Raw genomic sequence first — 60,948 nt, forward strand, 5'->3', positions numbered from 1 at the left:
CACAACAACTAGGTTAAGGACAAACGGATCATAGCCTATCCAAATACGTCCCCCTTCACAGACATTATAATTGAATTCATAATTCAAAAAAGGCATAATAAGCCGGGAAATCTCCCCAACTTGCCTTTCACAAACACACGTCTCTAAAATTGCCACAATCGACACTTTATAATTGGAAATAAACAACCTCATATCCCATTGCTTAGGGGCCTGATTTATCCCCTTCACGTTCCAAGTAGCGATTTGCATCATTGATTTCTCTGGGGGATTGGGTCCAGGCTCGTTGACCTTCTTTGTTTTTCCTCCCTCTTATTCTTCTTATTCCTCTCCTTCTTCGCTTTGGCTTTGGTCCTGGTCAGGACTTCTTCTAAACCCATACTTGTGGATCACCCTATAGGATTCTAAATCATCCCTTTCATTTCCCTTCATGATTATAGAAACCTCATGATCCCTTCTGTCCCCGTTATCTTTCTTCTTAAAATTTAGATTCTCTGACTCCATAGGAGAGTGGGTATTTTGATTTATTTTTGATAATGGGAAAAATCTATTAGAAATGTAGTGGCCCACTCCCGGATAGTCCCGCTAGCATAGGATATCCGAAAGGAGGTCATCACAAGAGTGATATAGAACAATAACATATAACACTATAACACTATCCTTAGATAAATTCAGCGGAAGCTAACATAAAGGTTTACAACATTTTGGACCATAGTCTACACAAAATGAAATACAAGGGCACTAACAAATTTTACAACATAAAATTTCCTCACACATGCCCTCATCACAAACACTAACATGGACCATCTAGTTTGGAAGGTCTCTGTACACCTCTAACCCTGGGTTTTAGACCCACTAGGCTCACCCTCAACCACTGCTTGACATTTACCTGGAATGACACGAGAGTAAACAATGTGAGCCACAAGGCTCAGCAAGTATATTTATGAAGCATGGAGGTATAGAATCAAAGGCATGGATAATCAAGATAGAGTAAACAACACCTCACCCGCGTTAAGCGCTCATAGGATATCCTTTCTCACCCATGGACATAGCCCCTGTGCAAAATAATAGGTGCGTAAATCAGTATAATCATGAATCACATATGCATATCCCAATTTCATATTAATCCTCAATGATTAAGAAAAATCTCAAATCATGCTTATCATGCACAATTACATAAATTAAGGTGTGCACTATCTTATGGTCACATGGTAAATTTTAATGCATTTATTTACTCATACTTATAGAAATGCCCAACTAATATTTACGGTATATTTTTACCCCAATAATAACCACAAGGAATCAAAATTTATACATACAAGAAACATCAAATCTTGCATGACACTAGACCCTAATCAAGAAATGTCATTCCTTAAGAAATGTAGGGTGACACAAAACCCTATTTAGATTTTAGCAATGTTCATCAAGAAAACCAATTGATATTGCAAGATTTACCGAAATAAGGAGAATAAAACCCTTTTATCCAAAAATGAGGGTTATCAAGAATAATTCAAAAAAAATGGAAGAAACTAGACAAAAATCATAGTTTTAAACATAGGAAGGATAGACTACATAGGAAGAATTGAATAACAACATTTTTCAGAAATTTCCAGATTTCAAGCATATTTTCAAAAAATCCGATCCGGGCTCAATATTTGGTCAAATACCACAAACGATATACCAAATCAAATCCTAATGAGTCTAGTTTCTGGAACAACAACTAGATTTGAAATCGGAAATAACCACAAGGAGATATTCCATAAAAAGCGAAACAAGGAAAAATTCGTAACAGTAATTTACAGAATTCTAAATAGAATTCAACAAGGTTGTTATGGATTCAAATCATAACCAAAAATTTCAAATCTTATACCGAATCGAATCCTATGATGTCTAGTTTATAGAAAAATAAGAGGATCACAATTTAGATATAACCACAGAGCGTTATACCCCAAAAACCAAAGCAAGAACAGATTATCAAAAAATAGAGCAGAAATTTCCAGATTCTGGCCAAGAATTAACAAGGCTACTGTAGACTCAAAATGGAGCCAAAACTTCTAAAAAAATTACCAAAAGAATATTATCGAGTCTAGTTTACACAAAAACAAACAGATCTTGAATCAGATATAACCACAAAGATTTATACCCTAAAGAGTACAACAAGGTCAGTTTACTCGAAAGCAGTAAAATTTTCAGATCTTAGTAGGGATTTACAAGGCTATCACAGGATCAAATCTTAGTAAAAAAATTCAATTCTTGTGTCTAAACTGAAGCTTAAGATGTCTAGTTTACAACCCAACAAACGGATGTCAATTTGGATATAAAAACAAGGAGTTATGGATCAAAGAACATAGCATGGTCAGTGAATCCGAAAATAAGAATTTAAGAGCAACTTAAAAATGAAGGAAACAAGCCCTCCAAGATGGGAACAAGGTTGAAGAACTTGCATTAAAAGATAAACAAGAGAAGAAGAACTTACACAATCATAAGAAGAAGAAGAAGAAGAAGAAGAAGATCTTGCATATGAAACAAGAAGGAAGAGAACTTGTCTTAGATGGTTGCAAATCCAAAGAGACGAAGACACCCTTCAAATTGGAAATTCTCCACTTGAAGCTCCAATGAAGAAGAACAATGGAGGAAGAAGAGACAATTGGGAGAGGGAGAAGGAGAAGGGAACAAGAAATTAAGAAGGAAGAAAATGAGGGGGAAATGGGGGAGACTTGTCTCCCGACTCCCTCCAATCCATCTCCCTTTTGGTTTTCCCTAATTTGCTCCTCATACTAACACACACAATTCAATTATCTCTTACCTCTTTTGGTCATTTTGTCATTTTCTTAATTTTTTTTCTTTTTAATTAAGATACCATTCTCTATGCCCATGGCCCAAGCCCAAGTCAAAATATATGGTCCAATCCAACTAAAGCCCAATGGACTTTTCTTGAGATTTGGATTCAACCCAATTCATTTACACTTAAAATTTAATTATTTATCGATGGCCTAATTCAAATAAGGCCCAAACCCAATTAGCCCACAACTTTGAGGCTTTTCCACACACTTTATTTATACTCACAAAGACACTGATTCACCTACATTTATCTTCCTACAAAAATATTATTTTCATTAATTTTCCCCATTACCAATGCATATAATATTTTCAACAATTAATTAATTAAGGCAACAACTCTAATGTGCAAACTAAAATACCCATAACATCTAGACCCACTAACGGGTCGTTATAAGAAATTATCGCATCAATATCTTTAGGGTTAGAGTTTATAGAATTCGATAAATGCATACGATTAGTTTCATGCTCTTCAATGCTAGAAGACGGCTCTACATCCTTATCCCTGGAAATTACCGCTTTCTTCCCCTTTTTCTCTTGCAACATTATGAATCCCTCCTCTTGATCCCTAGTGCCTTAGGCCTTTACACCTTTAGGGACAGTTGTAGTTTGCCTTAGGCATCGCATATCTGGGTGCCCAAAGACCTAACAATGAGAACAAACCGATGGTATCCATTGATACTCAACTGTAAGCTTGGAGATACGACGATCCCCAGCAACTTCATCAAGACCCCAATTAATATTAATGTGCTTTGGAAATTTAGAGACATTGACTTCAACACAAACCCTGGCATATCTCAATCTCGATCTATCTTTTGTCATGGGGTCTGCATGGAGAGGTCTCCCTATCTGACTTGCCATTATTGAAATATCCTTCAACAACCATCCTTTTATTGGTGGGTTATGAATCTTTACCTAGAAGGGAATCAAAGAGTGAGATTCTTTGGCTAGATTCATTCCTATCTCCCAACATTTTAAAATAAATGGTCGGTCCACAAAATGATACAGACCCACATCTAGAATTCTTAACATACTTTCTTGGGAATCAAATTGAAAAAAGAAAAAACCATAATTATTAGAAAGAACTTCAAGAAGCCCATGGCGTTGCCACAAAACGCCTGACAATATTCTAGACTACTAGGAAAGGTAGCATTTTCTCCATAAAATATCCTACTTAGAGTATTTCTCCAATATTCCTAGCATTCATCAACAACATCACTAGATAATTTAACTAAAGGAATATCAGAAGAAGTACTTGATGGTGGAAAATATTCCAACCATGTAGGAACACATTGGGCTTAATGATGAACAGTGATGAACCTAGTGGATTCATTGTTTTATTTTTATTTTTTATTTTTTATTTTTATAAACTAGAGTGGAGACAAGAGAGAATAAAAAGTAAATTAGTCATTATATTCTTTTATTTACCAAGAAAAAATATTATTATTTTTAAAAAATAAGAGATATTTTTGCAATGAATTTTAAGACGCCAAGACTCTTGTTAATGTTAGGTTTAGATGTCTATTTGTAACAACCATTGCTAGAAAGTAAAACTGAGTTATAAAAATAAATCAATGATAATAAAAGTCAAAATTAAAACTAAAAATTAAAACTGATTTAGCATGACCTAACAGGTCATGGGGCTTTTTTCACAAGAGTACTTGACACTGACCAGTCACCTACTATATATGCAAACTGTCCCGTAACTTACTTGGTCATATTAATTTTGAGACCATGTCCGCCTAGAACTTGCCTCCCTTCTTCAAATTTGCTTGTGTTTTTATATGATATGACTATATATATGTATATATCTCATTTAAGGATGTGAACCAGCCAATATTATGGGACCATAGGGTCATTCAATTTTATTTGTAATATAGCAATATTGAGTTTTTTTTTTTTTTTTTTTTTTTTTTGCTACAGGGTGTTTAGGTTCTCTTTATATCGACTATTTTATAAAAAAAAGTGGCAAAGAGTGTGAGGTGTGCAGACTGAAGTGGTAGCAAAATAATAGAGGTGATGAAGAAGAAACTAGATCGGACTGAAAGTAAACCATGGTGGCAAATTAAGAGACACTTTCAAAAATGAGAATTGTAATGTATGCTGTTAATATTAGTGATGGCGATGGATGCCATATCTTGCAGTAGTAGCTAAAATTCTCATTTCATAGAAAAAATTAAGGTATAAAAAAATATTCATAAAAAGAGTACATGTGTATAAAATATTCAATTTTACCAATTTCCTAAATTTACTCTTTGTCTAAACTTTACTTTAAAATGATATAAAAATAGACCACAACTATCACTTGTCACCTACTATATAAATCTTTATATAAAATATTTTATTTCTATTTACACGTTATGGGTATTTCCCGCGTTACTTCTTATGGGCTGGGCTTAACCCAACAGGCCAGCCCAATTGCCTGAACCCCAATAGGCCCGAGCTCATCAGAACAAGGTCACACGTCGCTGAAACTTGAGCTCAGATTGCGGAACCAAGTGAGCTCCCAGCAAGGATTTTAGCGAGCTCTTAGAGATATACTCAACAAACTCCTAGCGATGGTTCTAGCTCGCTGGCCTTACTGTTCAGTTCGCCGGACAAATTATTCCGCTCGCATAACAACAAGATTGCAAAACAATCAGAGGCAGAGACTCACCTACTTTATCTAAGGTAGCTCAAATCCTTGATAATGAGGAGCCCACTCTCGATTTTATGGAGATGATAAGGACACATTGTCCCCCATAATATCATCTTTATACTTTTGTATTTATGCAATTATAAACATCCCTCACTATAAATAAGGGTCGAAAACACCATTGCAAAGGGAGAAGGATGATAATATCATACTGTTACTCTATCGGAATAATCAGAGGATAGTCGTGGAGTAGGCATCATTCTAGCCGAACCACATAAAAAACCTCCCGCATACGTTCTATTCCGTTCCTCCTCCTTGCATTTGAGCTTAATTCCTTATTGCGGGCCTACGAATCGCAGTTGACTAATTCTGAACGTCGACACACGTGTATAACACAACCACACTTCTAGTTATTATATAAGTAAATGGAGCATTTTGATGTTATGAAGTTATGTCATTTTTTCTGTAAATAAGAATAAATAAAACAAGAACACAGCCAAAACAGTTACAAACCAAGGCTAGGACAAACCCTGAATTGCCAAAGCAAAGCAGGGGCTAAATCACAACAACCATCACCCTCTAGAACAAGAAAAATAAAACTAAAAGAAATAGAAAAAGAAAAGAACTAAAGATATATACATCAGTGAACAAAACAACGAAATCTGCATCTAGAAACAAAAGCGCTAAAACCAGCCTCCGGAAGCAAAAAAGCGATCGCTTAATGAGGAGAAACAATCTGGTCTCTCGGAAGTCGCCAAACATAACGAAGAACATGACTCTGAAGAGACGACTTGAAATGGACAGTCGTCAAATGGGCCCACACTGCGAACTGAATCTAGCGAATCAACTGAGGAGCAGATTTCTGCAAATCTCAAAAACACCTGTTGTTATGCTCCCTCTAGATGAAATACACTAAAGCATGAAGCGCCAACCTATTAGCCATCTGCTAGGGGCTCTTGCCACTTTATCTCGTAGCTGCCCACTGCACACCAGTATTCCATTGACGCTAAGGCCAGTTAAATTTCTTCGATCTGCGAAATAAAGATAACACCTCACGTGAATAAGGGCACTCAAAAAATAGGTGGCTATGTCTTTCTACATCCGCCCTGCAAAGAAAACATCTATTCGAAAAAGACAAAAACAAGTTAATATGGTCAAGAGTAGATAAACGCTCCCGAATCTCTAATTAGAGAATGAACGAATGGGCGGGAATACTTACAGACGACCAAACTAACTGATACCCAGAAACCTGAGGATGCTGACCTTGAAGGTCCTGGAAGGCGATCCTAATTGAAAAAATCTCGTTCAAGGCTAGAAGCCAATAAAGTGAATAAAGTGAATTCATAAAATACATTTTATATTTTTAAAAAAATAATAAAGATAAAACTTAATCACGAAAATTCAATTTTATGACCTTACTAGTATAAAATATTTAATTTTACTACTTCACTAAATTTAACATTCATTTAGACCACAATTATCAATTGCCACCTAATAAATATTTATTTAAAATATATTTTTTTATTTATACATACATAGCCCGAACCGCACTTCTATCTAGTTATTATATAAGCAAAGAAAGTATTTTATTGTTATGAAATCATATATCAATAAAATAAATTCTCAAAATACCTTTTAGTTTTTTATTTAAAAATAAAGATAAAACTTAATCACCAAGATTTGATCTCATGAACATGCAAGTATAAAATATATAATTTTATCACTTTGTTACCTTTCACATTTATCTAAATTTTAATTTAAAAAAATATAAAAACTAGATCATAACTACCAATTGTTAGCTAATATTTTTTTTAAATATTTTAATTTTTTACTTGCACATGCATAATACAGATCATATTTTTAGTTATTATATAAGCAAATACCAAGTTTTAGTATTATAAAATCTATCAATAAATTTTTTTCTAAAATACTTTTATGTATCTTCTTTAAAAAAATGAAAATTAAGTACAATAGCAACATTTTATAGAAATATTAAAATGCTTACCTTTTAATATATTTAATAATAAAAGATAATACTAATAGTGTTAATAGCTAGCCTAATGATAGACGGTAAAAAGCAGAACCAAAGAGTTCCTAGCAGCCACACCATGCACCCACGCACAAGTTTTACCTGTTCAACAACGTACAATCATTAATTTTTTTAAAAATAAATAATTACAAAGAGGTTTTACAACGATTTTGTGACGATACGGAAGTTTCCTCGATTTTTAATTAAAATTCACTAATAATCATACATTACACCATAATAGCGAAAAGCTAGATAAATACGAAATAAACCACTCAGGGACTTAATCATACATAACAACATAATGACCAGATAAACCAAACAAGCCACGCTGTCCGAGCCCCTAATCACAACTTGTATCTCACGGATCTTTTTAGTCGGCATTACCCTGTACACACAGCTATTTACGACTGACACGCCAAATGAGCTAGCCACGACGTCAGCTGCCACACTTGAAATGATGGTAAAAATAAAATGAGTCGCAAGGCTCAGCAAGTATAACAAAAGAATGGAGGTAAGGCTAGGCACAGATCTCCCATACTACAACACATCCCACTATTAATAGGTAAAACAGACCAAAACCAGGAATAGCCATACTCGACATACGCCTCACTAGACAAAGATAAACTAAAAATAAATCACAATCAAGTACACCTTGCAACGTAACAATGTCAATGCTGGGAGTACAACTCTCACCCAAGATATACTTGCACAAAGTGCAATGCAACCTATAAAAATGCCACGCCATATCGTGCAACAGGACATCCAGTGCTCAAAAAAAATATAACAATGCACATAATAGTCCTTGGGGCCCACATAAGAAATGCACATCCTGGCACCCAAGTTCCAGCATACAAACTTGCCACAGCCATGAACTGGCTGGCATAAAGCCCATAAGCCCAAGGCTCTCACAACACATTCCACACGAGGCCGAAGCTCTCATCACAATCACATACCGGAGTCCCCGTGTCATAGCTATTTGGAGCCCAGCTCACACTCATAGCTATCGAGGGTCAACTCCATTTCACAAACCATAATCATATACCAAATCAAACGGTAATCACACAATGCAACAAATAATAAATACAATGGCTCTTGCAGCAATAGCGTGATGACAAAGCCCCCATAAGCCAAGCAGCAGGCCATGCTACGCGCATATAAGAATCCCACACAGGCCAAATGATCTAAATGCACATGCTCACCTATCGTACCCAAATTGGCACTCAACAGGCCAACCGGGTTATGCGAATGAGCACACTTTCCCGTACATACAAAGCATGACCCCCAGTGAATGTAAGCCCAATCTCATGCACTGTAATGTCACGCAATATACCACATAATGGCAGAGCCGGTGGTCAGTGACTAGGTACCGGTCGACAATCCGTAACTAGGAACAACCAGTCAACAGCCGCCCTCGGCTCAATGATGGTTCGCTCCAATGTCACCAAACAATCAACATGTTACCTCACCAGTCGACAGCTCATGCTGCCTGTTATTACCACTTACGCTTATAGAAAACCATAACCACATCATGATAGGCACAACACCAAATGGTGGGTGTTCGGCGGTACCAGCTTGCCCGACCCCGTCTATAGTCTATCGTAACAGCTGATAACTAATGCCCATACATCCACCCATCAACTGCCATAACCCAACGATCGACGGTCAGTAGCTGTATATCCCACACCCTACGACTCACACAAGTAAAACCCCAAGACTCCCGGTTACAACAATTCACCCAGACGGTACCCACAACCATAATTGACTCACTAAGAACCTAGCCCAAACTAGGTTCGGCATCATTCCTGATGAAGTAGGGGCGATACAATACCCCGTAAACACTTACCGAATTAAACCCTGAAAGTCTCATATTTAATTTAATTTAATAAAATTCGCACAATAATTAACTATAACGAACACAATTAATTTCTATAACCAAATCAGGTTGAGGGAGGATATAGAATTCATAAATCGAATGAGAATCACGAAGGGAGTAAAGAGCTTGTCTTAAACTAGGTTCAACAAAGTACAATCATTAATTTTTTAAAAAATAAATAATCACAAAGAGGTTTTACAACGATTTAGTTGAAATACTTAGCATGCACAATGCCGAACATTTTTTTTACAGTTGGGATAATGAGTTGTTATAAGGAAACTCCTACCTTGACCCACATGAAAGTTACTAAGAGAATTCTTTGCTATCTAAAAAGGTATAATTGATTTTGGGTATAAGAAGCAAATGGTTTTGACGATATGTGATCTTGCAAAGCTTGGTATTTAAAGGGAAGTTTTCTTTGTGGGCTGTTGTTAACTTTTATGTATTCAGTGTTCGTTTGTGTCTTCATGTTGTGTAGTCTTCCCTCGACTTTTTTTTAGATTTAAAATCAATAAAATTTTATGTGGTCAATATTGGGATTATGTTAGATTTTTTTTAACATCACTCAATAAAATTTTAGTTCTATTAATCTCCAACCCAAATAACTATACAGAGTCACAATTCACGTATGAAGAACCCCGAAAAGTTTGTAGTTTCTTTCTTGTTTAAATTATAGTAGCCAATTTAATGTTGCTCTTAAATCTTTTTTTAAGTTATAGGTTTTTAAAATATAGTAATTTGTTTGAGAATTAAGTACCCCTTAAATTTGAAATGGATTTAGAGACGAAAAAATCTATCTCTAATTTGAGACGGAAAAAATCTGTTTTTAAATCTGTTTTAAATTTGAGACGAAAAAAAATTCATTTCTAAATCCGTCTCAAATATGAGATGGAAAAATCTTTCTTTCAACTAACGGAATGATTTGCAAGGAAATGATATTTGCAAAGAAAAAATCCCTCCAAAAGCAAGGAGTAAAACCAAAACATAACGATTTATTTAGCAAAACGTGTCTTTGCAAAGTCAATGCATAAGTAATAATATTACCAACAGCAAAAACAAATATTCTTTCTTTTTTCTTCTAGAAATTAAATAGAGAATAATTAAGGTAATATTGAATCACTCCATCTAAATACACACTTGGGGGAAAGTTTGTGAATTTTCAAATTCAGGTAACATGTCAATATTTTATTGGTTAACATACATGTTACAAATTTGATACCTCCTAAAACAAGCAACCATATAAAGAAAACAAACCTCTTTGAACTAATCAAACGACAATAGACGTGCTATGAATTTATTCTCCAACGCATTTGTAGAGGATTAAATAACATCGGAAATGTATATATATATACAAACATACAAAAATTTCAGTATATATATATAAATTCGATAACATACGTGTTATAAATTTGTTCTCCAACGCATTTGTAGAGGATTAAATAACATCGGAAATGTAAAATTATGGGCTCACAACAATCAGTATATATATACAAACTACCAGAAACCTTGTACTAATTTGGAGAGACCAAAACAATAATCAAAACTCTTTAAAATGCTTGGAACGACGACATTCTCAAATTTCAGAAAATCAAACTAAAAAGGGCCATTCGATCATAGCTTGTAACTTACTGCACGCAGAAAAAATTTCTGCTCTTATTTTATTGTTTTTCTTCACTTTCTCACACCTCACGTACACACTCTACATATCAGGCAAAATTGAACATGGCTGTTTCTATTAACTATTTTCCTTATATTTTATTTGAATTCTCCACCTAAGAGGGTCTAGTAAAAAATAAATAAATAAAATACAACACATACACTTAGCGAGAATTAAACTTGGGATAATTTCAGCACTACATTAAAATATTCAGAAATCATCATCTGACTCATGGTCCATCAACTTCCAAGAGCCATCCCTTTGCTGAACCATTCCATCGTTTTTCACTAGCCACCATGAACTAGGCACATGATATTCATCCTTCAAAGCATCTAGTGATTTGTTAATGTAATACCCGGGAATGGTATGAGGATATAAATGGTATTTAATGAAGGGTATAATTGGAATTTGTGAAAAAATGAGGCTATGGGGTATACTAACGCAGCGTTGGACGACCGAATTAGTCGGAGGGAGTACCCTGGACCCTAAATAGTCAAGAAAAATGGTATAGTATCGACGAGTGATTTAATTTATGATTTTTAGTGATGAAAGAAATTGGATTAGAAATAGTTTTTGGTACAGCTGTCGATCGGGCTGAGAAAATCGAATCGATGTAAGAGACATCCAGAAAATCAACGGAGAGCGTTAATGACTAATAATTTATGTATAGAACAACTGTAACGACCCTAAAGTGGGTCTAGGTGTTTTAATACTTGACGTCAGTGTTTCGCAATTAGAATGTTGGACTAAATATTTTTATTAATGCTTAATGTTAATTTCCTTGGTGGCACAGAAATAATTTAGATTACATAATTTTATTCTATAGTTCATGAAATCAGAAATTTAAGTGAAAGGGCCTCAATTAAATAGTTAATGAGATGTCTAACCCAAGTAGAGAATTAAGCCTGGTGGGCTTGGAGTATATGTATATGGGATATATGTGATTTGGGCTTAGGCCCATGGTGAGAAATTATTTGGAAATAATGGGCTTGATGGTGTAATAAGAAAATGGGGAAAAGAAAATAAATTAAGTAGCATTTGTCACTCAAGCCCCTGGATATTTTTGTTTGTAATATGAAAATAGGGTTATTTCAGTAAATTCTGGAGCTGGCGTGCAGACCTGTGCGCGCTCCTTTTTCCCAGCAGCCTCTGTGCACAAATATCCTATTTCAGTGCAAGGTGTATCCCTTCTTTTTGAATGCTCTGTTCCATTGCTTATTTAAGTCCATCTCCGTGCTCTTCTTCTTCTTCACCCTCTCCATCCTATTCCATCACTTCTGTTTGCTGCTGCTGTTTGCTTCATGTGCGCGGGTGGAACTCTCTCTGATTTCATTCTCAACAGGCAAGTTCTCTTACCCATTTTTATTCCAATGCAACCACGTTATCTTTCAGTGCGAGCTCCCTCTTAGATATATTCTGTATTGAAATGCAAGTTTCCTTGATTTGCAAACTGTTGCTTATTGTGTCACCTCGCTGTTAGTGTCTTCCACTATGTCTATTTTGTTTATAAAGTTCCTAGTTGCTGTGAAGTCCATTTGATGTCTCAAGCGGGGTTTGATTCACCCTAATATTTGTTCAGTGAATGGCTTTCCTTCTTACTTACAGCTGGGTTTTTGTTTAGCTCGTTGCTCCATGTTCAGGCATTTATATATGTACATGTTGCATCACTTTTGGAAGCTCTCACCCATAGCTGAATGTAGAGTGCTAAGTCACCATTAAATGATTTCATTAAGGTATTTGGAGCAAACAGCAAAAGCTTCAACTGAAAATATATATAAACTGCTCGCCTATATATGTGAGACCCACTTGTAAATACTTATATTCAATATGCGTAACGAGCTGATACCCCCCAGTGATTTGAAAAGCTTATTAAAGCATGCCCTGCCTAGCTAATCCACAATATATTATGCTTAAACAGTCATTCGAATGCCCCTGTTCTGTTCTGTTCGGCAAACCCAGTTATATATATACACGTTCAGGTTCATTAATGTTCTAGCGAGCTCGTTCCAGTTCTTTCCGCGAGCTCGTTCCAGCTCTTTGCCGCGAGCTCACACCTATAAGCTCCCTGGCCGCTTAATCGCGAGCTCATCTGTCAAGCTCTTAGCCGCGAGCTCTTGCCGCGCGCCTGACCTCAAGCTCTTCCAGCGAGCTCGTTCACCTCATGACCCCGAGCTCGTTCGCTTGTCCTTTCCGCGAGGTCTGTTGAGCTGTCTCCGTAAGCTGCGACCTCAAGACCTCGAGCTGTTCCCGAGCTCGTCCCATATGCCTTGAATGGGAGCTATCAGCTCTCATCCCATATATTTACCTTTCCTTAACTTAAGTAAATGTTTGCATTTTCCTTAATTTATATTTTACTTTCCTTTACTTTAATACATAAATGTAAATAAGAAAGTACCCCCCCATTTGGATTCAATAAAAATATCAAAAAAATCAAAATCCATAAAAATAAAAAGTTAGAATTTTGGTTTTAGTACAAATCCATGAATTTGCAATTTTACCACCATCGAAATACATAGTTTCCGTTTCTTGAAAAATTCATTAAAAATCATTTTTACAACAATAAATGCTAGTAATCAAATTACCGGGAGTTAGTTTTTCAAGATGAAGACATTTTCAAAAAATGTTCTATTTGGTCCATTACCTTAGAAAAATTTCAGGATTATGTTTGGTCAGCAATTTCACATGGTGTGGTCATTTCATTGCATGGGGTCGAATAATGAATTTGAGCTATGAGCATGAATGCAAGTAAATGCATACTAGCACTGGTTAAATGAAATCACAATAACCATATAATGGGAATAATAGTTATTAAATTTATAATACACCTCAACTGGTGAATCGAGATTTAATATTAAATAGCATCTCTCAAAGAAGTATTCTTGTGTTGTAAATTACATTAAGCATTTTTGTGCCATAAATTACATCTTGAATGTGGTAAACATTATGAAGTAAGATATGTTGAATTTATCTGATGATGGGGAAAATACCCGGTATGGATAAGTGATGTTAACAGCATGAATATCGCAAAAATCAGGAATTTAAATACATGTGGTTGGCAAATGCATACATGATGCATACATGTACAGGTTCCATATATATATGTTTTGCACACCTATTATTTTGCGCGGAGGGAGAAAGGGTACCCTAGAGCACTTGGCACGGGACGAGGTGGCCATAGCCCGGCAAGTTGGCTCCATATTTATTTGTGAGGTTCTATGAAACTTATGCACTTTTGCATGCATTGATTTATGGCTTGAGAGCCGGAGAAATTGATATTGATTATGAAGTGAGGCACTCTTGCATGTATTGATTGATGGCTTGCGAGCCTATGAGACTTGATTTTGATATTACATTTATATGCACATTTGCATAATAGTACATGGTGGCATTATACATTTAACTTGGAATTGATCAAGTCTTAAAAGGTGATACTTGTATACATCAGTGAAGTTCTGGAGTACTCTCTTTAGTGTCTCCTTATTCTTGGTTCATAATCATTGTTTATTACCCTAGAACTTGCTGAGCCTTGTGGCTCACTTGATCTTCTTTGCCATTCCAGGTAAAGGGAAAGCTATTATTGGGGGTGAGTCCAGTGGGACTAAGGCCTGAGGATAGAGGTGTACGGGGACGCGTCCTAACTTGAAGATCCTGTTAGCATTTTGGTGAGACTTGAGATGAAATGAGTCTTATTTTGTTAGTTAACATTAGAGTCTCTTATCTATTTTGTATGGCCGTTGAGCCCGACTCTTGAGCTATTATAAGTGTCATTGAACTTAAGCATGGTTTCCGCTGCTAATGAATGAAATGAGTTGTTTGTTTAATTGTGGTTGTTCTATATCATTTCTGTGATGACCTCCTTTCGAATATCCTATGCTAGCGGGAATATTCGAGAGTGGGCCCTTACAATTTTGGTATCAGAGCACTTAGGTTAAGAAACGAGAGGAGTCTTCGTACACCTAGGTTTGGGTAGAGTTAGAATTGTGTTTAATGGTCTAGTAAGTCTAAGTTAAGATGGAGTACTAAAAGGTCGTTTGCAATGCAGGAAATGAGTGGACGACGAGGAAGGCCACCGACCCGTGCCCGAGGCAACCGGGCCATCCCTACTCCAGTTCCTAGACCCATTCCTGAGCCTGCACCTATTCCTACCCCTACACCTCCACCTGCACCGGCCACTCCAGCGGAGTCAGTGGCAGACTTGCGCCAGGAGGTTGGTGAGCTGAGGGGCGCTGAGGGGCACCATGGCTGCCATGTTGAGGCACTTTGAGAATTTTATGGCACATCAGGGAAGGCAAGAGCAAGTACCACCTGGAGCAAGGAATGAACCCGGCCTGAATGAGAACGTTAATGGTCAGACTTCAAACCCAGTGCCACAGGAGGTGGAGCCCCATGGAGTGGATGGCAATACTGGGAGCCAATTGGTACGAAATTTCATGGCACTGAGACCTTCAGAGTTCCGTGGAGGGACCGACGCCTTGGCAGCAGAGGAGTGGATGATGGCAATGGAGAAACACCTCAGGACAATAGGGTGCAGTGACACCCAGAAGGTACAGTTGGCTACATATCTATTTCGAGGAGGAGCCGAGAGGTGGTGGGAGACCGTTCGACAGAGGTTTGTGGGCAGGGGGCCGACATGGGCGGAGTTCAGAGAGCTCTTCAACACCAATTACTTTCCAGCTTGGGTGTGAGATCAAAAGACATATGAGTTTATTGAGCTGACACAGGGTAATAGGACAGTGGCACAGTATGAGGAGGAGTTCACCTCTTTGGCACGATTCGCTCCTGAGTTAGTATGTACAGAGGAAAAGAAGGCAGCCAAATTCCAGAGGGGGCTACGAGTGGATATCAGATTTCACCTAGCTGGTGCACAGGTCACAGATTATGCTACACTGGTGCAAAGGGCATATATCATAGAGAAGGAAAGGAGTGAGCTAAGGGCAGTTCAAGCAGCCGCTAGGGGATCAGGTTCAGCTCGGGGGCAAGGTAATGACAGGAAAAGGAAGGGAGCACCGGGGTTTTCTGGTAATGTAACCGACATTCCTCCCTGCACAACTTGTGGAAAGAGACATCGGGGTGCATGTAAGGCGTGCTATGGTTGCGGGCAGTTGGGGCACTTGAGGAACGATTGCCCACAGAAGACGGGTATAGCAGGCAATAGGGAGGTGACTTGTTATCGATGTGGGAAGAAGGGGCATACGTCTAATGTTTGCAGACAGCCGCCACAGCAAGGGGGACAAAGGTATGGGAACCAAGGCAACAAGATAGGGCAAAGGCAACCAGTGTCGAGACTTCAGGGGACAGCACCCCCATTGGCACTGCCACCAGGACAGGGCACCACATACGCTAGTCGACCCCACACCCAGGGACGGGCATTCGCTTTGACGTCAGCAGAGGCAGAGAAGGGAAAGGACATTGTGCAAGGTATTCTCTCCCTATATGACATTGATGTGCGTGTTTTGTTTGACACGGGGTCTACACATTCATTTGTTGCACCTAGGATCGTGTGCCACATTCCATTTTGTAGTACATTACTGCCTTATTATTTGATCGTGTCTACACCGGGAGGAGTCGAGTTAGTGGGGAGTGAAGTCTATAGAGACTGTAAGATCATGGTGCATGATAAGGAGTTGCCCGGGGATTTGATAATCCTAGATATACATGATTTTGATCTTATTTTGGGTATGGACTGGTTATCCCGACATTATGCCAAAGTGGATTGTAGATGTAAGGTTATCCACTTTGAGTCACCCCAGCAGCCAGTTATATCATATCGAGGTATTAAACCGATGAGTTCCACTCCTATGATATCAGTGATGAAGGCTGAAAAAATGATGCGGCATGGATGTGAAGCGTATTTAACTTTTGTGACCACGGGTAAGGAAAACAATACAGAACTGTCAGACATTCCAGTAGTCCGTGAGTTTCCTGATGTATTCCCTAATGAGTTGCCAGGGTTGCCGCCACCGAGGGAGGTAGAGTTTTCCATAGAGTTGATGCCAGGAACTCAACCAGTTTCCAAGGCACCTTACAGAATGGCCCCGAATGAATTGAAAGAATTAAAAGTGCAACTTGAGGAGTTGATTGAGAAAGGATTTGTCCGCCCGAGTGCTTCCCCTTGGGGCGCTCCGGTCTTGTTTGTGAGGAAGAAGGATGGGTCCATGAGGTTATGCGTAGACTATCGCCAGTTGAACCAGGCGACATTGAAGAATAAGTACCCTCTTCCTCGAGTTGATGATTTGTTGGACCAGCTACGTGGAGCCTCAGTCTTTTCGAAGATTGATTTGAAGTCGGGGTATCACCAAGTAAGGGTCAGAGAAGGAGACATTCAGAAGACTGCTTTTCGTACTAGGTACGGCCATTACGAGTTTGTGGTCATGTCATTTGGATTGACGAATGCTCCAGCCGTCTTTATGGATTTGATGAACAGGGTTTTCAGGGAGTACTTGGATTGTTTCGTTATTGTGTTCATCGATGACATTCTCATCTACTCCCCGAGCCGGGATGAGCACGAGAACCATCTCAGGTTGGCCTTGCAAAGGCTTAGGGAAAAGCAATTATATGCCAAGTTCAGTAAGTGTGACTTCTGGCAACGACAGGTGGGATTCTTAGGGCATGTAGTATCTGGCGAGGGCATATCAGTAGATCCCGAGAAGGTGAAGGCAGTGATGGATTGGCCAAGACCAACCTCAGTGACGGGCATCCGAAGTTTCTTGGGACTGGCTGGTTATTACAGGAGATTTATTGAGGGTTTCTCCCGACTGTCCCTGCCTATGACGAAGTTGACTCGAAAGGGAGTCAAGTACGAGTGGAACGAGGCATGTGATCATTGCTTTGAGGAATTAAAGAAGAGATTGACGACAGCACCGGTGTTGGCTATTCCCAGGAGTGGGGAGAAGTTTACCATCTTCAGTGATGCGTCGCACTCTGGCCTTGGGTGTGTGTTAATGCAGGATGGGCGAGTAAATGCTTATGCCTCGAGACAGTTGAAGAAGCATGAGATGAATTACCCCACACACGATTTGGAATTGGCAGCCGTGGTATTTGCACTTAAGATATGGAGGCATTATCTCTACGGGGAGAAGGTGGAAATTTATACCGACCACAAAAGCCTAAAGTACCTTTTCTCACAAAAAGAGTTGAATATGAGGCAGCGTAGATGGATGGAACTACTGAAAGACTATGATTGTGAGATTTTATACCATCCGGGGAAGGCCAATGTAGTAGCGGATGCTTTGAGCCGTCGAGGAGCTTGTATAGCAGCTATGATGGTCCATGAATGGATGCTATTGAGACAGATGGGGGAGATGTCCATTTCTGGACCCGAGAAGAGACCTACAGTGTATTGTTCGTACCTGAGGGTACAACCAGATTTGATGGAGCAGATTAGGATACAACAATCTTGTGATGTGAAGCTGGCCCAGATTCTGGCAGATGTGGGAAAGTTTTCCCCAATGGGTTTCAGTCAGAGAGGCGACGGGATGTTACTATTCCAGGATCGGGTCTGTGTACCTGATGATGCCGGGATTAGGAAGGAAATTCTAGCGGAGGCACATAAGTCTCGTTATACCATTCACCCCGGCACGGCGAAGATGTATCAAGGTTTACGGCGACAGTTTTGGTGGGATGGACTGAAGAGAGATGTGTCCAAGTACGTATCCCAGTGTGCAGTGTGTCAACAGGTTAAAGCAGAACATCAGAAACCGGCAGGTCTTCTACAACCGTTGCCCATTCCAGAGTGGAAGTGGGACAACATATCCATGGACTTCGTGTCAGGACTGCCGAGGACGACAAAGGGGTTTGATGCGATATGGGTGATAGTAGACCGTTTGACTAAATCAGCCCATTTTCTATCGATTAAGAAGACTTACCCTTTGAGTCGTTTGGCTAAGGTGTACATTGAGGAGATAGTAAGATTACATGGGGTCCCATCTAGTATTGTGTCAGATAGGGATCCCCGTTTTACCTCGCATTTTTGGGGAGCATTACAAGATGCCTTGGGGACAAGGTTAAAGTTCAGTACCGCTTTTCACCCACAGACGGATGGGCAGACAGAAAGGACTATACGGACGTTGGAGGACATGTTGAGGGCATGTGTGTTAGACTTTCATGGCAGTTGGGATGACCATCTGCCACTAGTGGAATTTGCCTACAATAATAGCCATCATTCTAGTATTGGTATGCCACCTTATGAGGCGCTTTATGGCAGGCCGTGTAGATCACCTATTTGTTGGGAAGAGGTAGGAGACCGAGCATTAATGGGACCAGAAATTGTTGAGCAAACGACGGAAAAGATTCGGATTATCCGGGCAAGAATGAAGGCAGCACAAGATCGACAAAAGAGTTATGCAGATAATAGACGACGGGATTTAGAGTTCTCTGTTGGGGATCATGTGTGGTTGAGAGTGATGCCCATGAAGGGCGTACGTAGATTTGGTGTGTTGGGGAAGCTTAGTCCCCGTTACATTGGACCTTTTGAGATCCTAGAGCGAGTTGGCTCTTTGGCCTATAGGTTGGCCTTACCACCACAGTTATCTGGTGTGCATAACGTATTCCATGTGTCGATGTTGAGGAAGTACGTGCCGGACCCCCAGCATGTCATCGATTATCAGGTTATAGAAGTTGGGGAAGATGCCACATATGAGGAAAGACCTATCGGTATTTTGGAACGGAAAGAGAGGGTGCTGCGGAACCGATCGATTCCTTTTTTGAAAGTTCAGTGGCAGCGTCATTCTTCAGACGAGGCTACTTGGGAACGTGAGGATGAGATGAGATGTCTTTTCCCCCAGCTTTTTGAATGACCAGGTACGAATTTGGGGACCAAATTCTTTAAAGGGGGGGGAGAAATTGTAACGACCCTAAAGTGGGTCTAGGTGTTTTAATACTTGACGTCAGTGTTTCGCAATTAGAATGTTGGACTAAATATTTTTATTAATGCTTAATGTTAATTTCCTTGGTGGCACAGAAATAATTTAGATTACATAATTTTATTCTATAGTTCATGAAATCAGAAATTTAAGTGAAAGGGCCTCAATTAAATAGTTAATGAGATGTCTAACCCAAGTAGAGAATTAAGCCTGGTGGGCTTGGAGTATATGTATATGGGATATATGTGATTTGGGCTTAGGCCCATGGTGAGAAATTATTTGGAAATAATGGGCTTGATGGTGTAATAAGAAAATGGGGAAAAGAAAATAAATTAAGTAGCATTTGTCACTCAAGCCCCTGGATATTTTTGTTTGTAATATGAAAATAGGGTTATTTCAGTAAATTCTGGAGCTGGCGTGCAGACCTGTGCGCGCTCCTTTTTCCCAGCAGCCTCTGTGCACAAATATCCTATTTCAGTGCAAGGTGTATCCCTTCTTTTTGAATGCTCTGTTCCATTGCTTATTTAAGTCCATCTCCGTGCTCTTCTTCTTCTTCACCCTCTCCATCCTATTCCATCACTTCTGTTTGCTGCTGCTGTTTGCTTCATGTGCGCGGGTGGAACTCTCTCTGATTTCATTCTCAACAGGCAAGTTCTCTTACCCATTTTTATTCCAATGCAACCACGTTATCTTTCAGTGCGAGCTCCCTCTTAGATATATTCTGTATTGAAATGCAAGTTTCCTTGATTTGCAAACTGTTGCTTATTGTGTCACCTCGCTGTTAGTGTCTTCCACTGTGTCTATTTTGTTTATAAAGTTCCTAGTTGCTGTGAAGTCCATTTGATGTCTCAAGCGGGGTTTGATTCACCCTAATATTTGTTCAGTGAATGGCTTTCCTTCTTACTTACAGCTGGGTTTTTGTTTAGCTCGTTGCTCCATGTTCAGGCATTTATATATGTACATGTTGCATCACTTTTGGAAGCTCTCACCCATAGCTGAATGTAGAGTGCTAAGTCACCATTAAATGATTTCATTAAGGTATTTGGAGCAAACAGCAAAAGCTTCAACTGAAAATATATATAAACTGCTCGCCTATATATATGAGACCCACTTGTAAATACTTATATTCAATATGCGTAACGAGCTGATACCCCCCAGTGATTTGAAAAGCTTATTAAAGCATGCCCTGCCTAGCTAATCCACAATATATTATGCTTAAACAGTCATTCGAATGCCCCTGTTCTGTTCTGTTCGGCAAACCCAGTTATATATATACACGTTCAGGTTCATTAATGTTCTAGCGAGCTCGTTCCAGTTCTTTCCGCGAGCTCGTTCCAGCTCTTTGCCGCGAGCTCACACCTATAAGCTCCCTGGCCGCTTAATCGCGAGCTCATCTGTCAAGCTCTTAGCCGCGAGCTCTTGCCGCGCGCCTGACCTCAAGCTCTTCCAGCGAGCTCGTTCACCTCATGACCCCGAGCTCGTTCGCTTGTCCTTTCCGCGAGGTCTGTTGAGCTGTCTCCGTAAGCTGCGACCTCAAGACCTCGAGCTGTTCCCGAGCTCGTCCCATATGCCTTGAATGGGAGCTATCAGCTCTCATCCCATATATTTACCTTTCCTTAACTTAAGTAAATGTTTGCATTTTCCTTAATTTATATTTTACTTTCCTTTACTTTAATACATAAATGTAAATAAGAAAGTACCCCCCCATTTGGATTCAATAAAAATATCAAAAAAATCAAAATCCATAAAAATAAAAAGTTAGAATTTTGGTTTTAGTACAAATCCATGAATTTGCAATTTTACCACCATCGAAATACATAGTTTCCGTTTCTTGAAAAATTCATTAAAAATCATTTTTACAACAATAAATGCTAGTAATCAAATTACCGGGAGTTAGTTTTTCAAGATGAAGACATTTTCAAAAAATGTTCTATTTGGTCCATTACCTTAGAAAAATTTCAGGATTATGTTTGGTCAGCAATTTCACATGGTGTGGTCATTTGATTGCATGGGGTCGAATAATGAATTTGAGCTATGAGCATGAATGCAAGTAAATGCATACTAGCACTGGTTAAATGAAATCACAATAACCATATAATGGGAATAATAGTTATTAAATTTATAATACACCTCAACTGGTGAATCGAGATTTAATATTAAATAGCATCTCTCAAAGAAGTATTCTTGTGTTGTAAATTACATTAAGCATTTTTGTGCCATAAATTACATCTTGAATGTGGTAAACATTATGAAGTAAGATATGTTGAATTTATCTGATGATGGGGAAAATACCCGGTATGGATAAGTGATGTTAACAGCATGAATATCGCAAAAATCAGGAATTTAAATACATGTGGTTGGCAAATGCATACATGATGCATACATGTACAGGTTCCATATATATATGTTTTGCGCACCTATTATTTTGCGCGGAGGGAGAAAGGGTACCCTAGAGCACTTGGCACGGGACGAGGTGGCCATAGCCCGGCAAGTTGGCTCCATATTTATTTGTGAGGTTCTATGAAACTTATGCACTTTTGCATGCATTGATTTATGGCTTGAGAGCCGGAGAAATTGATATTGATTATGAAGTGAGGCACTCTTGCATGTATTGATTGATGGCTTGCGAGCCTATGAGACTTGATTTTGATATTACATTTATATGCACATTTGCATAATAGTACATGGTGGCATTATACATTTAACTTGGAATTGATCAAGTCTTAAAAGGTGATACTTGTATACATCAGTGAAGTTCTGGAGTACTCTCTTTGGTGTCTCCTTATTCTTGGTTCATAATCATTGTTTATTACCCTAGAACTTGCTGAGCCTTGTGGCTCACTTGATCTTCTTTGCCATTCCAAGTAAAGGGAAAGCTATTATTGGGGGTGAGTCCAGTGGGACTAAGGCCTGAGGATAGAGGTGTACGGGGACGCGTCCTAACTTGAAGATCCTGTTAGCATTTTGGTGAGACTTGAGATGAAATGAGTCTTATTTTGTTAGTTAACATTAGAGTCTCTTATCTATTTTGTATGGCCGTTGAGCCCGACTCTTGAGCTATTATAAGTGTCATTGAACTTAAGCATGGTTTCCGCTGCTAATGAATGAAATGAGTTGTTTGTTTAATTGTGGTTGTTCTATATCATTTCTGTGATGACCTCCTTTCGAATATCCTATGCTAGCGGGAATATTCGAGAGTGGGCCCTTACAATTTTGGTATCAGAGCACTTAGGTTAAGAAACGAGAGGAGTCTTCGTACACCTAGGTTTGGGTAGAGTTAGAATTGTGTTTAATGGTCTAGTAAGTCTAAGTTAAGATGGAGTACTAAAAGGTCGTTTGCAATGCAGGAAATGAGTGGACGACGAGGAAGGCCACCGACCCGTGCCCGAGGCAACCGGGCCATCCCTACTCCAGTTCCTAGACCCATTCCTGAGCCTGCACCTATTCCTACCCCTACACCTCCACCTGCACCGGCCACTCCAGCGGAGTCAGTGGCAGACTTGCGCCAGGAGGTTGGTGAGCTGAGGGGCACCATGGCTGCCATGTTGAGGCACTTTGAGAATTTTATGGCACATCAGGGAAGGCAAGAGCAAGTACCACCTGGAGCAAGGAATGAACCCGGCCTGAATGAGAACGTTAATGGTCAGACTTCAAACCCAGTGCCACAGGAGGTGGAGCCCCATGGAGTGGATGGCAATACTGGGAGCCAATTGGTACGAAATTTCATGGCACTGAGACCTTCAGAGTTCCGTGGAGGGACCGACGCCTTGGCAGCAGAGGAGTGGATGATGGCAATGGAGAAACACCTCAGGACAATAGGGTGCAGTGACACCCAGAAGGTACAGTTGGCTACATATCTATTTCGAGGAGGAGCCGAGAGGTGGTGGGAGACCGTTCGACAGAGGTTTGTGGGCAGGGGGCCGACATGGGCGGAGTTCAGAGAGCTCTTCAACACCAATTACTTTCCAGCTTGGGTGTGAGATCAAAAGACATATGAGTTTATTGAGCTGACACAGGGTAATAGGACAGTGGCACAGTATGAGGAGGAGTTCACCTCTTTGGCACGATTCGCTCCTGAGTTAGTATGTACAGAGGAAAAGAAGGCAGCCAAATTCCAGAGGGGGCTACGAGTGGATATCAGATTTCACCTAGCTGGTGCACAGGTCACAGATTATGCTACACTGGTGCAAAGGGCATATATCATAGAGAAGGAAAGGAGTGAGCTAAGGGCAGTTCAAGCAGCCGCTAGGGGATCAGGTTCAGCTCGGGGGCAAGGTAATGACAGGAAAAGGAAGGGAGCACCGGGGTTTTCTGGTAATGTAACCGACATTCCTCCCTGCACAACTTGTGGAAAGAGACATCGGGGTGCATGTAAGGCGTGCTATGGTTGCGGGCAGTTGGGGCACTTGAGGAACGATTGCCCACAGAAGACGGGTATAGCAGGCAATAGGGAGGTGACTTGTTATCGATGTGGGAAGAAGGGGCATACGTCTAATGTTTGCAGACAGCCGCCACAGCAAGGGGGACAAAGGTATGGGAACCAAGGCAACAAGATAGGGCAAAGGCAACCAGTGTCGAGACTTCAGGGGACAGCACCCCCATTGGCACTGCCACCAGGACAGGGCACCACATACGCTAGTCGACCCCACACCCAGGGACGGGCATTCGCTTTGACGTCAGCAGAGGCAGAGAAGGGAAAGGACATTGTGCAAGGTATTCTCTCCCTATATGACATTGATGTGCGTGTTTTGTTTGACACGGGGTCTACACATTCATTTGTTGCACCTAGGATCGTGTGCCACATTCCATTTTGTAGTACATTACTGCCTTATTATTTGATCGTGTCTACACCGGGAGGAGTCGAGTTAGTGGGGAGTGAAGTCTATAGAGACTGTAAGATCATGGTGCATGATAAGGAGTTGCCCGGGGATTTGATAATCCTAGATATACATGATTTTGATCTTATTTTGGGTATGGACTGGTTATCCCGACATTATGCCAAAGTGGATTGTAGATGTAAGGTTATCCACTTTGAGTCACCCCAGCAGCCAGTTATATCATATCGAGGTATTAAACCGATGAGTTCCACTCCTATGATATCAGTGATGAAGGCTGAAAAAATGATGCGGCATGGATGTGAAGCGTATTTAGCTTTTGTGACCACGGGTAAGGAAAACAATACAGAACTGTCAGACATTCCAGTAGTCCGTGAGTTTCCTGATGTATTCCCTAATGAGTTGCCAGGGTTGCCGCCACCGAGGGAGGTAGAGTTTTCCATAGAGTTGATGCCAGGAACTCAACCAGTTTCCAAGGCACCTTACAGAATGGCCCCGAATGAATTGAAAGAATTAAAAGTGCAACTTGAGGAGTTGATTGAGAAAGGATTTGTCCGCCCGAGTGCTTCCCCTTGGGGCGCTCCGGTCTTGTTTGTGAGGAAGAAGGATGGGTCCATGAGGTTATGCGTAGACTATCGCCAGTTGAACCAGGCGACATTGAAGAATAAGTACCCTCTTCCTCGAGTTGATGATTTGTTGGACCAGCTACGTGGAGCCTCAGTCTTTTCGAAGATTGATTTGAAGTCGGGGTATCACCAAGTAAGGGTCAGAGAAGGAGACATTCAGAAGACTGCTTTTCGTACTAGGTACGGCCATTACGAGTTTGTGGTCATGTCATTTGGATTGACGAATGCTCCAGCCGTCTTTATGGATTTGATGAACAGGGTTTTCAGGGAGTACTTGGATTGTTTCGTTATTGTGTTCATCGATGACATTCTCATCTACTCCCCGAGCCGGGATGAGCACGAGAACCATCTCAGGTTGGCCTTGCAAAGGCTTAGGGAAAAGCAATTATATGCCAAGTTCAGTAAGTGTGACTTCTGGCAACGACAGGTGGGATTCTTAGGGCATGTAGTATCTGGCGAGGGCATATCAGTAGATCCCGAGAAGGTGAAGGCAGTGATGGATTGGCCAAGACCAACCTCAGTGACGGGCATCCGAAGTTTCTTGGGACTGGCTGGTTATTACAGGAGATTTATTGAGGGTTTCTCCCGACTGTCCCTGCCTATGACGAAGTTGACTCGAAAGGGAGTCAAGTACGAGTGGAACGAGGCATGTGATCATTGCTTTGAGGAATTAAAGAAGAGATTGACGACAGCACCGGTGTTGGCTATTCCCAGGAGTGGGGAGAAGTTTACCATCTTCAGTGATGCGTCGCACTCTGGCCTTGGGTGTGTGTTAATGCAGGATGGGCGAGTAAATGCTTATGCCTCGAGACAGTTGAAGAAGCATGAGATGAATTACCCCACACACGATTTGGAATTGGCAGCCGTGGTATTTGCACTTAAGATATGGAGGCATTATCTCTACGGGGAGAAGGTGGAAATTTATACCGACCACAAAAGCCTAAAGTACCTTTTCTCACAAAAAGAGTTGAATATGAGGCAGCGTAGATGGATGGAACTACTGAAAGACTATGATTGTGAGATTTTATACCATCCGGGGAAGGCCAATGTAGTAGCGGATGCTTTGAGCCGTCGAGGAGCTTGTATAGCAGCTATGATGGTCCATGAATGGATGCTATTGAGACAGATGGGGGAGATGTCCATTTCTGGACCCGAGAAGAGACCTACAGTGTATTGTTCGTACCTGAGGGTACAACCAGATTTGATGGAGCAGATTAGGATACAACAATCTTGTGATGTGAAGCTGGCCCAGATTCTGGCAGATGTGGGAAAGTTTTCCCCAATGGGTTTCAGTCAGAGAGGCGACGGGATGTTACTATTCCAGGATCGGGTCTGTGTACCTGATGATGCCGGGATTAGGAAGGAAATTCTAGCGGAGGCACATAAGTCTCGTTATACCATTCACCCCGGCACGGCGAAGATGTATCAAGGTTTACGGCGACAGTTTTGGTGGGATGGACTGAAGAGAGATGTGTCCAAGTACGTATCCCAGTGTGCAGTGTGTCAACAGGTTAAAGCAGAACATCAGAAACCGGCAGGTCTTCTACAACCGTTGCCCATTCCAGAGTGGAAGTGGGACAACATATCCATGGACTTCGTGTCAGGACTGCCGAGGACGACAAAGGGGTTTGATGCGATATGGGTGATAGTAGACCGTTTGACTAAATCAGCCCATTTTCTATCGATTAAGAAGACTTACCCTTTGAGTCGTTTGGCTAAGGTGTACATTGAGGAGATAGTAAGATTACATGGGGTCCCATCTAGTATTGTGTCAGATAGGGATCCCCGTTTTACCTCGCATTTTTGGGGAGCATTACAAGATGCCTTGGGGACAAGGTTAAAGTTCAGTACCGCTTTTCACCCACAGACGGATGGGCAGACAGAAAGGACTATACGGACGTTGGAGGACATGTTGAGGGCATGTGTGTTAGACTTTCATGGCAGTTGGGATGACCATCTGCCACTAGTGGAATTTGCCTACAATAATAGCCATCATTCTAGTATTGGTATGCCACCTTATGAGGCGCTTTATGGCAGGCCGTGTAGATCACCTATTTGTTGGGAAGAGGTAGGAGACCGAGCATTAATGGGACCAGAAATTGTTGAGCAAACGACGGAAAAGATTCGGATTATCCGGGCAAGAATGAAGGCAGCACAAGATCGACAAAAGAGTTATGCAGATAATAGACGACGGGATTTAGAGTTCTCTGTTGGGGATCATGTGTGGTTGAGAGTGATGCCCATGAAGGGCGTACGTAGATTTGGTGTGTTGGGGAAGCTTAGTCCCCGTTACATTGGACCTTTTGAGATCCTAGAGCGAGTTGGCTCTTTGGCCTATAGGTTGGCCTTACCACCACAGTTATCTGGTGTGCATAACGTATTCCATGTGTCGATGTTGAGGAAGTACGTGCCGGACCCCCAGCATGTCATCGATTATCAGGTTATAGAAGTTGGGGAAGATGCCACATATGAGGAAAGACCTATCGGTATTTTGGAACGGAAAGAGAGGGTGCTGCGGAACCGATCGATTCCTTTTTTGAAAGTTCAGTGGCAGCGTCATTCTTCAGACGAGGCTACTTGGGAACGTGAGGATGAGATGAGATGTCTTTTCCCCCAGCTTTTTGAATGACCAGGTACGAATTTGGGGACCAAATTCTTTAAAGGGGGGGAGAAATTGTAACGACCCTAAAGTGGGTCTAGGTGTTTTAATACTTGACGTCAGTGTTTCGCAATTAGAATGTTGGACTAAATATTTTTATTAATGCTTAATGTTAATTTCCTTGGTGGCACAGAAATAATTTAGATTACATAATTTTATTCTATAGTTCATGAAATCAGAAATTTAAGTGAAAGGGCCTCAATTAAATAGTTAATGAGATGTCTAACCCAAGTAGAGAATTAAGCCTGGTGGGCTTGGAGTATATGTATATGGGATATATGTGATTTGGGCTTAGGCCCATGGTGAGAAATTATTTGGAAATAATGGGCTTGATGGTGTAATAAGAAAATGGGGAAAAGAAAATAAATTAAGTAGCATTTGTCACTCAAGCCCCTGGATATTTTTGTTTGTAATATGAAAATAGGGTTATTTCAGTAAATTCTGGAGCTGGCGTGCAGACCTGTGCGCGCTCCTTTTTCCCAGCAGCCTCTGTGCACAAATATCCTATTTCAGTGCAAGGTGTATCCCTTCTTTTTGAATGCTCTGTTCCATTGCTTATTTAAGTCCATCTCCGTGCTCTTCTTCTTCTTCACCCTCTCCATCCTATTCCATCACTTCTGTTTGCTGCTGCTGTTTGCTTCATGTGCGCGGGTGGAACTCTCTCTGATTTCATTCTCAACAGGCAAGTTCTCTTACCCATTTTTATTCCAATGCAACCACGTTATCTTTCAGTGCGAGCTCCCTCTTAGATATATTCTGTATTGAAATGCAAGTTTCCTTGATTTGCAAACTGTTGCTTATTGTGTCACCTCGCTGTTAGTGTCTTCCACTGTGTCTATTTTGTTTATAAAGTTCCTAGTTGCTGTGAAGTCCATTTGATGTCTCAAGCGGGGTTTGATTCACCCTAATATTTGTTCAGTGAATGGCTTTCCTTCTTACTTACAGCTGGGTTTTTGTTTAGCTCGTTGCTCCATGTTCAGGCATTTATATATGTACATGTTGCATCACTTTTGGAAGCTCTCACCCATAGCTGAATGTAGAGTGCTAAGTCACCATTAAATGATTTCATTAAGGTATTTGGAGCAAACAGCAAAAGCTTCAACTGAAAATATATATAAACTGCTCGCCTATATATATGAGACCCACTTGTAAATACTTATATTCAATATGCGTAACGAGCTGATACCCCCCAGTGATTTGAAAAGCTTATTAAAGCATGCCCTGCCTAGCTAATCCACAATATATTATGCTTAAACAGTCATTCGAATGCCCCTGTTCTGTTCTGTTCGGCAAACCCAGTTATATATATACACGTTCAGGTTCATTAATGTTCTAGCGAGCTCGTTCCAGTTCTTTCCGCGAGCTCGTTCCAGCTCTTTGCCGCGAGCTCACACCTATAAGCTCCCTGGCCGCTTAATCGCGAGCTCATCTGTCAAGCTCTTAGCCGCGAGCTCTTGCCGCGCGCCTGACCTCAAGCTCTTCCAGCGAGCTCGTTCACCTCATGACCCCGAGCTCGTTCGCTTGTCCTTTCCGCGAGGTCTGTTGAGCTGTCTCCGTAAGCTGCGACCTCAAGACCTCGAGCTGTTCCCGAGCTCGTCCCATATGCCTTGAATGGGAGCTATCAGCTCTCATCCCATATATTTACCTTTCCTTAACTTAAGTAAATGTTTGCATTTTCCTTAATTTATATTTTACTTTCCTTTACTTTAATACATAAATGTAAATAAGAAAGTACCCCCCCATTTGGATTCAATAAAAATATCAAAAAAATCAAAATCCATAAAAATAAAAAGTTAGAATTTTGGTTTTAGTACAAATCCATGAATTTGCAATTTTACCACCATCGAAATACATAGTTTCCGTTTCTTGAAAAATTCATTAAAAATCATTTTTACAACAATAAATGCTAGTAATCAAATTACCGGGAGTTAGTTTTTCAAGATGAAGACATTTTCAAAAAATGTTCTATTTGGTCCATTACCTTAGAAAAATTTCAGGATTATGTTTGGTCAGCAATTTCACATGGTGTGGTCATTTGATTGCATGGGGTCGAATAATGAATTTGAGCTATGAGCATGAATGCAAGTAAATGCATACTAGCACTGGTTAAATGAAATCACAATAACCATATAATGGGAATAATAGTTATTAAATTTATAATACACCTCAACTGGTGAATCGAGATTTAATATTAAATAGCATCTCTCAAAGAAGTATTCTTGTGTTGTAAATTACATTAAGCATTTTTGTGCCATAAATTACATCTTGAATGTGGTAAACATTATGAAGTAAGATATGTTGAATTTATCTGATGATGGGGAAAATACCCGGTATGGATAAGTGATGTTAACAGCATGAATATCGCAAAAATCAGGAATTTAAATACATGTGGTTGGCAAATGCATACATGATGCATACATGTACAGGTTCCATATATATATGTTTTGCGCACCTATTATTTTGCGCGGAGGGAGAAAGGGTACCCTAGAGCACTTGGCACGGGACGAGGTGGCCATAGCCCGGCAAGTTGGCTCCATATTTATTTGTGAGGTTCTATGAAACTTATGCACTTTTGCATGCATTGATTTATGGCTTGAGAGCCGGAGAAATTGATATTGATTATGAAGTGAGGCACTCTTGCATGTATTGATTGATGGCTTGCGAGCCTATGAGACTTGATTTTGATATTACATTTATATGCACATTTGCATAATAGTACATGGTGGCATTATACATTTAACTTGGAATTGATCAAGTCTTAAAAGGTGATACTTGTATACATCAGTGAAGTTCTGGAGTACTCTCTTTGGTGTCTCCTTATTCTTGGTTCATAATCATTGTTTATTACCCTAGAACTTGCTGAGCCTTGTGGCTCACTTGATCTTCTTTGCCATTCCAAGTAAAGGGAAAGCTATTATTGGGGGTGAGTCCAGTGGGACTAAGGCCTGAGGATAGAGGTGTACGGGGACGCGTCCTAACTTGAAGATCCTGTTAGCATTTTGGTGAGACTTGAGATGAAATGAGTCTTATTTTGTTAGTTAACATTAGAGTCTCTTATCTATTTTGTATGGCCGTTGAGCCCGACTCTTGAGCTATTATAAGTGTCATTGAACTTAAGCATGGTTTCCGCTGCTAATGAATGAAATGAGTTGTTTGTTTAATTGTGGTTGTTCTATATCATTTCTGTGATGACCTCCTTTCGAATATCCTATGCTAGCGGGAATATTCGAGAGTGGGCCCTTACAATTTTGGTATCAGAGCACTTAGGTTAAGAAACGAGAGGAGTCTTCGTACACCTAGGTTTGGGTAGAGTTAGAATTGTGTTTAATGGTCTAGTAAGTCTAAGTTAAGATGGAGTACTAAAAGGTCGTTTGCAATGCAGGAAATGAGTGGACGACGAGGAAGGCCACCGACCCGTGCCCGAGGCAACCGGGCCATCCCTACTCCAGTTCCTAGACCCATTCCTGAGCCTGCACCTATTCCTACCCCTACACCTCCACCTGCACCGGCCACTCCAGCGGAGTCAGTGGCAGACTTGCGCCAGGAGGTTGGTGAGCTGAGGGGCACCATGGCTGCCATGTTGAGGCACTTTGAGAATTTTATGGCACATCAGGGAAGGCAAGAGCAAGTACCACCTGGAGCAAGGAATGAACCCGGCCTGAATGAGAACGTTAATGGTCAGACTTCAAACCCAGTGCCACAGGAGGTGGAGCCCCATGGAGTGGATGGCAATACTGGGAGCCAATTGGTACGAAATTTCATGGCACTGAGACCTTCAGAGTTCCGTGGAGGGACCGACGCCTTGGCAGCAGAGGAGTGGATGATGGCAATGGAGAAACACCTCAGGACAATAGGGTGCAGTGACACCCAGAAGGTACAGTTGGCTACATATCTATTTCGAGGAGGAGCCGAGAGGTGGTGGGAGACCGTTCGACAGAGGTTTGTGGGCAGGGGGCCGACATGGGCGGAGTTCAGAGAGCTCTTCAACACCAATTACTTTCCAGCTTGGGTGTGAGATCAAAAGACATATGAGTTTATTGAGCTGACACAGGGTAATAGGACAGTGGCACAGTATGAGGAGGAGTTCACCTCTTTGGCACGATTCGCTCCTGAGTTAGTATGTACAGAGGAAAAGAAGGCAGCCAAATTCCAGAGGGGGCTACGAGTGGATATCAGATTTCACCTAGCTGGTGCACAGGTCACAGATTATGCTACACTGGTGCAAAGGGCATATATCATAGAGAAGGAAAGGAGTGAGCTAAGGGCAGTTCAAGCAGCCGCTAGGGGATCAGGTTCAGCTCGGGGGCAAGGTAATGACAGGAAAAGGAAGGGAGCACCGGGGTTTTCTGGTAATGTAACCGACATTCCTCCCTGCACAACTTGTGGAAAGAGACATCGGGGTGCATGTAAGGCGTGCTATGGTTGCGGGCAGTTGGGGCACTTGAGGAACGATTGCCCACAGAAGACGGGTATAGCAGGCAATAGGGAGGTGACTTGTTATCGATGTGGGAAGAAGGGGCATACGTCTAATGTTTGCAGACAGCCGCCACAGCAAGGGGGACAAAGGTATGGGAACCAAGGCAACAAGATAGGGCAAAGGCAACCAGTGTCGAGACTTCAGGGGACAGCACCCCCATTGGCACTGCCACCAGGACAGGGCACCACATACGCTAGTCGACCCCACACCCAGGGACGGGCATTCGCTTTGACGTCAGCAGAGGCAGAGAAGGGAAAGGACATTGTGCAAGGTATTCTCTCCCTATATGACATTGATGTGCGTGTTTTGTTTGACACGGGGTCTACACATTCATTTGTTGCACCTAGGATCGTGTGCCACATTCCATTTTGTAGTACATTACTGCCTTATTATTTGATCGTGTCTACACCGGGAGGAGTCGAGTTAGTGGGGAGTGAAGTCTATAGAGACTGTAAGATCATGGTGCATGATAAGGAGTTGCCCGGGGATTTGATAATCCTAGATATACATGATTTTGATCTTATTTTGGGTATGGACTGGTTATCCCGACATTATGCCAAAGTGGATTGTAGATGTAAGGTTATCCACTTTGAGTCACCCCAGCAGCCAGTTATATCATATCGAGGTATTAAACCGATGAGTTCCACTCCTATGATATCAGTGATGAAGGCTGAAAAAATGATGCGGCATGGATGTGAAGCGTATTTAGCTTTTGTGACCACGGGTAAGGAAAACAATACAGAACTGTCAGACATTCCAGTAGTCCGTGAGTTTCCTGATGTATTCCCTAATGAGTTGCCAGGGTTGCCGCCACCGAGGGAGGTAGAGTTTTCCATAGAGTTGATGCCAGGAACTCAACCAGTTTCCAAGGCACCTTACAGAATGGCCCCGAATGAATTGAAAGAATTAAAAGTGCAACTTGAGGAGTTGATTGAGAAAGGATTTGTCCGCCCGAGTGCTTCCCCTTGGGGCGCTCCGGTCTTGTTTGTGAGGAAGAAGGATGGGTCCATGAGGTTATGCGTAGACTATCGCCAGTTGAACCAGGCGACATTGAAGAATAAGTACCCTCTTCCTCGAGTTGATGATTTGTTGGACCAGCTACGTGGAGCCTCAGTCTTTTCGAAGATTGATTTGAAGTCGGGGTATCACCAAGTAAGGGTCAGAGAAGGAGACATTCAGAAGACTGCTTTTCGTACTAGGTACGGCCATTACGAGTTTGTGGTCATGTCATTTGGATTGACGAATGCTCCAGCCGTCTTTATGGATTTGATGAACAGGGTTTTCAGGGAGTACTTGGATTGTTTCGTTATTGTGTTCATCGATGACATTCTCATCTACTCCCCGAGCCGGGATGAGCACGAGAACCATCTCAGGTTGGCCTTGCAAAGGCTTAGGGAAAAGCAATTATATGCCAAGTTCAGTAAGTGTGACTTCTGGCAACGACAGGTGGGATTCTTAGGGCATGTAGTATCTGGCGAGGGCATATCAGTAGATCCCGAGAAGGTGAAGGCAGTGATGGATTGGCCAAGACCAACCTCAGTGACGGGCATCCGAAGTTTCTTGGGACTGGCTGGTTATTACAGGAGATTTATTGAGGGTTTCTCCCGACTGTCCCTGCCTATGACGAAGTTGACTCGAAAGGGAGTCAAGTACGAGTGGAACGAGGCATGTGATCATTGCTTTGAGGAATTAAAGAAGAGATTGACGACAGCACCGGTGTTGGCTATTCCCAGGAGTGGGGAGAAGTTTACCATCTTCAGTGATGCGTCGCACTCTGGCCTTGGGTGTGTGTTAATGCAGGATGGGCGAGTAAATGCTTATGCCTCGAGACAGTTGAAGAAGCATGAGATGAATTACCCCACACACGATTTGGAATTGGCAGCCGTGGTATTTGCACTTAAGATATGGAGGCATTATCTCTACGGGGAGAAGGTGGAAATTTATACCGACCACAAAAGCCTAAAGTACCTTTTCTCACAAAAAGAGTTGAATATGAGGCAGCGTAGATGGATGGAACTACTGAAAGACTATGATTGTGAGATTTTATACCATCCGGGGAAGGCCAATGTAGTAGCGGATGCTTTGAGCCGTCGAGGAGCTTGTATAGCAGCTATGATGGTCCATGAATGGATGCTATTGAGACAGATGGGGGAGATGTCCATTTCTGGACCCGAGAAGAGACCTACAGTGTATTGTTCGTACCTGAGGGTACAACCAGATTTGATGGAGCAGATTAGGATACAACAATCTTGTGATGTGAAGCTGGCCCAGATTCTGGCAGATGTGGGAAAGTTTTCCCCAATGGGTTTCAGTCAGAGAGGCGACGGGATGTTACTATTCCAGGATCGGGTCTGTGTACCTGATGATGCCGGGATTAGGAAGGAAATTCTAGCGGAGGCACATAAGTCTCGTTATACCATTCACCCCGGCACGGCGAAGATGTATCAAGGTTTACGGCGACAGTTTTGGTGGGATGGACTGAAGAGAGATGTGTCCAAGTACGTATCCCAGTGTGCAGTGTGTCAACAGGTTAAAGCAGAACATCAGAAACCGGCAGGTCTTCTACAACCGTTGCCCATTCCAGAGTGGAAGTGGGACAACATATCCATGGACTTCGTGTCAGGACTGCCGAGGACGACAAAGGGGTTTGATGCGATATGGGTGATAGTAGACCGTTTGACTAAATCAGCCCATTTTCTATCGATTAAGAAGACTTACCCTTTGAGTCGTTTGGCTAAGGTGTACATTGAGGAGATAGTAAGATTACATGGGGTCCCATCTAGTATTGTGTCAGATAGGGATCCCCGTTTTACCTCGCATTTTTGGGGAGCATTACAAGATGCCTTGGGGACAAGGTTAAAGTTCAGTACCGCTTTTCACCCACAGACGGATGGGCAGACAGAAAGGACTATACGGACGTTGGAGGACATGTTGAGGGCATGTGTGTTAGACTTTCATGGCAGTTGGGATGACCATCTGCCACTAGTGGAATTTGCCTACAATAATAGCCATCATTCTAGTATTGGTATGCCACCTTATGAGGCGCTTTATGGCAGGCCGTGTAGATCACCTATTTGTTGGGAAGAGGTAGGAGACCGAGCATTAATGGGACCAGAAATTGTTGAGCAAACGACGGAAAAGATTCGGATTATCCGGGCAAGAATGAAGGCAGCACAAGATCGACAAAAGAGTTATGCAGATAATAGACGACGGGATTTAGAGTTCTCTGTTGGGGATCATGTGTGGTTGAGAGTGATGCCCATGAAGGGCGTACGTAGATTTGGTGTGTTGGGGAAGCTTAGTCCCCGTTACATTGGACCTTTTGAGATCCTAGAGCGAGTTGGCTCTTTGGCCTATAGGTTGGCCTTACCACCACAGTTATCTGGTGTGCATAACGTATTCCATGTGTCGATGTTGAGGAAGTACGTGCCGGACCCCCAGCATGTCATCGATTATCAGGTTATAGAAGTTGGGGAAGATGCCACATATGAGGAAAGACCTATCGGTATTTTGGAACGGAAAGAGAGGGTGCTGCGGAACCGATCGATTCCTTTTTTGAAAGTTCAGTGGCAGCGTCATTCTTCAGACGAGGCTACTTGGGAACGTGAGGATGAGATGAGATGTCTTTTCCCCCAGCTTTTTGAATGACCAGGTACGAATTTGGGGACCAAATTCTTTAAAGGGGGGGAGAAATTGTAACGACCCTAAAGTGGGTCTAGGTGTTTTAATACTTGACGTCAGTGTTTCGCAATTAGAATGTTGGACTAAATATTTTTATTAATGCTTAATGTTAATTTCCTTGGTGGCACAGAAATAATTTAGATTACATAATTTTATTCTATAGTTCATGAAATCAGAAATTTAAGTGAAAGGGCCTCAATTAAATAGTTAATGAGATGTCTAACCCAAGTAGAGAATTAAGCCTGGTGGGCTTGGAGTATATGTATATGGGATATATGTGATTTGGGCTTAGGCCCATGGTGAGAAATTATTTGGAAATAATGGGCTTGATGGTGTAATAAGAAAATGGGGAAAAGAAAATAAATTAAGTAGCATTTGTCACTCAAGCCCCTGGATATTTTTGTTTGTAATATGAAAATAGGGTTATTTCAGTAAATTCTGGAGCTGGCGTGCAGACCTGTGCGCGCTCCTTTTTCCCAGCAGCCTCTGTGCACAAATATCCTATTTCAGTGCAAGGTGTATCCCTTCTTTTTGAATGCTCTGTTCCATTGCTTATTTAAGTCCATCTCCGTGCTCTTCTTCTTCTTCACCCTCTCCATCCTATTCCATCACTTCTGTTTGCTGCTGCTGTTTGCTTCATGTGCGCGGGTGGAACTCTCTCTGATTTCATTCTCAACAGGCAAGTTCTCTTACCCATTTTTATTCCAATGCAACCACGTTATCTTTCAGTGCGAGCTCCCTCTTAGATATATTCTGTATTGAAATGCAAGTTTCCTTGATTTGCAAACTGTTGCTTATTGTGTCACCTCGCTGTTAGTGTCTTCCACTGTGTCTATTTTGTTTATAAAGTTCCTAGTTGCTGTGAAGTCCATTTGATGTCTCAAGCGGGGTTTGATTCACCCTAATATTTGTTCAGTGAATGGCTTTCCTTCTTACTTACAGCTGGGTTTTTGTTTAGCTCGTTGCTCCATGTTCAGGCATTTATATATGTACATGTTGCATCACTTTTGGAAGCTCTCACCCATAGCTGAATGTAGAGTGCTAAGTCACCATTAAATGATTTCATTAAGGTATTTGGAGCAAACAGCAAAAGCTTCAACTGAAAATATATATAAACTGCTCGCCTATATATATGAGACCCACTTGTAAATACTTATATTCAATATGCGTAACGAGCTGATACCCCCCAGTGATTTGAAAAGCTTATTAAAGCATGCCCTGCCTAGCTAATCCACAATATATTATGCTTAAACAGTCATTCGAATGCCCCTGTTCTGTTCTGTTCGGCAAACCCAGTTATATATATACACGTTCAGGTTCATTAATGTTCTAGCGAGCTCGTTCCAGTTCTTTCCGCGAGCTCGTTCCAGCTCTTTGCCGCGAGCTCACACCTATAAGCTCCCTGGCCGCTTAATCGCGAGCTCATCTGTCAAGCTCTTAGCCGCGAGCTCTTGCCGCGCGCCTGACCTCAAGCTCTTCCAGCGAGCTCGTTCACCTCATGACCCCGAGCTCGTTCGCTTGTCCTTTCCGCGAGGTCTGTTGAGCTGTCTCCGTAAGCTGCGACCTCAAGACCTCGAGCTGTTCCCGAGCTCGTCCCATATGCCTTGAATGGGAGCTATCAGCTCTCATCCCATATATTTACCTTTCCTTAACTTAAGTAAATGTTTGCATTTTCCTTAATTTATATTTTACTTTCCTTTACTTTAATACATAAATGTAAATAAGAAAGTACCCCCCCATTTGGATTCAATAAAAATATCAAAAAAATCAAAATCCATAAAAATAAAAAGTTAGAATTTTGGTTTTAGTACAAATCCATGAATTTGCAATTTTACCACCATCGAAATACATAGTTTCCGTTTCTTGAAAAATTCATTAAAAATCATTTTTACAACAATAAATGCTAGTAATCAAATTACCGGGAGTTAGTTTTTCAAGATGAAGACATTTTCAAAAAATGTTCTATTTGGTCCATTACCTTAGAAAAATTTCAGGATTATGTTTGGTCAGCAATTTCACATGGTGTGGTCATTTGATTGCATGGGGTCGAATAATGAATTTGAGCTATGAGCATGAATGCAAGTAAATGCATACTAGCACTGGTTAAATGAAATCACAATAACCATATAATGGGAATAATAGTTATTAAATTTATAATACACCTCAACTGGTGAATCGAGATTTAATATTAAATAGCATCTCTCAAAGAAGTATTCTTGTGTTGTAAATTACATTAAGCATTTTTGTGCCATAAATTACATCTTGAATGTGGTAAACATTATGAAGTAAGATATGTTGAATTTATCTGATGATGGGGAAAATACCCGGTATGGATAAGTGATGTTAACAGCATGAATATCGCAAAAATCAGGAATTTAAATACATGTGGTTGGCAAATGCATACATGATGCATACATGTACAGGTTCCATATATATATGTTTTGCGCACCTATTATTTTGCGCGGAGGGAGAAAGGGTACCCTAGAGCACTTGGCACGGGACGAGGTGGCCATAGCCCGGCAAGTTGGCTCCATATTTATTTGTGAGGTTCTATGAAACTTATGCACTTTTGCATGCATTGATTTATGGCTTGAGAGCCGGAGAAATTGATATTGATTATGAAGTGAGGCACTCTTGCATGTATTGATTGATGGCTTGCGAGCCTATGAGACTTGATTTTGATATTACATTTATATGCACATTTGCATAATAGTACATGGTGGCATTATACATTTAACTTGGAATTGATCAAGTCTTAAAAGGTGATACTTGTATACATCAGTGAAGTTCTGGAGTACTCTCTTTGGTGTCTCCTTATTCTTGGTTCATAATCATTGTTTATTACCCTAGAACTTGCTGAGCCTTGTGGCTCACTTGATCTTCTTTGCCATTCCAAGTAAAGGGAAAGCTATTATTGGGGGTGAGTCCAGTGGGACTAAGGCCTGAGGATAGAGGTGTACGGGGACGCGTCCTAACTTGAAGATCCTGTTAGCATTTTGGTGAGACTTGAGATGAAATGAGTCTTATTTTGTTAGTTAACATTAGAGTCTCTTATCTATTTTGTATGGCCGTTGAGCCCGACTCTTGAGCTATTATAAGTGTCATTGAACTTAAGCATGGTTTCCGCTGCTAATGAATGAAATGAGTTGTTTGTTTAATTGTGGTTGTTCTATATCATTTCTGTGATGACCTCCTTTCGAATATCCTATGCTAGCGGGAATATTCGAGAGTGGGCCCTTACAACAACCCTTAAGTTATTTCGGGTTGAATCGAATGGATTTAAGGTCAAATCGACCAGCCAGGCCTAAGTGCAATTTTTTAAATTTGCCCGAGGGAGGTCAAAACGGCAATTTTTCGAAAGTTTCAAGGGTCAAGTGAAAAGTAAAAGACTTATGGGTCTTTATGATGGTGTTAGAATGTTCAGGGACTCAAAGAAAAGGGCTGAAATGACAAAGGAAGAAACAAGGGGGCTAAAGTGCAATTTAGCAAAAATTGCATAGTGTGAACGTGAAGGGAAGTCGGCCGCCGCACTGCCACCGCATATGGCCGCTGTTTTCGGTGATGGGACAGCCGAGGGTGGCTTGGGGGAGGTGCTATACAGCGTGAGGATGCTTGGTGGCCAAGCCTTGGCCGGTGATTGGCCGAGAGGTGGCTGGAAATTGCTATAAAAGGGGGGCCGAGGGTTTCGAAATTTTTGCAAGAAATCAACCGCGTTTTTGAATGATTTTTGGAGCTTTGATAAAGGTCTTTTGGTCGTGAGGCATCAAGGATCACTTTGGGAGGATTTTGAGGCATTTTGGAGTAAGTTTAATGGCCGATTGAAGCTTGGCCATGAGTGGGAGGCGGACCGCCTAGAGTAGCCTGTAAATCGATTTTTGGAAGGCTTTTTGGTGTTGTTTCGGCCTGATTTTGGTGCCATCAGGATCGATTCTTCAAGGGCTTCAAGGGGGTACCGGTTTTGTGCCTATCGAAGCAATCACCGACGACCGAAAAAAGGTTGAAGACAGTGGCGTGTGAGCTGCACGCGTCAACCTTCACCCTCACACACGCACCAAGTGCGTGAGGGTGCGTGAGCAAGGGAATTTTGGTAATTTTACTTCCAGAATTTTTATATATTTATTTTAGGATTTATCATGTTGAAATATTTGGAAAAATGTTTGAGAAAATAATTATTTTGGAATTATCGAGGTGAAAAATAGGAGAAAATAGAGGAAATTATGGAAAAATTGAGGAAAATGGATTTTAATGCTTGCTTAATTAATTATGGTGTTTAGGAAGTGTTGTGGTTCGAGGTTGACTGTAAATTGAAGTGTTTGCAAGTTGGCAAGCATAACGAGGTTGTGCACAAGGATCGAGGCGACTCGAATACGTCGAAGTGAGTGTTCTATCGCAAAACTTGGTTTTAAGTAGTGAGTAGTTTACCCTAAAACTTGGTATTTGAGTTACCTATATGTGTGGTGGATTTCATGCAAAATGATTTTGTGCATTGAAACGGTAACCGGTGACGGTCGGATTTATAAGGGAGGTTTGTCCCTAAAACGTTTTGAACTAGTGCATTGCATTTTATAAAATGTTGTTTATATGATGCATTAAATTATGAAATGTGGCATTGTCTTGAGTTTTGTATGTATGTATGAAATATCAGCCTAAGATGTTGTCTGGATAGTGTAGCCAGAATTCTTCAAGGGCGTGACGGAATAATAGGGGTATCTGATACTGGTGTGCATGTCAGGATAGTTGACTTGGTTTCCGTGCCGAACCGTTTGGTCAGGGAAGTTGCACTAGGATGACTAGGTGGTCCATACCGTGTTGTTCATGTGGGATGTCAACCTAGGATGTTGTCTGGATAGTGTAGCAATAATTCTCCAAGGGCGTGACGGAATAATAGGGGTATCTGATGCTGGTGTGCATGTCAGGATAGCCGCCTTGGTTTCCGTGCCAGGCCGTTTGGCCAGGGAAGTTGCACTAGGATGACTAGGTTGTCCATGTGAAATTTTGGAGTTGGGATTGCATGGTGGTTCCTGGATGTTTAAGGTGGGAATGTATTCTGGTGAGATGCGTTAGTAGCCCCATTTAAGCTAGAATCGCGTCATGTCGTCGCGTCATCGTGTCGTCGAGTCGGTATGGTGGCATAGCTTTTAGAGAGATTGTTTTTTTCCCGTGGTAGGGTTAAGCGCGTGGGATTCTCTTGGACTAGGCCTTACCGGGTGTATTGGTTTATTTCATGTCTTGCATTCATTCATATGAAAAATGTGATTTTAAATTCTCACTTAGATGATTCAGCATCTAATTTGGACTATGTCCCTGGAATATTCAAACGTTCCAGGTGAAGGCAGCGGTGCGAAGGGAAAAGGAATTGCCGAGGAGTGACGGCAATTAGAGGATATTTTATATTATGTCCTTTTAGTTATGTTATTTATTTTGAGAACATCATGTAAGCGTTGGTGCAACTTTATATTATAAATAAAGTGGTTTTGGTTTCGGTTATGACCTGTTAAGGTTTCGATCTAGCTTCCGCTTTTGAGTTGATGAACCTGTTTTAGTTTATTGATAGTTCATAATTGATATACTAAGAAGGTGTAACGGAATCTTTGGGGAACGGTGTTTGTGTTGGATTTCTGTTGCTTATTTGAAAAAAAAATTTATATTCCCGAAATCTTACGTTACGTAACGCCCTCCCGAGAATTGGGGTGTTATAGTTAACTAGGGCATAATCACGCTTAATCTCTGAGTTGAACCCTCCTTTTGATCCTTTTGTACCTGCAATGCCATGCATATAAGCCTCCAAGTTGTGCCAAGTCACTAGATTTCCTGGCTTCTTCAAGTATTTTGACTTGGTATTATCAATCTTTAGTTCTTGCCCCACCTTTGAGTAACCAATCAATGGATACTTCGGAACAATATCTAAGGCATTACGGATATGCAGAACTCGAAGATCCTTCAACTCGGAGAAGAGCTCTTTGAAGCCTGAATCCCCAACTCGAGGACTTGCAAACACGAAGGTTGTTACTGGACAACCCTTGTTCAATCCATTAGCAACTATGTCGACTGCGTTTAGGGTTGCAACGGCTGCTCCCAAGCTGTGGCCCACTACGGTTATGCTTATCTCTTCATTCTTGTATTCTTCCACTAGTTTTCTAACTTCACTAAGGACCTGAAACAATATTTTTTGAGAAACCAAACTATTAGCCAAATTGTGGCAGCTAAACAAACAATATATTCAGCTACATTAATTTATGTTTTTATGTGTACATATATAAGAATGTAGGTACATTAATTTTAAGTTTATATTACTTAAAAATTATATCTAAAGATGTTAATTTCTAATATTCCTCAACTTAAAATCGGTGCACCAGACAAGCATGACTATAAATTCATTTGTACCTGTTCTCTGGCACTAGTCTTGTTAAACTTTGAATTTGGGTCACTTGAAGTGTAGATAGAGTGCCATCCTTCATGCACCTTAGGGTCATGGTCCTTTCCAAGAATTTTTGAAGCCGAGACTGGAATAAATTCAAAATCATTAACCCATTCCAGAATCTCGATTGTTCCTCTCCAAGCAATCACAATATCTCTCCTCCCCAAAGAAGCCTTCCCTTCATCTGTGGCCACTGCAACATACACCATCCAGTTGGAATCTTTCCATGCACCAAAAACTGGAGTTTTTGCCATTGCATAAAAATATTTGGTCGCAGTGTACTTGAAGGGATTCCCTTGCTCTAGGCCGACTCTGGAGAAGAGGTTCTTCCTCGCGTATCGGTAGCTTCCTTGGAACTTTGAGTCCTTTGAGGAGATGAAATTGTCATAAGTAGCTTGTGCCATCTCTCCGTAGTGGATTATGTATCGTCGGAGATCATTGTCTAGATCATCCAAGAGGCTGTTCCAGTTATCTTCGCCGCTGAGAAGCGTCCATCTTGTGGCAATGCTGCTAGTGCTCCCCATGGTTTCTTAATTTCTTGCTAGCTCGTTTGCTCTCTGGAAAAACGAATATATGAATTTCTTTGTATGAAACTTGAATGAACTTGCTTGCATGGTTGCATGACTTTTATAATGAGCTGGTGTGATGTACCTTGTTGACCAGGTGTGATGTTGTTGATCATCATATAATTCATTCAGACTAATCTTTGACCTCCTTTACATATCAAGATTTTGTCGTGCTTGATATGTAAAGGACTAATCTTTGACCTCATTTCAAAACACTGAATGATTGATTTTTACGTTTGCCAATTGTTGATTTTTAGTTTAGAAAAATGATATTTCTTTTTCATGATTAATTATTTCTTTCCATATTTCAAAGGCTAAATGGCCAGTCCTTATGATTAATTGATGTAATATAGAGGCTGTTTGGCTTAGCCTTTTTTTCAATAACTTTTAAGTTATTTAACTTTTAAATTAAAAGTTAAATAGTGTTTAAGTTGATAATATATTTGGATAGATATGCTTTTAAGCTATCAATTATTAGTTATGTGTTTAGTTTGAAATAGCTAATAAGTTATCAAAACTTAATAAAAAGACTAAAATGGATATAGTGTTAAATGATGTAAAATTTTATCATTAAATATTAATAAATTATACATAATTATAAAAAATATATTAATACAATATTATTATATATATTATATAAGTTATATATATAATATATATACATACACGCAATGATTTGCGCCGAGGAGATGAGGGTGGGGACGGCGGTGTGCAGCTACTATTGAGGCGGAGGAGATGGAGGCAACGGTAGTCCAGGAAATGGGGGCAGCGGTTGATGGGGGTGATGGTAGCTTGCGGTAACAGATCTGTAAGAAGGAGCGGTGATGGCACAACCCACCGTAAGGAGGCAGCTTGCGGCGGCCCAGATGGGCGACGACGGCGGTGCTGGATGAGGGGCGACGGCGTTGGGCGAACCGGAAAGAAGATGGAAATGGCAAAAGAGAGACGGGAGGAGAAGATGCAAAGGGATAAGTGTGTAAATATGTAAAATATTCGAGGGTAAATTGATACTTTAATCGGTCAACTTAGTAGCGTTTTTTGCCAAAGTTGGGGGTACCAGCTTTTGTTAAACGCTGTATAACAATTTTTCAGTGGCATAGCGTATAAGTTGATTATATATGCCAAACAGTTGACCATCAAACGCACCATACCTGATCAGCTCCACAAATGGCTTATACACGGTCAAACTGCTAAGCCAAACAGCCTTATAATATGATTGCTTCTGGTTAACTCTTGACATAGGGTACAATATATACTTTATATATCATCAGCTTTATATGATTAACTAATAATACTCTTCTATTTTTAATTACACTACTTGCATTAATTATGTTTACTATTGCTTGGTCAATAATTGAGTTGTGTCAACAATCACAAATTTTAATTAATTTAATAAATATTAAAAGTTAATTTTAATTAATAAAATATTAATACTTAAACGAGTTCAAAAACCCAATGAATTTTTCAAACTTTATCCAAAATCATAGCAATCTTTCCAGTGGATGAAGAGAATGGTAGGTCTGACACAATCTATCAGTCAACTCTATTTCCTTAAAATCCCACACTTTGATCGTGGTCAAATATATTGGGATAAGAGAATAATTATAGGGTTGACATGGTCTTTGAACTCAGCTCAATTGATCGTGTTCGAGGATCAATGGCAGAAAAATATAAATAAAAACAAGGCAATCCTTATTAGGATGGGACTTTAATTTTTTTAACGATATATATAAAATTTGTTGTTGCTTAGATACAATAATAAATTTAAATATTTAAAAATTATCTTAAGTAGTCTTGTTTTGGTAAAAATGAAGTTAGTTAAAAGGCATAGGTATTTTTTGCACAAATCCTCTGATACTTAAGTCAAATTCTCTAGAAATTAGAAAAGAATACAATGTATTTTGTGCAGTATTTTTTTCATACTTGGAAAGGAGGGTCATCTTTTATTTACAGAGATGGTAGATGACAGGTGGCCAGATCTCCTGTTATAATCTCGATATTGTTTGTTTCAAAATTTAGGTAGATTATCTTTGAGGTAAAATATGAGAGGAATGCCCCATTGGACATTGCCCAAGAGAGTCTTTTGGAACCTCTTTCGTGGGTCTACCAAGAAGGTTTCCCAGGAGCCCTTCATCCAAGAGGGTCTCGAGTCCTTTTTGCTTGACAAACTTTTTTGAACTATGAACATAAATAACATCAATGCAATTTTACACAGACACAACTCATGTAACTTGTTTTATACAATAAAAACTTCAACTAAATTATACCCAATACTAGTGACATTTGTGTAATTATTAAATAAAAACATCAAAACTATTAAATCCAACTACCCGTTTAACTTGTTAATATATACTACATAATACTAAGTTGGCATCCCATGTCATTAATGGCGAGTGGTAAAACTCTCTTGAATTTTTGGAGATTCATTTTTGGGCACTACATTCACAATCAATCTTATTTGACTTAGTAATTCCTTAGACCATATGAACCATATGATGTTAAGGAGACTCTAATAGAGAATTTTATTTAAAAATAAATGATAAAATGTCTGAACTAAATTCTCATAAATAATTAATTGAATGATTGTAACTAACTAATATTCAACAGAAATGTTAAATCTTTCAATCGAACTAATCCTTACATGTTTATGTAAACTATTCAACTTACGTACTCGCTGTTTATAATCCTTATATGTTTATGTAAAGTATTCAACTTAAGTAGCAATGTTGTGCTTGCCCTTGGGATTACTTTGGAATAGATCTCCCAATTTAAAATTAACACCACCTACCAAAGAATTCCAATACTTTTTGGAGCACTTGGGAGCAATTGCTAATTAATTTTGAATTCATATTCTTCTTGGGAAATGATCAAGTAATACAGAATAGCCTGTCTTATTTGATATTCGGCATGCCAAACACAACTTCTTCTTGGGCTGCTTCTTGATATGATGCATGCAAGTAATCATTTTGTTCATCCTTAGGTTGCATGACCATTGAATCAAACCTACCGTTCTAACCATTTTGACAAGAATATTTCTCAACTCGCATGCAACAACCATCACTCTGCCTACTAGTCATGGTAGGCTACCTACATTTATTTTACTATTTCTTTTTCTTTTTTACGATCAAAATTTTGTAGTCAAAAGTTCAGAATTTGCTATGAAATTGTTAAAATTATAGACAATTGAATTTTTAGCATCATAATTTGCTATTTTACCTGGATCTGGTAATAGTAAGAGAGATGATAATAATCAATATAAGTTTTTCTACTCTTGTCTCATCGTCTCTATCGTTGAATAATTCAAGGTTCTCTCTCTCTTGCTAGCTCAGGTAGCTAATTAGCTCAATCACCGCAATAATTAATTACCAGCTGAGGTGAATTAGAATAGAACAAATAGTTGGATATGAGTCCTTAAAATCAATTCTAGTGACACAAAAGAACTTGATCTTATAATTCTTTAAATATTAATTAAATAACAACTTTATATTTTTATTTAAATTACAATATGATTTAAATCCATTAGTATAATAAAGAGTCGATATCATTCTTAAGCGTTAAGAATATGAGTAACATTTAATCCATAGTTCGTTATGTTATAAACAAGTTTCTAGCCATAGAGGTCCTAACCTGGATAATAGCAACTCGTTAAAGCTAGCACATTGCATTCCTCCTTGTTCAGTATGAGATACTGAAAGTGAAGGTTCGATGAGTCTCGTGCTATTCTATATGAGATATAGAAGGAAAATAAGTGGGTGCTCGTTACAAAAACAAGTTCATTGAATGAGACTGTTAACATTAAATCACATAGGTTCTTTCTTACAAGTTAATGATTTAATGTTAGCTGTGAATATACAACTAGTCCTTAGACCTAAGATGACATAAATATCTGTGCATTGGTGGATTAGGATATCAGCGATACTGTATGATTGTTCTAATAAAAAAATAATTATGTGTATCTATGTGCCTAATATTCAGTGGTGGATGAGGTATGTGTGTATCAGACATGGAATCTGTTATCTCAAGGTTTGCGAGTATGTGATTCAATAATCATTTGACGATAAATTCTTGACTGAGGTAATATGACAATAGAGTGTGTATTCCATAAGTTGCGTCATATTATTTAAGAATGATTTTGGATTTGGTCATATGACAAGATTGTACTACAAAAAAATTGGCATTTAGTGGCTTTTTTTTTTTGCATTTAGCAGCGATTTTCAAAACTGCCGCTAAATCAGCTGTCGTGGAGCATTTAGCGGCAATTTTTAGCAACTGCCGCTAATTATATTTTTTGCGGCGGTTTTTAAACCGTCACAAAATAAGTGATTTAGCGGCAATTTCAGCACCGCCGCTAAAATTAAAAAAAATACATTTTTAATTGCTAGGCGCTCGTGCAAGCATGGGAGGCCCGGTTGCGGGCCAGGCCGCCGAGCCTAGCCCTTACGTACCACGTGGCCGTTTCGAACCCACAACCTCTCCTACGCGCGCGCGCGCGCGAACAACCTGATTTGCAAAGTCTCCTTGTTATTTATGCGCATATATAAATTATATACTAATCTTACTACTATTTTTCATAATTATATTTTATATTTTTTAATATATATTAAAAAACATTAATTAATTAATTATTTTTTAAAAGAATAATGGAATAAATTAAAAATAAATTAATTGAGTTAAATTAAATAAATTAATTGATTAAAAAATAAAAAGAAGATTTTATATATTTTCTAAAAATTATTAAAATTTTGTTAAATTTATTTTTATTTTTTTAAATTAAATTTTTAATGAATTTTGTGGCGGTAAAATACCATCTTTTGCTGCGGTTTTTAAAATCGCCGCAAAAAAACTGCCGCAAAAAATCAATTTTTTTGTAGTGTTAGGATATTTGATCTACTGTCCATGATCTCATATATCTTCTTGGGATATAGGATGATATAATGACTCTATTGCACGGAATTATAGTAAAAGGTTCACTATATTCGATTCACATTAAATTGAGTAATCATAACATATTGCTAGATGTCACTCATGATTTACTTGAGGTCTGGGTCACAATTAGAGCATCAGATCCAGTGTGTTGTATGGGTTTGTCTAACCACTATTCGCTTCTAGTTATCTCTTCAGAGTAGTGCTCTATGTCATTTATGGCGGCTCCCAGCGAACTAGTCCTCTATTTTTTATTGATCCTTTCGTTTCTTGCTCTGTTTTTTTGGCTCTTAAAGCTGGTGTTATTCTCTTTATAGTCTTCTTTTGGGTCTTATTGTTTCTCATGTCATTTTGTTACCTTCGAATGCTTTACGGTTGGTGTTTTATTTTGTATATATTTTTGATTGGATTGAATCAAAGGGCATTTGTATTCGGGTGCTTGTGTTTTTATCTGATGGTTTTTTTTTGTCCGAAGTATGCCTTGACCTTCGATTGTAAACACTTTGGCACAATTTGTTTATATATTTTTCTTATTTAAAAAAAAGATTTAGGATAACTAATAATAGATTATTGTCATTGTCAATTTAATTGTAAACCCAGAAAGTTCTATTCAATAAAAAATCACTTTTAAAGAGACGAAGGATAAATTAATAATTTTAAAAATTACTAATTTTGGTGTATTTATTTATTAAATAAATAAGAATAATTAAATAATTTTATTATAAATAAAATTATTCATAATTGGACTGAGTTTAATGTTAGAACATTTAGCCCAGCCCAATAGTGCTTAGGGTTTCCCTAACGGATTTCTATAAATAGAATCATAAACCCTGAATCAAGTACCACAAATCAGTAAGAAATTTTTTACAAAAATTTCTACTTCTTCTCCTGATACAATCTTGGATTAAAGGTGGCTACGGGTGAATCGATTCGACATCCTATGTGTGGAGGATTTCACAGTAGGTGACTTAACGGTGAAATCAAATTTCGTCAATAGGTATTCTTTTGTTTTATTCTTTGTTCTATAAATCGTAAAATTTTGAAAAACGTTATACTTGAAAATAAATTTAATTCTGTTAAGCATGATCAAATCTAATCCAATAGAAACATCATTTGATGACTTGTCCGCCTCCTTCCCATTTCTTGAAGGTGTTTCTACACATAACTTAGGAGCCTTGGCTATCCAATCAACTTCCCTTTTTTATTGCTCACTAGAGTTAATGGCAATAGAGAGGGTATAAGTATGGAATATATCTTCACTTATTTTTGTATTCACCTTAAGTTTTTTTTTACCTTATTCTTTATGAGCATTTTATTTAACTTCACATGTTTGTACCTTTTAGGTAATTAGCGGCATTATAAAAAAGGAACCCAAGGATGGGCATATCATAATATATGGTTACAGAAAGCACATAAAAACAGCAAGGATTAACACTAAATATATAATAGAACACAAGAGATACATAAATAATAAAGCTAAATCAGCCAGAACACATAAGTTACCAAGCATCCAAGAGGTGGGCAAATTTGATGTGCCATTCCTATAATCATACCATCCTTTAGTCGGTCTATATGTACGTATATGGTGCCTATTCACACCAAGCTATTAATTAATAGGCATCTTTGTTCTTTTTCTTGGTAAAAAAAAAAAAATCAATAGATATGGTACTTATGTAGTAATTTTTTGATGTGATTTGATTACACTACAAAAAAAAAAAAAAAGCATTAACGATAAAAGACTAATGATGACATTAATTTGGTGGTTAATGTAGTATTATTAACAAGTAAGTATAAATCCCTTTGGAAAGATCATCCAAGAGAAGGTCAATTAGGTGTTTTGAATATTTTTATAATATTAAAATAAATATACATCAAGGATGATTTGAAAAGATATTTTTTCATAATATAAAACGAGATGTAGTAGTTCAATATAAATTTATATGCATTAAAAATATTTTTTATAAAGATTATCTAAAAAATATTTCAGACATAGAATATATATATATATATATATATATATAGAGAGAGAGAGAGAGAGAGAGAGAGAGAGAGAGAGGTGGTTGCATTTGAAAATAGGAATAAGGAAACTGTTATGATTGAAACTTATGAGTTGAAAACAAATATGTAAATATTGCATTGGCAGGTGAAAAGCAATATTATTAAAACATAAGAAGCAAACAATAAGACACAACAATTTAGAGTAGTTTAGCCAACAAGTCTAGTCCTCTACCTTAATTTCTTACTAAGAATTTTAAAACATCCACTAAGTGATTTAGCCTTTAAGAGATCAATTACAACCCATACACAGTTTTTACAGATTTAATTAAAACCTCCACTTTCCATGGGCTAAGTAGGAACCCCCACCTTTTATAAGAGTAGTTATAACCAGCATTTTTCTAAGCTAAGTAGTAACATCTGCTTTTAAGAACGAAGCAACACAAATACATGCCTTTTACGAGTTAAGGCAAAAACTCTTACAAACACTTGTTGAAAGATAAGATAAATGTAACGCCCCGCTTTCCCGGACGCATTATAACTTGGGACAATTCCAGGATAATAATTTTTTTTTTTCAAACACTAAAGCTAAACCACATCATTCCTTGAATTCATCCCAGAATTTTCATACATTTTATCTCAAAAGAGAATCACTATACACATCAAATGCGGAAGCAAAGATCGAAACCTGATATCTTAACATTAATCATAAATAAATTCTTATATCTTCAACATTTCTCAAAACATTTGGAATTTAAAGTAGCAGATCTTAAATACATGGGCTACATAACATACATTTCATTCTTCATACACTCTGCTAAGTGCCTTATCATGCCTCATTTATCCTCGAATCTGCTACAACCTCCATCTGGACGTTTAAATATTCCAGGGGCAAAAACCCAAATTAGATGATGAACCATCTAAGTAAAGGTGCATAATGCTATATCATGTGTGTTGCAATGTCTTACCTCATAGGTGTTAACTGCACCCCTCATGTTGCCTACCATTTTTGCGGTCACCTCTTTCGAGGCCGGGGTGTATAGGTGCACCTTTGGAAAAGCAGCGGTGCCAGTTCGTACTCCTTACGGCCTCAATGCAAGCGATCAATGATATCAACGTGTATTTATGTATTTCATAGTCATGTCATGTATGCAGTCTACGTGATGGGTACATATCAGAGTATGTCAATATGATGAAAGCATTTTCGATGAACATAATTCACTTAAAAATCAAGCATTTCCATAAAACTAACTTTAATTGGGAAGTACCACTTACCTTCTCAAGCTTATCGGGCTACCTCGATATTCGTGCCTTGCCTCGTACATCGCCTCGATTTGCGTGCCAACCTCAAAATTCGACAAGTCACTTCAACTTAAACCTCAAAGCATCCTAATCACCATAATTATTTAAATAAGGATTAAAAACCTATTTTTCCATAGTTTCTAGTATTTTCTATAATTTTCTCTCTATTTCTTCCTATTTTTCCTCAATAATTTCAAATTAAATATTTCTCAAATATTTCACTACGATAATTCATAAAATAATATTCTTGAATTTCTAGAAAATTTTACTTACCTTGATTTAGCCTCTCCAGCTTCCTCAGTATGCGTGCCATATTCCCGAAATGTGTGCTTGAACTGATTTCTCGCCCAAAATCTTTGAAATATTAATAAATATCCAAATCCAATTTTTTTTTTTTCGAGAATTTCCTAGAATTGTTTCCTATTTTTTTTCTTTTTCTTTCTTTTCCTTTCTTTTCTTTTTCTTTTCTTTTTTTTCTTCTTCTCCTCCTTCTCTTCTTCTTCTTCTTCCTCCCTCCTCTACTTCTTCCTCTTCCGCCATGCGCGTACGGGCAGCTTCGCCCAGTCGCCGCATCGCCTCGCTGCCGGCCCTGTCGCCGCCTTCTCCGGCCGCTGTCGCCCTCGTCGGCTTTCCTGGAGGCTGCCATACCACCCCCGACGTCGGCTGCATTGCGGCCCAGCTGCTGCAACGTAACTTCTCAGCTTCCATGGCCGCAGTTCCAGCTTCGCCACTCGACTTTGCGGCTGCCGCCACCATCGGCCACCTCGCCGGTCGCCTTCAATGCCTGCTCGAGCGTTACCCAGCCTCGTTGCGAACCGCCATCATCGTGGCAGCCTTTTTGCGCGTTGCAGTGAGCTGTCATGGCCGCGCTTGCTGAAAGCTTGGACTTGCGGCTATGGCAGCCGCTTCATGCTCTCCGGCCAACCATCACGATCCCAGCTCTCTCGCGATCTCGATCTCTCTCAAGCTCAGCCTCTGCTTCACGAACTCTTGGCCAGCTTGCGGCCATGGCCGAATTCGGCCTTTTCTCCTTCACTTTTCACTCTCTCATGCTTCTTCCTCCATTCTCCAATTGCTCCCATTTCTCTCCTTTTATAGCCACCTCCGCTACCTTGCCCATCCCTCTGGAAACCCACTTGTCAAAGAAACTTGGCCATCAAGTTGCAGGGCATGGCACACACGCGCACTGATATATATCACACCTCACATTTAATTCCTCAAATCCCGCTGGCATAATCTCCTATTCTTGCTCAAATCTCGGCCGATTTTGCAAAGGCGCAGCTGGTTGCAGAGAATGGAAGGTGCAGGGCATGGAGTTTGTGTGTATAATCAATCATCAATTTTTTTTTAGAGGCGTCTGCTTTGCTACGTACATACATATAAAATTATATATATATATAATTACACCTTAAATTAAGGGAAATTACACATTAAATTACAATTTTTACTTCTATTTCATCTATCCAACTTCCCAAATTGCAAGTATACCCTCAAACGCCAAATTAAATTGCATTATAATATCGAAAATCCAAAATTAATAACTCAAAACTTAGTCAAAAAGGACGATTCGCCCCACTGTCCTTTTCGGGTTGTCGTTTCATCCCGAAACCACTGAAAGGTTGCTCGTTACGCAAAACCGGAGCCCCCCTAGGGTTTCGTTGATTTTTTGGGAGCCTCCTACAACGATTCGATTTTTCAGCCTAAATGACAGCTATATTTTAGTTGTACCGAAAACTGTTCCCAATCCGATTTCTTTCGGTACCATAAATCCTAACTCGAAACGCATATCGAGACCATATAATTTTCCTTAGACAATTTCACTCCGAGGCATTCCCTGCAGTTGATTCGGTACTTGAAATTGCTATAAAATCAATTTTTCGGTATTCTAAACTTATTAAAATTACGTGGCAACCTTATACAAACATGGGATATTACAATAAAAGTTAAGCTCGCAACAATAATTGCCATCAAAGAATAATAAATACAACACATGAGGGAATAAACAACAGAAGTGAAAAGAATATAAATGGTAAAACACTCTACTCTCTTGTTCTTATTTTTTGGTTCAAGAATATTTTTATGAGGCTCGACTAGATAATGGCTTGAAGTGAAGGAAAATGATCATGGAAGATTATCACTCAAGAAATGAACTTTGGCCTAAAAATGGATTCTGTAACAGCCCACTTGCACTGGGCGTGTTATGCCTTAGGAAATTTGGTCTTATTTTTTTTTTCTTTCTAAATTACATTATTCCCGAAATTCCCTAAGACTTATCTAGTGCTTAATTTATACACTAGAGGTAAATACAATCTTATAAAGCGGAAGCTGAATCGAACCTGCTCATGGCATTACATACATAAATAACTGAACATGGCATTTATTACAAAGTTAATACATAAGCTTCTGAAGATAAATTAAAACGTACATAATTCTTGAACTATTCATATTACAACATAACATGGCACATTCACTCGTTTCTTGACGTCTCGCGTCACTACACATCTTCAACCTTTGTATCACCACTGCAAATCCCAACTGGAACGTCGAATATTCCAGGGGCACTACAACAAAAATAGGTTTTAATGACGGGAATTTTCCTGTCGTCGGTCATCGTTATTGCCTCCGAGGATAAAAGGCTTTAACGATGGGAATGATAAATCCGTCATTAATTGTATTAGCGACCGTATGATTCCCGTCGTTAAAAATAATTATTAACTACCAAATTATAACCCAATAACGACAATATTTTCCGTTGTTAATAGTCTAAACAATTAGCGACCGTACAATTTCTGTCGTTAAAAATAACTTTTTAATTATCAAAACACAAACCAATAACGACAATATTTCCTCTCGTTAATAATGTGAACAATTAGCGACGGTATGATTCCTATCGTTAAAAAAATATTTTTTTTATTTTTTTAAATTTTTTTAATAATATGAAAATAATTGCTAGTCATCAATGACAAAAACATTTTGTTTTGATATAAACCACCAAACCTATATATCATTATCTATATCAAATTGGAATAACACTTATAAAATTAAACATGTCATTCAAATAATACCAAATAATTATTATCCATTAGCATTTATACACCAAAAGTAGTATATATATATATATATATATAAGTGTTAATTTGCCAACAAATTACACCAAAAAATATGTTCAACTACAAATAACACTTTGACAATTGTATATACTATTAAAAAATGTACACCAAAAAAGATATTCAATTAAAAGTAACATTTTAACAATCATATATACTATTCAAAACTAATGTACAACAAAACACTATATATAGTCATAAAACTGTTCATGTACTCCAAGACAACAGTTGCTTCCTTTAAAGTCTTATTGTCTCATTGACCTATACAAAAAAAAAAAAAAAAAATGAAATTAGAGTCAAAGAAGTGTTCATGTTTTCTTTATAAAATGTTAGAAATAGAATTAACGAAGCCCAAAACGTCTCCATCACAAACTACATAACATACAATCACTAAAATGTACCAAAACATAGAAACCCTTAAATATAGAGTAGATTGAGATGTAGATTAACAAGAACACCAAGCCTTAGTTCTATGGAATGGGGCCACCTATATGAATTCTAATTTATGAATTATCTTTATCCATGACCATATTTTATGTAAAATCATTAGTCCCATGACCCAACATAAAATATTTGGAAGATGGCAAATATATAATTTTTTGCATTCATGGCTAATCTCACAAATCAAAAAGCCACTTTTCTCTTCATGCAACAACTTTCAAACATAAAATCTCCTTCCAACAATCCATGAATCCATATTGGAAGAATTCAGATCCTATATTTCAAAATTCTCTCTTTTTTTTTTTACAGCATTAAAAATCACTAAATCAAATCCTATATTAAAGTTTTAAAGGCTTTTTAGGTTTTATATAGATATATATGTATGAATCATGATTGATACATTAATTCTATTTCTACGAAGACTCAAAATTTTAGAAAAGAATGGAGCATGAGTTGTTTATTAAAGACATACCTTATGTAATATAATTAATCATTGGACAACAATTTGTGTTAGGATTTATGAAGAAGAATTTGAAACTTTTTTAAATAATAAGTGGATTACATCAATTATAACTGGATTATATTATAAATACAAATATAATAAAGCAAACACCTTTCAAGTGTAGTATACTTGAAACTCAGGTGAGCTCAACCAATGCATGAAATCTCTCCATCGCTCTCTCTCAATGTCTACTAAACCCACTTGATTTCTCTCCTCATCTATGGTGTACACGTCGTAATACTTTGCGCCATTTAACCTTTTATTCACCCATAACTTACTTTTGGCATCTAACAAGCCCACATACAACACACTATATAAAAATATAATTAACATCTAAGGCTCACTAGATGAGTCGTTATATATTAAATCTTATCACTCACAGGATACATATAGTATTAAGCATTAAAAATTTTAAAAAATGGGTGATCACCCATCACCCGGAGGGAGTGATTAAATCCTATCACTCACAGGATACATATAGTATTAAACATTAATAATAAAAAATAATGGGTGATCACCCACCACCCGGAGGGAGTGATTAAATCCTATCACTCACAGGATACATATGATACTAAGCATTCAAAATTTTAAAAAAGGGGTGATCACCCACCACCCGGAGGGAGTGATTAAATCCTATCACTCACAGGATACATATAGTATTAAACATTAATAATAAAAAATAATGGGTGATCACCCACCACCCGGAGGGAGTGATTAAATCCTATCACTCACAGGATACATATGATACTAAGCATTCAAAATTTAAAAAAAGGGGTGATCACCCACCACCCGGAGGGAGTGATTAAATCCTATCACTCATAGGATACATATAATACTAAGCATTCAAAATTTTAAAAAATGGGTGATCACCCACCACCTGGAGGGAGTGATTAAATTCTATCACTCACAGGATACATATCTCAAACAATGTTGGTATCATAAATAATTATCAACTCCATTAACATATTGGTAAGAAAGTCTATCATCCAATTGCATCCAATTCCTATCCATCGTACTAGATACAACAAAAATTGATAGTATTAAAGATAAATTAAATTACAGAGCACGAGAATAAGGGATAAAAGCACTACCAATATTCATGTACATATATATATACATATACATATATATCTATCAACCTAAAAGAAACAAAGCTCTTATATTAGTATTCTTTACATATATATTAATAATTCAAAAAAGTTCAAACTTTTGGCAGATAGCAGTTCTTCAATAAAATAAATTACTTACAACACTTCTTCAATAAATTAAAGATGAACATAGAAAAGATTTTGAGTACCAATACTTCTCCTAATTTCTTTAACACGTGAGATAACTAGTAAGCCAAAAATCTCACTTACTTCTATTAGTTTGATTTTGATAGTGTTTTGATGATAAATGTTTCAACACAAAACTTTAATAAATGATGACTAAATCTTAAATTACTCTGAATGATATTTAAAAATGGCTTTTAGAAATAATGAGCCAAAGATTAATATATTTAAACAATACTTGAAATTGATAGATTATAAAATGTAGCCAAAGTTTAATATGCAAAGGAAAAACTGTCAACTGCTCATTAAGTCCAATAACTAGTTGTCTGCCGGGGATGTCAAAGGCTATATAAATACAAGACCCTTGACCTAAACCTGTGACCTTTTGATCCCAAAGCAACCATACTGTTGCAACCAAGGCTTTGCCTCTCACATAAAATATATTAACAAAAATTAATTAATTGGCTACTAAAATTCTTTTAAAGGTTGTTATCAATAATATACTTTATAATTATATTAAAATAACCTATTATTACAAGTGAACAATAAGGAGGTTAAAGCAACTAAAAAGGTAGTAAAACCAATTGTTTTGCAATGTTAGTCAAGAAAATATAAAAGCCATAATGGACTTGCCAACTTATATAGCAAACATAGAAAATTCACTTGTTTTACATAAACTTGTTCCAATATGAGGTAATAACAAAAGGCATACATAGATGGGATCATGGGACTGAAACAGATACATAGGTTAAATTTATTTGAATACAGTTTGACCTAGAAGCCAATAATTGAGACATAACTCACCTGTCCAACTCCCTCTGCCACACAGACAACAGCTGATCCCTTTATCTCAATTAGGTACTTCAGATGCCTCAGGACACCATGCGGTCCATGTAAATTAAAAGGTACTTGAAGTGCATGCAAACATCAAGTAAATATCTAAGCTCAGGTAAAAGAAATTTTATTAAACATCCTAATTAAGTATCTCTGGGATCAAACATATATCAATTTGTCCACTAGCAAGCGTGACATGCATGGCTATAAATCCACTACTACACCCCATTAATTTGACTATGCCAATACCATGATAAGCATTATGTGCCTGTTGGAAGATTGAAAGAAAACTTAGAAATCAAGGTACTAATACCAGGAAGGATTGTAAACTACAGGTACATAACTCCAAGAAATGAAGGATGATTTAATAATTACACCAAATTCACAACAAACAAAATAAGGGCAGCAGTAAGAATTAAAAGCAACTTGCCCCAATGCACAACAAGCAAAATAAGAACTAAATGAAACTTGCACCTCAATGTATGCTGAATTTATCTCATAAAAGAATGACAAAATCTTGTACTTCACCTAAGCAATATAACAATAATATCGTTTAGCTATTAAGCCTTAAGAAATAAAGTTGGCTATTCATAACAAAATTTAGGTTCTCATTATCAGAGTTGGACTTTAAACTTGTATGAACTTTTAGAAAACTAAACTTTAAAAGCAAGTAAATAAAAGTTTAGGCCAACTTATTACTTGAACAATTCAAAGCTTGTTGAATCAATTAAAAGCTTGTGTGTGTGTTGTGTGTGAAAATTATAATGTAACTTAACTTTTTGAGCATGTAAAAGTCAATCACTGTAAATTTGTTGAAGAGGTGGAGAGCTCTAAAATTGGAGCATGATTAGGCTTGGGAGAATAAACAAATCATTTGGGTGATTTCATGTCTTCTAATGGACTAATAGTAACACCCCTCCCGCCCCCATAATAATGCCTACTGATAAAGTAATTACTTACACCAATTAAAATTAAAAATGTGCTTTTTAATTAAAGCATCAATTTTACAACCCTAAAAGATAACTAGGACTCCACATCCACAAATAAACCAATGTTTTTTTTTTTTTTTTCTATCTCTTTTTTTCTGTTTTGGATAACAAGAGTGTTTTCCTAAAAATCTCAAATTTAAGAAGAAAGAGATTAATAATATTGACATTAATTGTTTAAGGATATTCTGGAATTCATATACTAGTTGAACAACAATAAAAAGTCATAAATTGACCTTCCTAATATAACCTAATTGGTGAGTAACGCCCTTGCTCATTTTACAAATAAATGTTTTTTTCAACATTCAAAATTATCTTTTCAAGTGACTATTTTTGTCTTACTAAAATGAAAAGCAAGGATGTTTGGGTCAATTAACACTCAATACTGCCATATGTGTATCTTTTACATACTGCTATTTTACAAATAATAGTAAGACAAAATTAATATTGACATACTGCTATCCTTTCAAGTGAAAAGCAAGTGACTATTTTACAAATAATATTGACATTAATTGTCTTACTATTTTTGTTATAAAGTGTTTTTGGTTAACACTCATACTACCATACGTGTATCTTTTACACATTGCTATTTTACAAATAATAGTAAGACAAAAATAAAATTGACATACTGTTATCCTTTCAAGTGAAAAGCAAGTGACTATTTTACAAATAATATTGACATTAATTGTCTTACTATTTTTGTTATAAAGTGATTTTGGAAAAGATTAGATGCTGTGGCTTTCTTTTTTCTTCTTTTGGTTTGATAATAGTACGTTGTAACAATTAACATCAGAAGCAAGTGATTCTTTTGGTTTGATAACAGTACGTTGCTCTGTTTTTTTAACATCAGAAGCTTGCTATAAATAGTCAAATTAGGAAGGAAAGAAGCAGGATCGACATAGGCAATCACTATAATATATATACATACACACATAATACAAGACTATATAGCTTTAGTGCCACACAATCAGTCGAAGCGAAGAATCAAAGTATCAAATAAATATATATACATACACATAATCCATAGACATACACGCAGAATACATATATACATATATACACACATAATACATATACACACACAGAGAATATATATACACACAGACTACACACACACACACACAATATATATATATATATACATACCTTCTTTGAGGTGGCGAAGGCGGAGGCGGCGTCAACCGGAGGCGGAGGCAGCGGCTACGACAGGAGGTGCGGCAAATCGATCGATATATAGCAGGAGTACTTCATAAAGAGAGAGAGAGGGGGGGGAGGGAGTGAGGGGAGTTAGGGATTTGATGATTTGGGGAAGAAGAGGAAAGGGAAAGGGAGAGAAAAAGAAAGGGAGAGATATACACAGCGGGAGTACTCCCGCCCACATTTTTTTCTTTTTTTTTTATTTTTAAAATATTTATTTGTTAAATAAAAATCAAATAATTTATATAAATAATATAATTAATTATTTAATTGATAAAAATAAAATAATTTATAATTATGATAACTAATAAAATAATAATTTGAATTATTAATCTAAAATATGGTAATAAAATAATTTAAATTATTGTATCAAATTAATATTTATTTAAAAATATAATTATATTATAAATCTAATAATTATAATAAATTAATTATTATAAATAGTACTTAAATTTTAATAATTTTTTTATTATTTCATAGTTAGAATTAAAAATTTTATTCAATAACGACGGGAAAATGATTGATTAATGACGACTTATTTTCCCTGTCGTTAAAAGTTATCTTATAACGATGGGATTTATATTTAATTGTTAATAGTATTACATTAACGACCAAAACTAATGTCGTCGTTAATTTTTGGTCGTTAATGCCTGTGTTTTGTTGTAGTGGGGCGAACCCAAGTTAGATAATGAACCATCTAAGTAAGGGTACATAATGTTATGTCATGTGTGTATGCAATATCTTTCTTCGTAGGTGTCAATTGCACCCCTCATGCTACTTACCATTTTTGCGACCACCTCTTTCGAAGCCGAGATGTATGGGTGCACTTTTGGTAAAGCAGCGGTGCCAGTTCGTACTCCCTACGACCTCAAATGCATGTGATCAATGATATCAATGTGTATTTATGCATTTTATAATCATGTCATGGATGCAGTCTACGTGATGGGTACATATCATAGTATGTCAATATGATGAAAGCATTCTCGAAAATAAACATTTATAACCGTACTAAGTTTGAAACGGTACACTTACTTCTAAGTTGTATCGAAAAGCGTGTCGACCTCGAAAATCGTGTCGAGCGGCTATTTCTCAATCCTCTTGCCCTCAAGGACTCCTAAAACATTAAATTTATTTTTCAGAATATTACTTTACTATTTTTCATATTTTCTACAATTTCTCTTTATTTCTAAGTCTTATTTCTTCAAAATTACATGATAATTATCTAGACTTTCATATTA

General features: G+C 38.6%; 1 protein-coding gene across 1 annotated transcript; it reads right to left on the bottom strand.

The window, feature by feature from the left end:
• Positions 1 to 11,050: 11,050 nt before the first annotated feature.
• Positions 11,051 to 51,077, bottom strand: LOC127794689 (phospholipase A1-II 4-like). The gene is made up of 5 exons (XM_052325936.1): positions 51,039 to 51,077; positions 48,527 to 48,561; positions 42,553 to 43,111; positions 41,874 to 42,322; positions 11,051 to 11,378 (listed from the first exon to the last, which is right to left on the bottom strand). Exons 1-5 carry the CDS (start codon positions 51,075 to 51,077, stop codon positions 11,240 to 11,242), a joined length of 1,221 nt encoding a protein of 406 aa, XP_052181896.1. The 3' UTR covers positions 11,051 to 11,239.
• Between the last annotated feature and the right edge of the window lie 9,871 nt (positions 51,078 to 60,948).

This window comes from Diospyros lotus, chromosome 2 (genome assembly GCF_014633365.1).
Source record: "Diospyros lotus cultivar Yz01 chromosome 2, ASM1463336v1, whole genome shotgun sequence".
Classification (NCBI taxonomy): domain Eukaryota; kingdom Viridiplantae; phylum Streptophyta; class Magnoliopsida; order Ericales; family Ebenaceae; genus Diospyros; species Diospyros lotus.

Excerpts from the sequence above, each read along its gene's own strand:
- LOC127794689 (XM_052325936.1), bottom strand. The coding sequence starts at position 51,077 with ATGGTAGGCAACATGAGGGGTGCAGTTAACACCTATGAG. Across the intron at positions 48,562-51,038 it reads GTGCAGTTAACACCTATGAG|GTCAAGGCATACTTCGGACA; the intron begins GTAAGACATTGC and ends TTACAATCGAAG. Across the intron at positions 43,112-48,526 it reads GGACAAAAAAAAACCATCAG|CATGGGGAGCACTAGCAGCA; the intron begins ATAAAAACACAA and ends AAATTAAGAAAC.